The sequence below is a fragment of the Xyrauchen texanus genome, chromosome 46, assembly GCF_025860055.1.
Source record: "Xyrauchen texanus isolate HMW12.3.18 chromosome 46, RBS_HiC_50CHRs, whole genome shotgun sequence".
Taxonomy (NCBI): domain Eukaryota; kingdom Metazoa; phylum Chordata; class Actinopteri; order Cypriniformes; family Catostomidae; genus Xyrauchen; species Xyrauchen texanus.
Window position 1 is genome coordinate 20,441,652 of NC_068321.1, and position 72,089 is coordinate 20,513,740.

At 37.2% G+C, this 72,089-nt stretch overlaps 2 protein-coding genes across 3 annotated transcripts; both read left to right on the top strand.

The window, feature by feature from the left end:
- Positions 1-6,585: 6,585 nt before the first annotated feature.
- Positions 6,586-57,462, top strand: sv2bb (synaptic vesicle glycoprotein 2Bb). Of its 2 annotated transcripts, XM_052119729.1 has the most exons (14): positions 6,586-6,660; positions 7,517-7,600; positions 45,963-46,670; positions 51,858-52,038; positions 53,069-53,220; positions 53,438-53,571; positions 53,775-53,864; positions 54,071-54,184; positions 54,273-54,361; positions 54,547-54,711; positions 54,824-54,957; positions 55,044-55,244; positions 55,869-56,028; positions 56,367-57,462. In XM_052119729.1, exons 3-14 carry the CDS (start codon positions 46,211-46,213, stop codon positions 56,548-56,550), a joined length of 2,064 nt encoding a protein of 687 aa, XP_051975689.1. In that variant the 5' UTR covers positions 6,586-6,660; positions 7,517-7,600; positions 45,963-46,210; the 3' UTR covers positions 56,551-57,462. The 2 variants fall into 2 exon arrangements, with proteins under 2 accessions (XP_051975689.1, XP_051975688.1); XM_052119728.1 differs by lacking the exons at positions 6,586-6,660; positions 7,517-7,600 and adding an exon at positions 17,916-18,133.
- A 7,389-nt stretch (positions 57,463-64,851) lies between these two features.
- Positions 64,852-65,583, top strand: LOC127638273 (mesogenin-1-like). Its single transcript, XM_052119736.1, has one exon. The coding sequence runs from the start codon at positions 64,852-64,854 to the stop codon at positions 65,581-65,583; it is 732 nt and encodes a 243-aa protein (XP_051975696.1).
- Positions 65,584-72,089: the final 6,506 nt, after the last annotated feature.

Sequence of the window (72,089 nt, forward strand, 5' to 3'; positions counted from 1 at the left end):
TTTTTTACTTTGCAGGATTATTCAAAGTAACGGTTCAGGTTACGTTTCAGTAAAGTACATTTTTTATTTTATTTTTTTATATGTAAGTCATCTAGGACTTACACTGATACCTAAGGTTATGGATTCAGCATCATTCAAAATCAATAGTTTTCAATTACCAATGCTTTGGTAAAAATTAATAAAAAGTCAAACTTTTTCAATGTGAAAAAATAAATAAAAAATGACTGAGTGCGCCTATAAGCTCAATCGACAGCATTTGTACCATAATGTTAATTACAACAGAAAATATTGTTGACTCTTCCCTCGTTTATTTAAAACTTACAATGGAAGTGAATGGGGCCAGTCCATAAATACGGTTTCAAAAGTATAGCCAACGTAATCATTAGATATTTTTGCATGACTCTAGTGTGAGAAATTTGCTTGCAGGGTTTACAGACTTTGCATCGTCATGGCAACAAATTTGTAATTATGTATTGGATATTATTTTACACTGATAAGGTTAGTAACACATATACATATTTTAAAACATAAAATGTTTACATCTTGTGTCTATACATTTGAAACGCTGTGTATTGTAATGCTTATGGACTGCCCCATTCACTTCCATTGTAAGTGCCTTATAACCGTGATGTTTAAATAAATGAGGGATGAGTCGACACTCTTTGCCGTGGTAATCAGCATTATGCTACAAATGCTGTTGACTGAGCTTGACTTTTATTGACCCCAGAATATTGTATGGCCATTCTTTTAGTTAGGCTACACAGTATCTGTAACAGTCTGTTGACCGAGTATGACTTATTTATCTTGACCAGCTCCATTTCTTTCTTGTTGTTTCTCATACAGCCTCCTCACAGCCAAGATGAAAGAAAGAAAAGACACAAGTGTCCTCTTTTGTCTCACTGCTACCACGTGTCTTGGCTGTCAAGGGCCATGAAGCTTTCAGTGGGTTTTGAATGAATTGAGGTTTCTGCTCTCTTTCTTTCTTTACTCTCTATGTCTCTCTCTGGGATTTGTCTTGGGTTCAATAAATGAAAGAGCACGAGAAGTGCTGGCTCCGGTTCCTTTCACGCTGGGCTGCACCAGAACACACCCCACCAATCTCGGAAACTCAGGATCACAATATAACCTGTTTGTGAACTGTGTGGTGTGGACTGAACTTACTTTAATTTATTTTAATGTCTTAATAAATTATTCTAAATTAATAACACAAATATTTAAAATAGATAACTTAAAAAAAAATTATCTTAATCGCTCTTAACTCGTCAAAAGAGAAAAATTTAGATGATAGAAAGATTCTGTAACTTTTTACACTATTTGCACTGTTTAAAGGAAATCCCATATTAAATTGTCATGATTTTGCAGTAGTAACATTAACTGGTAAATCTATGATATTTTGGAGGAGATTATGGTTACCATATTACAGTTTGTGTGGAACATTCTCATGAAACCTGTCAAGAAAATGTCCTGATCATATTTTACTCCAAAATCAAAAGAAAGAAATTTGAAATATTTTGAATATATAAAATGAAGCCTATTTTTAGGGCCATTCATATTTTATACATTGTGAAATTATTTCTAAGACAGTTATGCATATTTTTCTCCCCAATTCTCCTTACTGCAATGTGGAAAAAATATATATATAAATAAATTAAATAAAAAATAAATAAATATATATTAAAATATAAACTATTTATAAATCTAAGTATACTCTAAGGTACTGCCTTTCATTTGTACTTATTTTAATAGAATAAAACATTACACATCTTACCTCACTCAGGTAAGATGTGTACACCTACATCTTACCTGAGTGAGTGTGTGTGTGTGTGTGTGTGTGTGTGTGTGTGTGTGTGTGTGTGTGTGTGTGTATATATATATATATATATATATATATATATATATATATATATATATATATATATATATATATATATATATATATATATATTGTTATGGTAATGAGAATCTTGATTGAAAACAGTGGGAAAAGTAAAAGTGAAACTTCTAATCGCATTATGGTAATGCAATCTGTGGGGTAAAATGTGCAAAAATGTCCTAAGATTAATGTCACATTGCAAAAAATCTTAATGGTCCTTAAAGTTTAATTTATGCAAAGTAAAATTTCATTTTTTGTTGGATTGATTTGTGTTTAAATATAACCAGGGCATTTCCCGGTGGGATGTTTGAGTAAGTCTAGATTACAATATTGCTATTGTTTACATAATAATGTATGGTTCTGAACTTCCGAGGACACCATTAAAATGCTATGATAGTTTATTAGATAACTAGATGAGTTTTGTACGGTCATGGCAAATGAAGAAAAGAGAGAACGATTTTAAACCTGTAGGGAGGTAAATGCTTATAGTTGTTCCTGAATTTCACACTATTATAAATATTACTGTGCAACATTTGAGCTTAACTAAATAAGAGCAATAATAGCACAGATGACTTTTGCCAAAATCAACTGAATTCTATGGCTACAGTTAACAGTTACATGAACTCAGCTGATAAATTTAGCAGCCAGTGTGTATAGACGACAGTTCTTAATGTTGCTCAGAATTATGCTGACATGAGGCATAATGTCACGAATAAAAAGTGAAAAGGATGTTCTACCATATACATTTTGTTCACAGTTGGTCTCTTTTCCATAATTCTGAACATAGTTCATCAGATACATAGCTGTTCTTATTTTAATTAGCAGGGTGTTGGTGGTTCAAATGTGTATCAAGGTAAAAAAAACAAAAAACAAATGGGGACATGCTAGGCAAGTTAACATTCTTGTGATATCCTGTCTGGCCTGTAGAGGGAGCAATTGTTCTCAAAATATTTTGGAAGCGTTCAAATGGTTTGAACATAGCCTATATTTTTTAGTTTTTCTCAACCCTATCTATCAATCTATCTATCTATCTGTCTGTCTGTCTGTCTGGTTTTTGTCTTTATTTGTGTAAACACTAATAAGTTAGTAAAACTAAAAAAAAAATATGAGGGAATCAATTACATCAATATTTTAAAGGGGTCATGACATGAGAAACCAAATTTGCCTTGATCTTTTGGTATATAAGAGGTCTTTGTATCATTAAAACGTCCTGCAAGTTTAATATTTTAAGACGTCCTCCCCATTCTAAACAAATCATTTATTTAATCAAGCTCAAAATACATCTCGTTCTGGATTCATGGTTAGAAGTGACGTGACGGTTAGAAGTGACGTAACAGCGTTTGCATATGACCGCCTCCAGCACAAGATAACTACGCTATAAGCGCAAGACAACTACGCTCATTTCGTATCGCCGTGCGCCTCACAAGTGTTCAGTCGATGGACAGCGAGCTCTGACAGAGACTACTTGTGCACAGGAAAATTACGATGCCACACAGATGTGCTGTTCCTGGCTGTGGTCAAACAAAACCTCTGAATAAGCTGCCGAAAGATCCAGACGTCAGGGAAAAATGGATGCAGTTTATTTTTTGCGGACGTCCCAGTCACGGCAGTGTTAACTTAAGCGTTTGTTCTGTACATTTTCAGGATGACTGTTTTGAGAACAAATCTCAATATGATGCTGGCTTTGCCAGAAAACTGTTGCTCAAAGATAAGTCCGTGCCGACTATTCTGGGAACAACGACGACGCAAACTGTAAGTAATCTATTTTAAACTTTAAACTACTTTTTAAAGCGCAATTTCATTCATTATGAATAATCACAGTGTTTTTACTTAGTTTACTTGCATATTGTTCTGGCTGGGGGCGTCAATAATTGATACATAGGCACTGACGTTAGCCAATCATAACAGTGGGCGTTAACACTGAAGTCTTAAATGGAAAACGCCCCCAAAACAGACTGTTTGAATCAGAGGATGAGAAACAGGGTGGAAAAAGGTCATAAATCACTAGATTTTAAAAGTTTTTCTTAAAAAAAAAATATATTAATACTATAATTGCACCTAAGGGAACATAATAATACAATAAAAAAACCCATGTCATGACCCCTTTAAGAAACTTTCAAGTTTAAGTTAATAGAACTTTCAGATTTGAATGTTGTACTACACATGCATTCTAATTGCTCTTAACTTGAACTATTGAGTAAGCTAACTCATACATTTTGATAGCACTTAACTTAAAATTGAACTCATTTGCTGAACTAAAAATGAAAAAGTAATTTCAATTTAAAGGTGCACTCAGTATTTTTTCCTCATTAAAAAGTTTAACTCCTTAAGACATGAATTATCCTTTTGCAATATATATAGGAAATCATCAGCATTCACATTAAAATGAAGATTCCAGTCATATCAGTTACCTTATTAAAGCTGTTTTATTCTACGTGGAGAGGGTCCACACATGGGGGCTGCCATGTTAGAATCACATTACCAGCCAAATACTACTCACTTAATCTAAGAAACCATCCTGTTATTTGACACTTTCACTCATCGATTAAAGTAATCATGGCTGACTGTGAATAGTAAATTTCTTCAATGTCATCTGAAACTGAAAACGCCTCGTTACTGTTGTAACCTCCATTTAATGATGGAGGGAACAAGACGTTGTGTCGATGTAGTGACACCAGGGGTCATGCTTGAGAGCCCCAAAACACCACAGATCTTTGAGAAAAGGCCAATGAGAATTGGAATTTGCATGCCCAGACATACAGGTATCATCATATAGCCACGAGGGCTCAGGGGAGGACGGAGGGTTCCAGTCCAATCCCACATTTGCGGCAGCCCGGGCAAGCATGGCGGTTAGCACTGCGAGGGCCTCAGACTAGGCGGGCAGACCCTAAGATCTTTAAAAAGACGTTCACGTCAATGTGCTGCTCTAATAGAGGATAATATACTCTTTGCATAAATATATACTCTTTTAGTAGTGCTGTCGAAGTGGTGGGAGAAGGAGAGAAAGCCTCTGGAATGCACCGTATATTCAAAAGCATATGCTTCTTTCAGAGGTGAATGGAACAGCAGTGGGATTCAGCTCGCTGATACCCAAACGCTCGGCTCTGAAGAAAAATTCTGAATGAGAGTGAGCTCCTTTTATACCCGTATGTCTGGGGGAGTGGCATGCAAATTCCACTCGCCAATTCTCATTGGCCTTTTTTCAAAGATCTGAGGTGTTTTGGGGCTCTCAAGAGTGACCCCTAGTGTCACTATATCGACACAACATCGAGTGAATGACAGAAGGGGAACTATTGATTTTAAATGATGCTGCATCCAAGCCGCTAGGTGTCAGTGTTAATCCAAGATGACACAAAGACAAAAGATACTGAGTGCACCTTTAAATACTAGAAATAGAGAAAACCTAGCTATTACTAGCTAGTACAGTGAATACTAGCATGCAAAAGCATGCAAATTGGTATCAATATGCCTTGATTCAGTTTCAGTTCAATTTAAGTTCTTGCAAATTTAAAGAGACAACTTCATCAAAATCAGAACAATAAACAAAATTCACAGGTGTCCGTTTCGGGAACTCAAAAGAAAGAGAAAGTTCTAAATTCTAAGTTAATTTATTTAAACTGATTTGTATGATTTTTTTTTTACCCTACTCAAAACTATTAATTATTTTGAGCATTAGGGTTTACAGTGTATTGTTCTGTCTATATTATATGTATTTATTAATTTATTTATGTGCAAATATAAAAAATAAATAAATGTGGTAATGGCTTACAGTACTTAAAAGTATACAATGGTTTAATCCAAAAACCCATGCTAGAACCATGATAATTTTATGTTCGTCTAAAGAATTATTTTAACAATGCTTTTTCCCTTACAAACAATATAAATTATGTCTGAACACATACAGTAGACAATATCAAAGCAAATACATCTTGGTAAAATGACAAAAGTAGGCTTTCCTCCAAAGACACAGATTTTTGCAAATGTGATATTCATTTATTTGTTTCTTTTGTTTATTTGCGGCAGCTAAGTGTGAAAACAGAACGTTCTTGCGACAAAGAGAATCATAATCTCAATCTCCATTTGCTCTCTTTCATTTTGTATGACAAATGCCAGGCAAAGCTTGCATACTGTCACATCAATATTGTTGAATTATTTAGCTGCTAGCTGCAGCCTACGCTTTCACCATTCAGAAAAGATTTTACTCAAGTGTGATTTACCCTTTAAATGATCATTTAAAGCATTTCTCCCACCAGAGCTCAGTTAATGGCATATGATCAATCTGTTCCCCAGGGCTTTTCAGCTTCTTAGAGTGAATTTGCTCAAGGAGTAAAATCTACATTTGCATTTTTTGCTACATAAAATTGTAAATATACATTTTTGTGTCTCTTTTTTTAAAACCATGTATTAAGTAAAAGAGGTGACAGGGTCTGAGATATTACTGCAATGCCGTTCATGGATAGTGTGAACTAGGCTGGTTAGCTGTGTGTGCGTGTGTGTCTGTGTGTGTGTTGGCAGAAACTGAGAAGACATATGTGCAGGGCCAGTGTTGCTGTAAGCATGGGGAAAGGCCTCTGTCTGATTAGCATTCAGTCCTTGCACAGACTGCATCAAGGAACTCCACAGCCAGACCTCTCTCTCTTTCTCTCTCTCTCTCTCTCGCTCTCTCTCTTTCTTACTTTTTCACTCTCTCCCGAATCACCCTCCTCTTTCTGCATCATTCTGTTGGACCAGAACCCTTCAACACAAAACGTAAGGACTACCTTCTATAATAAAGATTTCGGCAACAGGTAATTTTTACTATGTTTATTCTTAAATAATAATTTTTACATTTTCTATGTTTCTCAGGTTAAGTTTCTAGTACTAGAGATCCTAAGGAGAACAACATTTTGGGATGTACAGAAGCAAAGCTCAGTGCTTCTTGGACAATTATATTAAGAATCTTTCCAGTGGTACCCTAGTTAGTGTGCTTTTATGGTGCAGTCAGGGTGGACACACCTGTAGCATGACTTTCATAAGCTGGATCAACAGTATCTATATGCTGTCTTGGACTCCTAGTGCACGAGGATGATTTTATATGTATTGAATCATACACTAGATGTTATCTTTTGTGAAACAGTCTAAAAGATAAGTCTAAGACAAGTGCAATACAAAGTTTAACAAGGGAGACTTTAATTGGCAAGATTATTAATTATAATGTAATTTTAAGCAGAAATATGCTGCTTAATCAAATCAAACTATTGATGCATGCAGGAGATCCGTTCTATCGTGATTTAAGAAAAGATCTACTTAAAGGGATATTTCACAAAAATGAACATTTCGTCATCATTTATTCACCTTTATGTTGTTCCTAGCATGGATGAATTTCTTTCTTCCGTGGAACACAAGAGGAGATACTAGGCAGAATGTTAACCTTAGTCACCATTCACTTTAATTGTATGGAAAAAGATGGCTGAAATCTTGTACACTTGAAAAGCACTTTGATTTTCACTATGATTTAGATGTTTAAAAGACATAGTATGTGTCGTTTTGGGACAATTTAAATTAGGACAATATTTATCTTCACATTATATAAGGCACTTGTTTTCAAGGTTTATTGTATTGACATTATTTATTGCTTCTGTGTCAAATGTGCCAATGCATTAGGCAGGTAAATGAAGACTACACAAGTCTGAGTTATGAGCCAGCGTGATGTATGTGACCCTTCCAGTCAGTCCAGACATTGTTCAGGTAAGCCCAGACCTGTTTCATAGATCATCAACACCTTTCTAGTCTGAGTCACGGTCACTCTGCCAGGCAATCACTCAGAGAGTTGAGCGTGACCTTTTCTGTAGGGTCTCCAACTGAGACACTAAAGGCAGAAATGATACAAGACATTAGACTTGCGAAATGTCAAATCTCTCATTAGTTTAATTTACCAGACTTTAACAAGTTAAATCTCACTAAGAGATGTATGCAATTGTCAAGACTGATGATTAGAACTGCTTGCCTTCCAGCATTACACATACTCAGTAGATGTACTGTATGGGAACAAACAAATCCAGCATTAGTCTTGCATACCCAGACCTGACTATCGTCCACTTTGCAGTTTATTTTGGCCAAAAGCCACTTGGGTGCTCTATGGTGCCTTTATCCCACCACAGAAGAAAAACATGAAAAAAAGGTAATTCTGACTTTATATCTGAAATGTAAACTCGCTATTACAAGATATGAATTCCCAATTATGAGATATAAAGTCGCAAATATAAGATAACAATTAGCCTACAATAAATCATATAAACTTGCAATTATTACAAATAAAGTCGCAATTGTGAGATATAGTGTCTTTTATGAGACATGAAGTCACAAAAAAAGAGTGAAGACTGCATAATGTGTTAAAACACAAGGTCTGTATATCAGGCATCAGGCCCTTTTCTCAGGTTGAGCCACTACCCATCAAAATGTCTGTGCATGGCCCTGTTAGGCAGAATTTTAGGGTGTGTTCACACTTGGCTGGTTTGGTTCAATTAACATTTACATTTATGCATTTGGCAGACGCTTTTATCCAAAGCGACTTACAGTGCAATTATTACAGGGACAATCCCCCTGGAGCAGCCTGGAGTTAAGTGCCTTGCTCAAGGACACAATGGTGGTGGCTGTGGGGATCAGCCAGCGACCTTCTGATTACCAGTTATGTGCTTTAGCCCACTACACCACCACCACTACGAACTCTGGTGTGATTGATCTGTTAGTGCGGTTCATTTGAACAAGTGTGACCGCTGTCACCCGAACCTTGGTGCACACCAAACAAGCGAACTGAGACCGCCTGAAAAGTGGGTCTCGGTCCGCTTCCAAACAAACTCTGGTACGGTTCGATTGATATATGAACGCAACATGGACCAAAGACATCTAAACGGACCAAAAACGGAAAGTAATTTGCCTAATACTGACCTCAAGCATACCTGATTCTTCTCATCATAGGAGCTATGTTGCCCATTACAGTTCGGTACTGGTGTCGGAAAGGCCGTCCTTGCAGCATATCTTCATTTGTTTGTACAACGGAGGAATCCCAGGTGCTGTTTTGACTCCTTTACACATTTTATTAACTCTTTGTTTGTTCTAGCTGGTAAAAATACCACCATATATACATATATACATCCAACGAGCGCATTTCGCCAGCATTGTTTTGGCTGTTCGGTAAGTTCCGTCAAAACATATACGTCATAAAAGCTGTCCAAATAGGTCGTGACTTTTCCCTGATGCCTTTGGTTTTATATCGTTTGGTTCGGTGTCAAAAATGCCAGTGTGAACGCTAAATGAACCAGGACTAAATGTATCATTAGCATTTTTGGTCCGGACCAACAGAACTGAACTACATGTGTGAACACACCATTAGAGTCAATCACCATTTACTTTTATTGTATGGCAACAGAAGAACAGTGAATGGTGACTGAGGCCATAATTCTGCCTAACATCTACTTTTTATGTTCCACAGAAGACAGAAAGTCAAACTGTATGGTTTGGAACAACATAAGCTTGAATAAATGATGACAGGATTTTTATATTTGTGTGAACTTTTCCTTTAATTGTAACAATGTGTGGTGATGTGGGTGTGGCTGAGCAATGTCTGTGGAGAGGGAGCCCGGGAGAGGAAGAGCGGTAAGGATTGTCACCTGTGGGAAATCACCTCTAACAGCTGTATTGTGTTCCAATAAGAGCTGGAGTGGGATAAAAGGGCAGTCCAAAATGCCGGAGGGGAAATGAGAGATGCAAAGCCATGTTCATGTGTGTCATTTTTGTTATGCTGAAAAGCAATCCCTTGTGTGTCACTGAAAAGTGTAGAAATAAAAGTCTTACACTGGATGCTTACCCGACTCCTGCTTCCTCCTTAACAAAGAAAGCTAGAGACCTGTCACACAATGCTAAGCTAATAGTTTGTTTTTGTCCAGTACACGGGACATATGGAGAAAATTATAACTGTATTGTGAATTAAATTTCAATATTTGTCTAGGCTTTAGAAAAAGAAACATAGGGGCTTGAGGAGAGGGCACTAGAATGAAGGCTGCATTCTCTAAAGCAGATATTATACAAGAAAGCTCAGCAGTGAGTTTTAACCTAGTATAATCTTACACAAAGATGTCCACCTCTCAACAAGTTCTTGGCAGAATTATGGTGTATGCATGCTAAAGTATACAGTCATTTGACATCCAGAATAACATCCTTATCAGCTGCTTGCTTCAAGAGTGCAAAAGCAAGAGAGACCTCACCTCTGTGGTTTGTTTATTCAGCAGCCCTGCCTCTCTTCAGTTTGAAAAGATAATCCGCCCCCACACACAGGCTGGATGCACCTGGCCTTTCTGTGGGTTGGCAGGTATTATTTGTGTTTTCTACTAATTTTGCACCTAATGGAACATTCCAGGTTCAATACAAGCAAATGTGGTACAATGTTGATTACCACAAAAATACAGTTTGACTTTAAAAAAGGCAAAAAATCTGGGTTACAGTGAGTCACTTACAAGGGATGTGAATTAGGCCAATCCGTGAATGTTAAAATACTCACTGTTTCACAAGTGTAGCAACAAGACTTAAGCAAAATGCACATTTTTAACAAGATTTGAATGTGCTAAAATCACTTACAAACCTTTTCTGTATAAAGATATATCCAACTTTACAACTCCATTGACATGATGACGTAATGCTGTAAACACAGTAATCCCACAAAAACGATTTAAAAGATTTAACAGCTCAAATAATACATGCGTTTTAACGAAAGAAAATATGAAAGTGCAGTGTAAGTCCAAGAGGACACAAAGACAAATGTTACTGAGTGCACCTTTAACAGTATGTGCTAAAAGTTTATATTGACAACTTTTACAAGTACACTAGCACAGATGGCCTCAAAGCTTAGAGAAATTGACTAAAAGCCACAAAACTCCCATTTTTATCTTATTGGGCCTCTCTGTGAGTGAATGTTTGAAACTAGAAAACACGCTATATATTTAATCTGTACACCTAATGTGCTCTGTCTTCACATTGTTCAATTAGGCAACTATAATGGCACTTTTCCACTGCACGTTATGGTTCGACTTGACTTGACTCTACTCGCTTTTCTTTTCTGAGCTTGCTTTTCCACTGCTGTTTAGTGCCACCTCAACTTGGTTGGGATTATATAGTTGCGCCACCTCTACTGCCGTGACATCATCTTAAACGTGACACAAAACAATAAACATTAACGCGACCGCTAGCTGTTAGCTACTAGCTCATTGTGCTGCATAAAGCAGTTGTTGTATGGTGATTTTACACAAGTGTAACAGTTGAATTAGCCTGGTCATATTAGAAGCAAGCTTTCCATCTAAATAAAGTGAATCTTTCAAGCGGAGTATAAAGTTTACGTACCATCCTCCATCGTGGACTCCAACATCACTCTCCCTCCCATTGCTCGTCGGTCTAGATAGCGTCCATCTGGTCGAACCACTTCCACTTTTCCTTGATGTTTCTGTAGTCACTTTAAAAAAAAAATTAACTTTTCTCTACACTGTTGGTTGGTCTTGTGCTAGCCGTGTTCAGCCAACAGCTGAGACACTCCCTGAAAGACTTTTTCTTTTGCATCGTTTCGTTCGTCGCTAACGAGAGGAACGTCTGCACCTTGTTTATTAACCACGGAGTGGTTTTGCGTGCCATTTCAATTCAAAAGTGGCGTGAACAAATGATACTGCTATCGCTGTAGCTAACTTTAAAACTAGCAGGTTGATGTCCCATATTGCAAATCCAGTGATGCTGGTAGTGACGATTCTCGCTGAACAATCAGTGATCTGCAAGGTTTTGACGTCACATTTAGTATCGGCTCAGCTCACTTGGAACCTCGACCAAGGTGGTACTAAAAAGAGTACCAGATGCTATCCAAAAAGCGAGCAGAGTCTAGTCGAGTTGTCCCCTGTGAAAGCAATGACTAACTGCCTGAAGGCCCCACACTGCAGTGAAAGTTAGCATCATGCTCTCAAACATGCAGTGTATGACACATTAATATTGGTGGTTTTATTGGTGAATTCTCCAGAGGAGATGACGAGATGAGCTTCGGCAGAGAGCTCATTGCTATTCCACACTCTGATTTATATCTGATGGGGGACTCTTACTAACTCTTCCTCTCATCTTGTTCAACTTAAAGGATGATCTGTTCCAGAGCTCGCAGATGGGTAGCCATGTCTGATTTATGTGGAAAATGTGTTTACTAGTCATTGATGTCGAAGGTGTGCTAAGAGCAGGGGCCTGATTTTTAAACGTTGCAAATGCACAAAATGGGCATTAAAATGTGCGTACGCAATTTACTAATCACACATCAGGATTACACCAAAAAATTATGGCGCTGTGAAAATGTGCGCAGCATACACACACTTTGGAAGTTGGGTGGTGGGGGGCTGTAAAGGGATCAATGGAAAGGAGGAGGCGAGAACCGGCTTTTCAACATAAATGATGGTTTAATTAATATACTAAAACAGAAGACAAACACACACATGACGGACATGTCCGTAAACGATCTCTCTCTCCCGCACGATCCTCTGCAGTCGACCTTTATCCCTCTTGGAGGCTTAATTAGCCTAATATGGGACCAGGTGTGTAGGATCACGACCCGGCCCCGCCCTCAGCCCTGCCACAGGGGCATATTAGGAAAACTGTTCTAAAACAATGTCCTTTATGGTGATTCTGCAGGCACGGGTTAACTGATTATCTTCTTCAATTTAATACAAGTTATAGCATGAAATACAACTTGAATGAACATCAGAGAGTATGTTGAAAGATACAATACAACTTACTTGTATGGGTCTTCAAGGTTGGTGTCAATAAAGCGCTTCTGTATAACCTGTCACCTAATGTTACATTTACCTCAGGAAAGTTAGTAAATGATCCTAGCTCTTTAGTTAGTTAGGGACCATATTGCTAAAATGATACATTATTAAATGTATTTAGGATATTATGTGCATTATATCTTAACTTACCTATGATTGATGACTATCAATTATTTTATGTATTTCTTTTCCCTAAAAATTGTTTAGAATCTTTAGAGACCATTTTCTCAAAATCGCTGTGTTATGATAGCCATCAATTAAGTGATTATATCTCCACAATGGGTTTGGAGTAGAAATTTAATTTTTAGAAATACATTTAGTATTAATTTAGAAAACTCAAAATGTGTTAATGAGTCAAAGCGACTCAAAATGATGGAGCAGGTCACAATCACAAATGTTTACAGTTTTATAAAAATGTTCATAATGTAGCCTGTTAAATTTCTCTTAATATAATAACCTATTACATTTGCCAACAATTATTACATTTTGTGCTCACAACCAGGGACTAAAAATGGTTCAAGGAATGAAAATAATAACTGAAAAAAATATATATATTGTAAAAAACAAAAAGTGATTTAGCAGAACGTAACTGAAAACCGGAACAAAGTGAAAACATTATTTTTAAATGCTGGTAACTGGTTATAACCGGTTAATTTTGCACCAATAATTTTTTCATGAAACTAAAGGCCAAAGGGTTTATCAATGTCAATGTATTTTTGGAACTACATCACTTCATGTTGTCCTGTAAAAATTTAATGTATACTTTGACCCTGAAGGAAACTGCTGCATCACATTTTCTTTGCATAATTGCCCATTGTGGATGCCCTTTTTAACAACTTTGCATAAATACTACAGTATACATCCATGACTAATCTAGAAACAAGGAATACAATATTAGAGGTAAAATTTACTTTTCTCAGTTGTTTCCAAGTATTCACTGAATTCTTGTTAGATGTGTTGCTTTAATGCAGAATTGATGCTGCAGGATTTTAGCAGCAGAGAAGCAGATCTGTATATAAAATGATACTTAACTGTTAATTAACTGCTTGTTATGGTTTATATGGTGATAAATCTACCACACAGGAGAAAAAAATTAATTGCTTATTTTCACTTATTTTGATGTGGCAAGTGGCTTATTTTGGGCTTGCTTCCAGACTATGTTGCATGTTTCTCTTGTGAGATCTGGCAACACTACATTTACATTTACATGCATTTGGCAGACACTTTTATCCAAAGCGACTTACAGAGCACTTATTACAGGGACAATCCCCCCGGAGCAACCTGGAGGTAAGGGCCTTGCTCAAGGGCCCAACAGTGGCATCTTGGTGGTGCTGGGGCTTGAACCCCTGACCTTCTGGTCAGTAACCCTGAGCCTCCACCACTGAGCCACCACTGCCCCCACTACAATTGGTATTTTATCCACCCATTAGAGCAGAGTAGTCATTTTAAAAAGAACATTATTAACCATTCTTTTGTTTTGTTATAACGGTAACCTTTTGGAAAGGAGGCTGCATAACTTCTGAAAATACTGTTTTTGCTCAGAACGAACCCGAAATGAAAAACATAATTCTGCTCACAACGTTATTATGTTAAAGAGATAGTTCACCCAAAAATGAAAATTCTCTCATCATTGACTTACCCTCATGCCAGATGAAAGAACTTACTTTCTTCTGCTGAACACTAACAAACATTTTTGCAAGTAATTGGGTACCAACATTTTTAAGCTCCAAAAGGCACAAAAAGGCAGCATATAAGTAATCTATTAGACTCTATTAGACTCAAGGAATATGATAAGTGTGGTTGAGAATTAAATCAATATTTAAGTTACCATTATTTTTCACTCCCCAGCAGCTGGTGATATGCATGAAGAATTCTAATTGCAAAAACTAAAATGAAAATGTAAAAGTGGAGATTTATTGTAAAAATAAATGCTGTGCAACAGGAATAAGTGAACATGCTTAAATGTATGCAATAATGTGTGATGGGAACCACAAACCACTGTTTTTAAGGGCAGCACTGATGGAAATTGTAATCAGCATCTTAAGTTTCACCTTTATTGATTCAATAGGAGAACTTAGAGACATAGTCTGATTTACATGCCTAAAAACCTAATTAAAGCCAAGTGCAAGCCACCACTGCTATGCATAATATACTGCATTTGGTCAATCCTTGGTCCATCATTCGTTAGTGATAGACAAGGACTGTTGTTTGAGAGCCAGTAGAGTACTTAAGCTGAGTGAAAATGTAACCACGATGATTCTGCATAATGCAGGTCCTGACAGCCACTGCAGGTTCTGCAGAGTGGCTGTCGTGAATATTATGTGTTTACATAAAACAATAATTCAACTGCAGGGAAGATTTAGCCTTATTTGGGTCCCAGAATGTTTTTAGCAGTTTCTTAAATGATTATGGCATTTTACCTACGTAATAAGCAACACCATGTCAATTTTTTCTCATTTAGGAGTTTAATTGTTGTAAAATATGTGTATTAGTTTCTATAATGGGCTTCTTTTGATGTTTCACTTGAGAAATGTGCAGCTATAGCACCTATGTAAACTGTTGTGAACACAGAACTTTGTTGTCATCTATGCAAAGATTTCTCAAAAGGTCCCTTCTGTCTGTAGCTTAAAGTAGAGGTTTTCAAACTGAGGTCCGGGGATACCCAAGAGGCTGAAAGGGCTGAAGAAAGAAATGTATGTGGGATTGGAGCAACATTATGGTAAGTAAATGACAGAATGTTGATTTTTTTGGGGTGATAAATCACATAGTCAGTAAATATGATCATGATGAATATGATGATTGTTGATGAGGAGTTGACAAGGGTGTATGATTTAAATCTCATCATGGACTGCATCTAGTGGTTGGCTCTAATCCTCTTTGCAAGCAGAATTATATGGTGTGGGATTAGTGAGCTTTTTCCTTTCCTGTGCGGGACATCCACTCTTTATAATGACGGCTGAGCAGCAGGTCAAACCAACTGGTCCTGATGAGGGAGGGTGGGCCACAGGATGGGGCAGGACTAGCGTCAATGGAGGATCCATTCGTACCACTGTATACTCACCGGAGCTCCATTTTAGGTCAGGCAGAATCTTGCCTCCCCCTGCACAATCTAAATACTGCATGACTATTCATCATAGCAAGTTCAAAATCTATTATGCAATAGGATGTTGCAGGAAAACCACAGTGTAGCAGGGTCCCATATCTGTATGTGGATGGTTTCAGAAAATGGAAGTGCTGATCTAGGAGCACCACTAGTGTTTTGATTTTGTTTTGTATACAATCCTCTGAAAATGAGACCACTGTTCCTATAAATTGCTCTGTGTGATGTCTCCATGTCCAGGTCAAATCTGAAATCAAACGGTGACCTTCCAATGGAAATGCGTGCGGAACTGCTTGAATGCAAGCTTTGTGATGGAAAAGTTACTTTGAGTTATGGAAGGAGAATTAATGACTCTACAATGTAGATGACGAGTTCATTGGTGGGCGTGTGTTTCTGCATGAGTTTGTTGTGTTCAGATTGACTTTACTGCTTTATCTGAAGTCGTTTGGAGTGTGATGCCCAGTTTTTCTGTAGACATTTACATATTTCACTTTTTTAAAGATGTGTAGTATAATCCTGCCATTATGGGTAGGGTTTGGGATGGAGTTCGGGCAATAATGTTAGAGATGGTTTTAGTGTGAGAAATGTGGTTGATCCAGGATAATGTCCTACAGTATCTGGGTAAATTGATGTTCCAGAGGAGGTAGTTTAAGGACAATTCAGTTCCAGTGACCATTTATCTGTCATTAGCTGAGATTCCATCCACATATTGTTATGCACATTTTGGGATATTGCATAAAAACTGTTCAAGGAACTTTCACTGTCAGAGGTTTTTGAGCAGCTACTGTTTTCATTATTTCTCAAACAATTTATCAGTTAATATTAAGAGTTTTTTTATTCGTGCTTGTATGAATACATATGTGGGAATGCAAGGAAACAATTTAAACAACAAGAATGTTGTTAAAAAGTAACATATGTCAACACTAAAAACTCAAACAATTTATAGGGGAAACTAAACCAAAAGACCTCGAACAGATGAACAGCAACAGTGTGAACTGAATCTGCTTTATCCACACACATGTTGTGGCAAGGTTTTGCATCAGGCAAAGTACAGACTATGCAGCACTTCAATATGACATACCTTGGGGCTCTTTGTCTTGCACACACACACACACACACACACACAAACACACACACACATGGTGCGGCTATCCTTATGAGGACTCTCCATAGACATAATTATTTTTATACTGTATGAACTGTAGATTCTCTCCCCTAACCCTACCCCTAAACCTAACCCTCACAAAAAAGTTTCTGCATTTTTACATTTTCAAAAAAATATTGTTTAGTATTTTAAGCGATTTGAATTATAGAGACACTAGATAAACCACATTTATACCACAAACCACATTTATAGCATTATACCCTTGTGATTACCAGTTTGTATCCTAAAAAAATGTCCTTGTAAATCACCCAAACCTGTACACACACACACACACACGCACACACACACACACACATACACACACACACAAACACACACACACTTCCCAGGTAAAAGCATTTCATCCAGTAAAAAGTGTGTGAAGAAAATTAATGTATTCCCTGTTTGTGAGGTGAATATATACAGGAGGATCTGGAAGATTGATGAATGGATTATTTTTGATGTGGTAAGTCACTTCTCACATTGTTTCTAAGGATTTCAAAATAATATTTTCAGCTACTAAAACTGGTTCTTGTTTAAGCAGGATCGCATTACCAGTAGTCCAATATATAGCAGAATAAATTCAATTCATTCCACAAATCCAAGTGTCAAGACGCAGGCCGAATGTGCATCATTACAGAAGTGAACTAGCAGTGATACTCTGCTCAGTTTAACTATTGTGAACTGTTTTACATATTCATTGCAGTCCAGTTAACCAGACAACCATCATAAATATAAAGCTTTAACTCCTCCCCCCACCCATCAGCAGCTATCAATCTGCCAAGCCCAATTCCTTCTCCCTGACGTGCATTATTGTTTTCCTCTCTCTCTCTCTCTCTCTCTCTCTCTCTCTCTCTCTCTCTCTCTCTGGTTTTATGGCACATGTGAGAGTGAGTGAGGAACAGAGGTAGGGATGGGTACTACCATTGTGAGTTGCTTGGGCGTGTTCATAGAGCTCCTCCTATGATGAACGGATTGGGAGGAGGGAGAGTGTGAGTGAGAGTCGGAGGGAGGAAGCACTTTCATCCTAATATTCCTTTTCAGCATCTCTGCTAGCTGTCTGGCTTGATCCCTCTCACTCATGTTTGAGCCCAGGCCGTCATTATCGGATACCCCCCCTGTTTTGGAATTTTACATTTTATTTAATTTTTTTAAAAGAGGGACTATATTTGGTGCACAGTCAGCATTCATTTATGGTAAGAAAGTTGATTGATTATCTGTGTGCCTGTGTTTCTTTTTTAACGTTGAAATTTATGGAGATATGGTGGTTTTTAATGCTTCTGATTTCACTTTAAAGTCCATTCTTGTGTTTGGAAGGTGGAGAATGGTGATCTGCAGAGAAAAAGTTGATTAAATATTCAAGAGACTCCATGTTGAAGCTTTCAGAGGCATGAGATCTAAGATTCAGTGCAAAGCAAAATCAGCCAAAAAGGTTTTTATATGACATAAACCCTGAGTAAAGACATTGAGCCAGTCAAATGATGCTTCTGCATATAGAACAAATTTATGAGTGTCTGGTTGCTGCTGAGTAGATTTTGGAAGCAGTTACATAATCAATAAAGATTATGAAAATAATTATCCTGTAAAGACGCAATAATCCGCTAAGATAAAGTGCACCAGTGTTGTCATTTGTGGAATGTGTAAGGACTAATTCGTCAAGCATGAGGAAAAGTTTTGCAGGAAAACTAGCTTCATTCATTTATGCTTTCACCCAATATTCTTAATGATTCCTTTGGTAAGTCATAATTGAAACGAAGAGAAATTTGTTGGCCTTCTCCTTTTGAAGTGAAAAGCATCATTAGTTTATGAAAATAAGATTGTGCAATGAGGCAAGCATGTTAACCGATGAGATGTTTCAATGTGTTATAGCTTCAGTGTACTCTAACCATATGTGTTTGAACATTTGCGGTCACAAATAGAGAGAGAGAGAGAGAGAGAGAGAGAGAGAGAGAGAGAGAGAGAGAGAGAAAGTATAATAATGTACAAAAGGGTGGAGAATCTTCTCCTCTTGCATTAGATAAAAACATGCATTATTTATATCTTCTAAATATCTCGGGGGCAACAGAAGCACCATTATAACCTTCCTCAGATGCAAAAACAGCCAGTTACTGTTCATTAAACACTAACGATGAGTTTGTTATCTAGTCAATATACCGTATGCGGCTGTAATATAGCCTACATATGACTAAGGATTTTGGGAAAGAGAGTTTGTTGGGATAGATATTTTTTAATATTCACTATCTAATGCTTCTTATTCATTTGAGCAACTTAACCACTCATCTAAGCTACTGATGTAAAGCAAACCTGGAATAAACCATCTCCAAACCACACTGGGTGCCAACCCACCCAGCTATCTTTGGATCATTAGCTGTGGCTTACAGACTGCTCCTCTGTGGATTCCTGGTGATCAAAGGCAAAAAAGCATGTTATAAGTAGAACTTATTAGAAGCATCTCGCAGAGAGGGATTGTGGTGAGGAAAACAAAGTCTTAAAGATTGCTTTGAGTTAGCAGAGGCAAAGTTAAAACAGCATTTTGGGGGGATTATTATAAAATGTAAACTGAGACTGAACACTATTATACAGGTTTGGAACAACATGAAAGTGAATTAAATTATGTCAGAATTGTAATTTTTCACAGATCTCATGTATGAGAAATTCATGTGACGTACAAGTATAAAGGACCGGCTCCATTACTGTTCTTCAAAACCACGACTTCAAAGTCGTATTACCAGTACTCACTCTCTCTCTCTCTCTCTCTCTCTTTTATGCTGTATGTATATATAGAAAGAGAGTACACCTACGTTTCTCTTGCCAATAAAGCTGGGCACGAATTGAATATGCCCATTTGTATCCTATTATTAAAAAAGTCCACTGGAATAAAACAGAAAATTTTGCCCAACTTTTAATTACAGGATGACCACTGATTTTATAGCATGTATGCATATACTGGTAACACTTTACAGTAAGGTTCCATTTGTTCCATAAGGTATTATAAACTAACAATGAACAATATATTTTTTACAGTATTTATTAAGCTTTGTCCGTTATTAAAGCTAGTTATAAAAAAAATACAATTGTTCATTGTTACTTCATGTTATTTCATAGTGCATTAACTAACGTCAACATATACTACTTTTAATTTAAAAAAATGTATTACTATGTTGAAATAAATATTGAAATTAACATTATAACCAAGATTAAATAAAGCTGAAAAATATATTTATTTGTTAGTTCATGTTAACTAATGTTGTCATCTAATATTTACAAATGAAACCTTATTGTAAAGTGTTACCCATATACACTGTACTTGAATCAAAAATGTATACCTGTAAAAATGTGTCTAATTAACTCTTTTAACATAATTAACATATTAATTTAAATTATTCAAATAAATGATGACTTGCCCATTTATTGCAAGATCTTTGAGAAAAAGTATAAATTAAATATACTCTATTAATAATTATACTTTAATGTTTGTTTTAATGTACCAAATACAATGATTAATCACAATTAATCACAATTGTTTAATCGATTCACAGTCTTATATATATATATATATATATATAAATGAACCTTGTTTAGGTACTTGTATTGTCAGCTATGTTCTTACTTCCATAACTAAGCTATTTGGATGAAATTAAATTTGGCGACTGATACACCATGTGCAAACTGAGTGGTAATGCAAGTTGATAAAAAAAAAGTGTAGAGCTCTATTTTTCAACTCCGTGCTGGAGGCTATGTAATGCCTATTTTGCAGTCCTTCAGTTGGCTTGTTTTATGTTTGTGAGAGAAGCTTTTATTCTGGACTGTGAATCGCAAGAGACAACGGAAAAAATGCAAGAGCACAGATTGTCCCTGAAAATCATACTTTAATGTGCTGCAGATAACAACACTCTCTTTCTCTATGTCTCGTACTTGCTTATGAACCACTTCCATAAAACACAAGCATTAGGATTAACCTCAGATGTTGTATCTATTTATCTATTGAAAGTAGACAGGTGTCAACTACCATTTCGAATCTCTAATATGCTCCTCATCCATTAAATTGGAAATTTACTGATATGGTTTTTTGTATAGTTATTCAGTTTTCTTTTAATGACTGATCCGAAACAGATTATTTTTATGTTTACATGTCGGATAACCAAAATACAGAACTGATTTTTTGTGAATGATTTACTTTTTATTTATATTTACTTGGGCTCAATAAAATATAATCAATAGACAACAACAATTAAAACAAATGGATTTAGATTTTTTTAATATAATTTTATTAAAGTAATAATAATAACATTATTATTTTTGCAAAGTTATATATATATATATATTTTATTTTTGTAGAGAAAGACATATACTGTACATACATATATATATATATATATGTGTGTGTGTGTGTACAGTATATGTATTTCTCCACATAAAATGCCCATTCCAATTCAAAAACGTATCAATGAAGACCTACTTTTGGGCTCAATAATGATGATAAATTGACAGCAACAAATATTATGAATTATGAATATTTTGTTATGAATAATATTAAATAAAATTAACAATAATTACATTATTATTTATGTAAAGTTGTTTTTCAATCGAAATAATTTCACATTTTATTTTTAACCTTTGATGTGGACTACGTCCAACAGTTATGCTTAAAACAAATATTGAAATACTAGTAATAAATGAGCATATTTATAAGTTAAACCAATTATCGGTCTGTCTCTACATAAAATCCTGAAAATGTATATACAAAACGTATAAATGAAGAGTGTTTCTTGAATAACAATTAGAATCAGAGCATAACTAAATATACAGTATTTAATATAGCATACTTATGCAAAATCAGATATGTCTAGAATGTAGCTGGATATTAAAGAGCCTGCATGTGAGTGGACTCTTTAATATTTTACAAGCTCCACTCACAGCAGGGTTCTCCCTAATTCATCTACGTGGCTGTTTTTCACTATAAGCCTCTTCGACTTGATCCCTTTGTTCTGGTTTTCAATTGAATAATTATGCATTTGGACAAAGAAGCTTAATGGCCATCGATGAACCCATGGCTTTTACCATAGAGCTATAAAAATTCATTTTGAAGAGGTTCTTTGTAAGACGGCCTCTGTGTTTTAGGTCAAGTACGTGTTGTGGTGCACTTTTCGTGCAATGTGTTGGTGTCGGGTTGTAACACTTGAGCAGAGAGGCAGACGAGGAGATGCGGATCCAAATGCAGTTAAGAATTTATTAAATAAACACAAAGGAACAACCCTCAATGTGGAAATAAAACAAAACTGAAAACTAAACACGATGAACACAAACAGGGAACACATACCAGGCTAACAACATACCTCCATTAACAAACAACGACTGACAGAGACTGAACAAACAGACAGGGTTTAAATACATAAATGTGGGACAAAGGGGCCAATGAACAAACAGGACTCAAACAAGATAACAAGGAGATTAACAGAAACCAAAGGCAAATTAACAAGGGCAGGTGAAAACAATGAACAGTGAACACGAGGGAAAACAAGACTGTGGAGCTACAAAAGGGACAAAAATGGTAAACAAAAGGGCAACAGTGGAACAAGACAGGGTATACATAGAGCCCCCCTCAAAGGATCGGCTTCCAGACGATCCTAAAAACCCAAGACAAAAGACAGAAAACCCACAGAGAACAAAATGATGGCACCGGGGGCAGACAGACAGACCGGGGGGGGCACAAGAACAAGGAGGCAGTCCAAGGGGCACAGAGGGCAGGCAGGAAGTCCAAGGGGGCACAAAGGGCAGGCAGGAAGTCCAAGGGGGGCCACGAGGGGAAATAAGACAGTCCACGGGGCACAAAGGGAGATGAGACAGTCCACGGGGGCACAAGGGGCAATTAGGCAGTCCACGGGGGCACAAAGGGACAGGTTTAGGAGGTCGGGGTGGTATTGACCGGGCAGGGACAGGTTTAGATGGCCCGGGGGCTGGCCATAAGGCAAGGGCCGGTTCAGGGGGCCTGGGAGGGGACCGTGGGCCAAGGGCCGGTTCAGGGGACCTGGGAGGGGGTCACAGGACAGAGGCCGGTTTTGGTGGCCTAGGAGATGGCCGTGGGGCAAGGGCCGGTTCAGGGGGCCTGGGAGGAGGAGTGGCCACCGGGGAGGCCGGCGGAGCCAAGGAGGACCTCTGAGGCGGAGGCGAAGCCGAGGGAGGTGATGGCTTAGAAGGCTCAGAAGGTGGAGCTGAGGGAGGCTCAGGAGGCGGATCCGAGGTAGGCGGCGCCGTAGGAGGCTTTAGGAGCGGAGACCTGGAAGGTTCTGGGGTCTCGAGAGGCAGAGCCGCGGGAGGCTCGGGAGGCAGAGCCGCGGGAGGCTCGGAAGGCGGAGCTCTGGAAGACTCGGGAGGAGGAGCCCTGGAAGGCTCGGGAGGCGCTGGCTCTAGGACGGTCACGGCCACTGGCGCTGGCTCTTGGACAGTCACGGCCACTGGCGCTGGCTCTTGGACCTCTGAGGCGACAGGCACTGGCTGGGTTACCGTGGTATGCACCAGTTTGGGGTCGCTGGGCGCTGAGAGCAGAGCCAAGAGGGGTTTAGGGCACGGGGCTGCGGCAGGCGGAGGCTGGAGAGCAGAGACCTTTCCCCTTCTCCTCTTCCTCCGGGCTGATGCGACTGGCGAAGCTGGGACACTGTTCCTGGTCAGCGTAGGCTCTGGCTCGCAGACCGGGGCAGGCGTGGGCCGGGAGGCGGAAACCCGTCTTCTTTTCCTCCTCTGGGCGGACGAAGTTGACCGTGCTGGCTCATGGACGACGACAGGCGTGGGGGCGAGCTCGCTGACCGGTGGGGCAGGTGGAAGAGGACGAGCCAAGGACGACTGGAGGGTCACCGCCGTGGGAGTAGAGGCAGGATCCTCAACCACACCCACAGTAAGCAGCGAGCCGCATACCAGAAGTGTCTCCTCCATGAACTCGCCGAGCGTCCAGCCACGCGTCGTCGTGGGCAACCGCTCTTGGAGCGAACCGGTCAGGCTAGCCTGGAAAAACACCACCAGGGAGGAGTCAGGAAAGTCGGTGGCGCCCGCCAGGTACAGGAAGTCCCTAATGTGATCCTCCACCGGGCGGCTTCCTTGCTTCAGGTCCAGGAGGCGGCAGCTTGCCCGGAGAACCGCTGGATCCATTGTTGGGTCAGTCGTTCTGTAACGCTTGAGCAGAGAGGCAGACGAGGAGATGCGGATCCAAATGCAGTTAAGAATTTATTAAATAAACAAACAAGTAAACACAAAGGAACAACCCTCAATGGGGAAATAAAACATAAAACTGAAAACTAAACACGATGACCACAGGCAGGGAACACATGGCAGGGAACACATGGCAGGGAACACATGGCAGGGAACACATGGCAGGGAACACATGGCAGGGAACACATGGCAGGGAACACATGGCAGGGAACACATGGCAGGGAACACATGGCAGGGAACACATGGCAGGGAACACATGGCAGGCTAACAACATACCTCCATTAACAAACAACGACTGACAGAGACTGAACAAACAGACAGGGTTTAAATACATAAATGTGGGACAAAGGGGCCAATGAACAAACAGGACTCAAACAAGATAACAAGGAGATTAACAAAAACCAAAGGCAAATTAACAAGGGCAGGTGAAAACAATGAACAGTGAACACGAGGGAAAACAAGACTGTGGAGCTACAAAAGGGACAAAAGTGAAAACTAAGGAGTACAAAAGTGACAAAAATGGTAAACAAAAGGGCAACAGTGCAACAAGACAGGGTATACATAACACTGGTCTTCTTTCCAATGTTAAAATATTTAAAACACCCCAGTTTACACCTAACCTATATCCCATTTTTAATGTACAGAGACAACTATAAGTAAGCCATCTGTAGGTTGATTTTCATGAAAAGTGTAAACAATGTAGCACCATCACATTGATCTGTATGTCTTAGTATCCCAACTAGTCTGACATAACAATATTGGCTCAACCAATGGCGTAATACCTGTTCCGTCTAATGGCAGATGGGCAATGTGTTTCAGAAACGGTCATTATTTTTGCAATTGCATTTGGTCCTACTATTAGCATGGAAATGACACTCTTCACCTGCCCATATAGTTACAATCACAAAGCTAATTCTAGGGTTCCAAGTGGAGCTGTTTCAGAGACTATTGATTGCTCCTCTACATGATAATTTCATAGACGTATTAGAGATAAATATAAGATGTCATTATAAATATAGACTCACTCTTGTTCAACTACCATTTAAAGATAACTTGGTGTCAGGGCTCCAGAGAGTTTGTCGGTTTGTTTTGTATGTTTTGTCATTTTCTCTCCCTCATGTCTCGCAGGCGCGGCCTGCATGCTTGATCTGTATTTCCATGGGAACACTGATTGTTGATCATGCTACTGATTAGCATGCCAAGCAACACCTGTTCTCCCCTAATTTACTCCCTTCTTAAGCCTGTCGTGTTCTCAGTATCTTTGCTAGATTGTTGTTTGATGTTGAGTACCTCACTCTCTTTGTCTTGTTGGTCCTGTGTCGTGTATCTCTTGGTTGCCCACGTGTTGGGAGTGTGGATGCCTTCTAGTATTGCTCCGTGTCAGCTTGTCTTCCACGGAGGATACCTCGTCTCTGCCTGTGTGTCGGGAGTTAAGTTCGCTCTTTTGTGCTTAGCATCTCACTAAGCTTCAACGGAGGATTCTACGTATCTGATTCTGACTTCCACAATGCACACACTCATCTTACGAACATACTCTTCACAGACTGCCCCTTGCGTGACTACCACACGCACGCCATTGGAGATCGCTTCCTGCAACTGCAGCCGGTGTCGGGATTTTCTACATTCCTCAACCCAGTGACTGCTCATTATTACTGTTAATAAATGCTTTGAACTGTTCCTCTGCTCTTGGGTCTGTTTGTCTCACTATCGTTCGTTATACTTAAGCCTTGCAAGTGTATGATTTTTGTTAATGGGTGCCACTAAGAGCGACCTCTGGTGGCCTTTAGTGCAGATGAGCAATGTATAATGCCTATGATGTAGAGTAGACAGTGGGTGACCAGCACCGCTTATCTGGACCAAATCTCTTCATCTTTGCTTTGGGAGAAAGGGAAATTAATCCAGTCTCACTCCATGGTGCTGATCGGCAAGGTGGGGGTAAAAATTTAATATTTATTTTTTTCATGCAAGTTTATATATGCTTTACATATGGGTTTTCAAACGATTCAGTAACGATAAAAGATAGATTGCAAGTTAGTCAGAGTACAAATGATCACGTCATCCTATAGAAGCAAAGAAAAGTCGCGATCGCCAAAACTTATAACATCAGCAACGGTTTACCGCTTATGCACTTTCCATTGCCATCAGTTTTAGGTGGTATGTTGACAAAGCATGTCATGTCCTATCATTATTTATTAAATATCACAAATATATCACAGAAAAAACATCTTTTAGACAATATATATTTATCTAACTCTGCTATTGGTGCCACATGACAATTTTCACTGCGCAAGACAAACTTTGACAGATATTTTCTACCTTAACATTTATGTTTCCTTTCAATCTTTTAACAGACATTTTTAATTTCTTTGAAAAAGCCAATATTCGTTTAAAAGTGTTGGATCTTTAAAAGTAATTGTAATTTGCACACTGGTCTCGTCAGCTGTGGAGCTCTTGATGACTCCTCACACAGCATGTTTTATGTGTTTGCTGCTGAATTGCAGGGCATGAGAATGAATCAATAACTTTAAATTTGTGATAGTGATGGGTGCGCAGTGTGCCTCCGAGCTTAGAAACAGACGTGGGTGAGACAGAGGTCTCCACTTCAGCTTAATAGACCTCTCAGATTTTATTTATCCTCCCGATCAGTCTGTTACTGAATGTGTGGCTAGTACAAGATTTTAAATGGTATATTGTAGATGTAGACATTTAAAAAATGCACAAGCTGGAAGTTAAAAATGTAACTAATGATGTCCACTAAAGTGGATATATCTTTAAAAGCCATTTAACTATTTAGAGATTGAGGTTAGATCCAAACCTCTATGGGTGATTACCTTTGACCCCTGTGCAAAACTCTATATGACTATCCTCTTTATCTGTCATTAGGTTTTAAATTTATGATAACATATATTTAAAATAGCTGACAAATGTGGCTATGTGCCATGTTCCTCTGCAATATTTACCTTATATCTTCTGTTGCAGTAGAGAGATGTGTAAGGTGCTGTTCACACCGAATGCATCTTTGCATCCATCTGCACTCATTTTTAATTGTTTAATTGTACAATGTAATAAATAAACAAAATCAATGTTTTTTTTAGTGCCTTGTCATGAGCAACATGATTTTTAGATGTCTTGTCAAGTAAAAAAAACATCTGAGACATCTGCATTCCATTCATTGTGCTGCGTCTAGCTTTTTTTAGTGCAATGTGATTTTGGTCTGAATAAAGAAATCCTTTAATTTATTTTTAAATATGTAGAAACTATATTACTTGCATTGTCTTCTTATAAAAGCAACCTGGGAAATTTTAAGACAAAATACTGGAACAGTTTACAGGAATGGAATTTTCTGTGCTCAATACAAGTGAAACTCTATCTACAGCATTTGTGGCACAATCATCCCTTGTTTTTGTCAGGGTTACATTAAGTCACTTATAATGTAAGTAAATGGGGATAGTCCATAAACAAAAATAAACACTTTTTTTTTACAGTATAGCCACAAGATGTAAACATTACATCTGTTAATATAATTTTTCTGTAATAAAATCACTTACTAACATTATGTCTGTAATCTAGTTAATGCAGCAACGTAGATAAATCTCTTATTTTATCACACTAAAATCGCATTGCCACATAATGTTGCACCTTGTAGAGATACTTTTTTAAACAGTATGTACTTTAACGTTTATGGATTAGCCCTATTTACATCCACTGAAATTGCCTACTGTAACCATGATTTTTGCACTTTATTAAACAAACGAGGGACAAATCTAAAACAAATTTGTCAGTCAATCAAATGCTGTCTATGGATATTAACTTGTATTGAACGATCCTTTAAATATGAAAAAAAAATGGATTTAAATTGCTTCCATTCTTGAACCAAGATTCACAATGAGGACAATATCCGACTTATCATTGATTGTTCAAAATCCTTTTACTGCACTGACAGTTTAATGCCATTGGGAGATAATCACTCAAAGGCATAAATGGAGTTCCGCTAAATGTGCTGAAGTGCATCGGAAGTGATTGCATCACATGTCCAAAAGCCACAATACTGGATACATATACATATTTGCTACACTGCACACCTGAGTAGCAAATATGGCTACACAGCTGGATATGGATGGGCATTTTGGTGTTTTTGTCTACTTGAGTACTCGAAATGATTACTCATATTGATTGGACATATCTACAGGTGAAACTCGAAAAATTAGAATATCGTGCAAAAGTTCATTAATTTCAGTAATTCAACTTAAAAGGTGAAACTAATATATTATATAGACTCATTACAAGCAAAGTAAGATATTTCAAGCCTTTATTTGATATAATTTTGATGATTATGGCTTACAGCTTATGAAAACCCCAAATTCAGAATCTCAGAAAATTAGAATATTGTGAAAAGGTTCAGTATTGTAGGCTCAAAGTGTCACACTCTAATCAGCTAAACACCTGCAAAGGGTTCCTGAGCCTTTAAATGGTCTCTCAGTCTGGTTCAGTTGAATTCACAATCATGGGGAAGACTGCTGACCTGACAGTTGTGCAGAAAGCCATCATTGACACCCTCCACAAGGAGGGAAAGCCTCAAAAGGTAATTGCAAAAGAAGTTGGATGTTCTCAAAGTGCTGTATCAAAGCACATTAATAGAAAGTTAAGTGGAAGGGAAAAGTGTGGAAGAAAAAGGTGCACAAGCAGCAGGGATGACCGTAGCCTGGAGAGGATTGTCAGGAAAAGGCCATTCAAATGTGTGGGGAGCTTCACAAGGAGTGGACTGAGGCTGGACTTACTGCATCAAGAGCCACCACACACAGACGGGTCCTGGACATGGGCTTCAAATGTCAAACGTCTTACCTGGGCTAAAGAAAAAAGAACTGGTCTGTTGCTCAGTGATCCAAAGTCCTCTTTTCTGATGAGAGCAAATTTTGCATCTCATTTGGAAACCAAGGTCCCAGAGTCTGGAGGAAGAATGGAGAGGCACACAATCCAAGATGCTTGAAGTCCAGTGTGAAGTTTCCACAGTCTGTGTTGGTTTGGGGAGCCATGTCATCGGCTGGTGTTGGTCCACTGTGCTTTATTAAGTCCAGAGTCAACGCAGCCGTCTACCGGGACATTTTAGAGCACTTCATGCTTCCTTCAGCAGACAAGCTTTATGGAGATGCTGACTTCATTTTCCAGCAGGACTTGGCACCTGCCCACACTGCCAAAAGTACCAAAACCTGGTTCAATGACCATGGTATTACTGTGCTTGATTGGCCAGCAAACTCGCCTGACTTGAACCCCATAGAGAATCTATGGGGCATTGCCAAGAGAAAGATGAGAGACATGAGACCAAACAATGCAGAAGAGCTGAAGGCCGCTATTGAAGCATCTTGGTCTTCCATAACACCTCAGCAGTGCCACAGGCTGATAGCATCCATGCCACGCCGCATTGAGGCAGTAATTAATGCAACAGGGGCCCAAACCAAGTACTGAGTACATATGCATGATTATACTTTTCAGAGGGCCGACATTTCTGTATTTAAAATCTTTTTTTTATTGATTTCATGTAATATTCTAATTTTCTGAGATTCTAAATTTGGGGTTTTCATAAGCTGTAAGCCATAATCATCAAAATTATATCAAATAAAGGCTTGAAATATCTTACTTTGCTTGTAATGAGTCTATATAATATATTAGTTTCACCTTTTAAGTTGAATTACTGAAATTAATGAACTTTTGCACGATATTCTAATTTTTCGAGTTTCACCTGTATGTACATACAATCACTGAGCACTTTATTAGGAACACATGTACACCTACATATTCGTGCGATTGCATAAAATCATTCAAATACGGGTCAGGAGCTTCAGTTTATGTTCACATCAACCATCAGAATGGGGGAAAACTGTGATCTCAGTGATTTTGACCATGGCATGCTGATAACTGATGAAACTGCTGATCTCCTGGGATTGTCACGCACAACAGTCTCTAGAGTTTACTCAGAATGGTGCCAAAAACAAAAAAACATCCATTGAGTGGCAGTTCTGTGGATGGAAAGGCCTTGTTGATGAGAGTGCAAATAGCAATAGATGCTATTAAGTATTTAATATGTTAGTATCTCCAATAAATACTAGCATACAGCTGCATCACTGCAGCATGTTTATTATGTTTATTAAGAGGCCCACAGACACCCTATACCGACCCTATACCTAAATCTAACACTAACCATCTCTTAAGAAAATGAACCAACATTTTACTACAGCAACCATAGTATCACCATGGTTTTTATGGAAAAATCATAGTTAAACCCATTAAACTTGGTTACTATATTAATAGCATATTACTGTAGTAACACCATGTTTAATTGCATTAAAACTATAGCTTCTGCTAAAAAACATGGTTACTACAATAAAACAAAGGTTAATTTTACCCGGATCAAACCTTTCTCTCAACTCCCTGACCTTGACCGTGATCAAATTACAGCTAGGGAATCAACCTTTATATTCATTTTTATTTATTATTATAAGTAGGATTAAAGGAAATATTACGATTGGAAACAGGGTTGGAAAAACTGGGTCTAAAAGCATATCCACACCTTCAATACACACCACATCACACCAATGCAGCGACCCTAGTAGGCACAGTTTGTCTTTAATTTTTGTGTTTCCACCTGACTATTGGGATGCAAATCTCTGCAATGTGTGCTAGGTGCTATTTACACCTAGTGCGGTAGACACAATATCCCTGGGGAATGTTCAAATAATTAAAGCATGACAACAGAAAACATATTCAAGCAGATAGTGAGTAAACAACTTTACTAAAAGAAACATAACTTATGCAATGCAAATATCCATCCTCAAATGCTGCTGATGCTACGAAGCTGCAGCCAGATACTACTGTCTTAATTTGGTTCACAAGATGTCGGACATGACCTGTGATTTTATTGCAATTAATTAACAGATAATGTACTTTGGATTGAAGTCCTAAAAAAAACATAAATGCATACATCTTAAGCATAAACAGCATTTTGACAGTTTTATGAATATTACTTAGGGTGCTGTGTAATATTCATTAATTAGCTGTAAGTCGCTGTCTTGAGGGAGCTCCTTTGTTTTGCATGCACATGTATATTTGTATGCGCCAGCATATTGTACTACAGCACATGATTAAAGGGAGAGAAACTGAACAGGAGGGCAGGAAAATAGGTGCATATGTGAACTCAGAAAAAAACGATTATGCAACACCCAGCTGGGCGATTTATCAAGGGATAGTTGAAGAGAGGAGTGCTGGGATGGGTTGGGCAGTGAGATACATCAACACACACTGCGTTACACAGTCTATGCCACTCTTAACCAGGATGTGAGCCCCTCTCTGAAGCCTGTAATGGATATTATTGATAAATTATATTCAATTTAAAGCATCTAAGGTCACTAGGGCCTATGTTTATAATGCCTATGGACAGCTATTTTCTATTGATACAAGTATAGCTCCTATGTACCTACACGGTGAAAGACTGAAAACTCACTAACAGTTCAGATCAGATAACATATTTCAAATCAGCAATAAAATATGATAACTATCATATGATATATTGTACTTCTTTAGTTCAAATGACACAAAAACACTATTTCCAGGCTGACCAGCAAATGTGCATCAGCGTTCTCGAGTAATCTGACAATCTGGCTCTGAAAGTCTATCAAAAAAAGCTGATTAGCAATTTTAATTTACCCTCCTTTCACCCGGGCATGTTTGCTGTGCGCAAGCCAAAATACAATGACCACGCATGTGTAAGCGGGGTCGCACGAAGTTCAATGTATAAGAATGACCCATATCATCCTATATGGTCTGAAACAGAATGCAACGGTGTGGTTCTGGAAGTAAAAATCCTATTAATTTCTTCTGTTGAAAGAATGAATTTGTGGTGAATAAATCCACTATCCATTACCCAACAGAAAAATATTCACCAATCAGAGAATCGCAGCAAACAAACCACGAAAAAAGAGGCCAACATGGTTTTTTTTAAATCACTTGCACATGAGTGGCAAACTTATTGTTATGTTTCCATGTTTTTTTGTTAATCACTCAGAGAACAGTTAAATTGTATCTACTCTAGAATATCTAGAAATTGAGCCGTTGGATTAACCACGCCCCCCTTTCTCAAATACGCCACACTTAAAGATACCAAATGAGCTGTATTCAGACTGTCATAAGCAGAAATGGTTGTCAAAAACAACAACAGCAAAATAGCATCCTCAACTGACAAACTGTTATGAACATAATGGCATAAAAATGGTTTTATGCCTCAATAATCCGCTGCAACTACAATACTATGACAATGCGCAAAATTATTGACAGGCAGAACGCATCATTGTCCACAGACTGCGCACACATTTTTGTTTTTTGTCTAGAGCTTCTAGAGCCGTCACAGAGACCTGTGAGATATCTCAGGACACTTATTTCATTAATATATTTCAGGGAGTAGTAAACATTTTTCCATACCTTTACATGAAAAAAATCGCTTACAGGACCATGAGATAAAAATAAATCCTATTTCTTTTGTTATACACATTCCTGGTGTTATTGTGCATGATTTCTTAGTGCATGGGATTCCAAAGATAAACATATTTGTAACTGCATCCCTCCAACCACCTGGCTCCATTTCGGGAATGCAAGCCCACTTTTCAAAATCCAGTCAATTACTTATGGATTAAATCAAATCAAATGGGCTGCTGATGCCATTTCATAATGCCTTTAAAAGAGATGTGAATGACAGCAACCAAAAATTCAATAGTCTGTATGATCATCATTGTTAGATTTTAATTTATTCATGTCTGTGATATAATGCTTGAAAACCAAAAGGAAGCTGACTGATAGCCATATTAATTGACAGTGATTAGCTGTTTATTTTTATTTTTTACTGACTCCCACCATTTGCTTTATTCAAAGCTCATTGTCTGTTATGCAGCTCATAAAACCAGTCGGTTAAATTAACCAAAACAAACCAAACAGATCTACTCTAAAATAAGCAATGCAAACAAAACCCAATGAAAGCCTCTCCACACCAGCATTGATCAGTGATGAGGCATTAGCTTCTATCTGTCTATGGCAATAATAAAACACAATGAGACAACAGGAGTGACATGGGATGGATGAATACATTTGTTATGTTGTCGATACACTCCGTGCAGAGAGAAAGAGTAATCTAAACCATTTGGGCTGGTGGACAGAATGAAATTTCCGCAGTATTAAGCAGGATTAAATTGCAGCTCTCATCTGTCATAACGACAACTGATCTCAGACGCTGATTCTCTCTCTTGTTTCCCCCACACACTCTGAAATCTCTGTCATTCGATTCTTCCGCCTCTATCCTCTCTCATAATGACCAGGATATGCCCTGGGGCGAAACTGAAAGTGTATCAAAGGTCAGTGATGATAACATAGATATTTTACTGATGTGGAGATGTTCAGGAGGAATGTGTAGGTTTCCTTTCCATGATGAAGAGTCAGCTTCAAGGCCGTAACCACCATAGACATTGAGGAGAAATGCGCCTACCCAAATTCAGATTAATGGTTGATTAATGTGGGGTTTTCAATTACAGATTTTTAATCTTCTACCTTGATCCCTTGGTGATTATGTTTAAAGTCTGGTTGGATCAGCTTAGGTGGTATTAACTGGTTTTAGAAGAGCAATGTTGGTCTGTTGGTGACCATGACTTCACCCAGTAGCACTTGTTCCTGGATCAACATCATTGGTGATTTTCTATTAACCAATCTTGATTTCAGGGTTAGGGATAATTTAAGAGGTAGGATCTGGTTAGGGGTAGGGGTAGGAACAGAGTTAAGACTATGTTTCTTTGACAGTAAAAAAATGGTTCCAGGATCAACAAAACATGTTAATCCAGGAACACTTGTTACTTTGCAAAATCATGTTTAACTTAATCTGTTACTGGCACAAGCTTGTTAAGATGGTTGTTAAGTTGGTTTAAGGTAGACCAGTGTAGCCATGCTGGATGACCAGCAAAAACAAGCATGAAAATGCCTAAACTTATCATACACTTATCATTTGCAACAGGTTTGATTTTGTCTTCAATCTGGTCTAGGCTGTTTTCAGTTACTATAGTGACAGGGGTCATCCGTTATTACATTTGTGGAGAATGCATGCAAAAATGAAGCTCAAAACCATTAATTTGATAATGGAAAATATAAGAGTTCCTAAGTTTTACTTTAGAGTTAAAAAAGAGTGTAATGGGAAGTTACTCGTAGGCTAAAGTTTAGTAAAATCTGTCATTTTGAAAAACATATACAGCCATGTATCCCAACAAATCTTTCTATAGATCCAGGAGTAGATCCAGGTTTTCTCTTTTGCTATAGGTGGCAATATTTTGAAGTAAATGAATTCCGCTCACTGAACACTTTATTAGAAACAACATGGTCCTAATAAAGTGCCCGACATGGTCTTCTGCTGTTGTAGCCCATCGAGATTTGACGTGTTGTGCATACTGAGATGCTATTTTGCTCACTACAGTTGACCACTACATAGTGGTTATCTGAGTTACTGAAGCCTTTCTGTCTGCTCGAACCAGTCTGGCCATTCTCCGTTGACCTCTCTTATCGACAAGATGTTTCTGTCCTCAGAACTGCCGCTCACTGGATGTTTTTTGTTTTGGCACCATTCTGGGGCGGCTTTGGCTCAGTTGGTAGAGTGGGTCGGACACTAATCGCAGGTTTGGTGGATTGAATCCTGGCCCACATGACTCCACATGCCGAAGTGTCCTTGGGCAAGACACTGAACCCCAAGTTGCTCCCAATGGCAGGCTAGCACCTTGCATGGCAGCTCTGCCACCATTGGTGTATGAATGTGTGCGTGAATGGGTGAATGAGTCACAGTGTAAAGCGCTTTGAATACCGTCAAGGTTAAAAAGGCGCTATATAAGTGCAGACCATTTACCATTCTGAGTAAACTCTAGAGACTGTTCGGTGTGAAAATCTCAGATCAACAGTTACAGAAACTCTCAAACCAGCCCAACTGGCACTAATGATCATACCACGGTCAGAATTACTAAGATCCAATTTTGTACCCATTCAGATGGTCAGACAAAATTTGACAGAACCAACTCATCGCCATAATCATACGAAGGATTTAATTATTTCATATGGAGTTGATATCGGTTGATTACCGTTTTCGCTTGGTCGATTAAAAGAAGTTTTAATATTCCTTTAGTCAGTTCTAAAATCAAAGCATATGTCAATGGAAAATCAACACTTTTTCTGTTTTTAAGGTTTTTCTTTTCAAGTTAATGCAAATTTGAGTTAATATTGCATAATATAAATGCTGTTTTTAAATAGTTTCATGTTTATCTGCATTTATATCGGCCATCTGCCATCCTGCTCTCTCGACCACTAGTAAATAGCAACAAAAAAAAAATCTTTGCACTAACTGAAAATATAGTTAGATGCTATTTGCACTCCTAATTAAATACTAACACACAGTTTTACTGCTGTGTTTGTTATATTTATTGTATTTTTATTAACTTAATCTTAACTTTCCCTAACAAAAATTAACCATGGTTTTACTACAGTAGCCATAGTATCACCATGGTATTTTGTAGTAGAATCATAGTTACTACAAACTTACACATTGTTTCTATATTAACACCATATTAGTGTAGAAACACCATGGTTAATTGTATTAAAATGATGGTTTCCAACAAAGAACATGGTTGCTACAATATTACTATAGTAAAACTATGGTTAATTTTACCAGGATCAAACCTTTCTCTAAACTCTCTGACCATCACAAGGCAATGCACCTTTATATTTGTATGTATTATTATAAGTATTCAAATAAATATTAAAAGTGAAAACAGGAAACAGTATGGGAAAAGGTAGGACTAAAGGGGGAATCGAACCTGGGTCATACAAGTGAAAAAAGCCCATCCACATCATATTTACATACTATGCCATTGCAGTGACGTTTGGGGGTGCAGTTAGTCTTCAATTTCAGTGCTTAAATTTGAAACCTTCATTTTCAGTTTCTTAACGTCATCATTTTCCAATGTATATAATATTATGAAGAGCGTTTTCAAAAGTCTTGGTTTTCGGTGGAGGAAAACGCCATTATAGTGTGCATGTAACACGTAAATATAGCAAAATCAATGTGTTTCCAAACTAATACACATTAGTGGGGAGTAGCCTAAATCCAAAAGCCAACTTTATGAGCCATTTTCACTGAATGCATCCTTCCGCTACAAAAGTTAAATGCAAATCAACGAATAGTGCACAACAAGGAGGTACGTTTGAAATATATACTGTAAAAACATTTGAATGTTGGAGTTTGTTGGGGCAGAGTGAATTACCCTTAAGTGATGCTTTATCTATTGTATGTATTTGAAAATTCTTTTGCCAGCACAGACAATGGTTGGAAATGTAGTTTTTAATGCAAGTCTGTCAATCCAAGACCCAGCTAAATGAGCTTTCACCCTTCATTTTTTATTGATACTCCCCCAACTTAAAACACAGAACTCAAAGAAAATCCAGTTTCCCACATGATTTTAACTTGGCATCTGTATGCTCATTTCATAAATACAATCATTCCAGCATGACTTGAAGACAGCATTAATGCATGCCCTTTTGAGCCCTTTTTGATTGACACAAGGCAAATATGCATAAACTAGAACAATATTTATTGGATTTCCAGGCTCTATTGAAGCATGGATGCACTCTAATCTCCATTCCACACCATAAGGATCACGGGTAGCATGTTTGAACATTGTGCACCACCAGTTTGACACAAACAAGAGCTTTCTCGCTTGTAAACTACATGTTGCTAGCTGACAGCTACACAAGGTTTTTCAACTAGCAGCATCCTTCCATCTCTTGAGAGCCTCAGTAATCTGTTCTTTCTATAACATTAGCATGAAAATGATGATTCTGAATCACTCAGCTATGTTCTCAAAGCTTGGGTTATGATTCATATTTAATAATAAGCTTTAACACAAGCCCACCTTAGCAGATGCCTGGGGCTACGTGGGAGCCGCATGGTCAGATCATTATGAGTTAACAGCAGGTTGTCATGATTGGTGAGGCTGTAATGTACCTCACTTGGCTTAATTCACAATTTCAAATCTATCATCGCATTCAAGAAGGGCCAAATTAGATCATCTTTGCACTGGAGTAGAAATAGCATCTCTGATGTTGAAGTTGTAATAGCTGTGGTCACGGTGGCTTTGCAAGATTGACATTTGTGTTGCACACATGGAATTTAGTTGGTGGGTTGGTTGTCAGTGGGTGTTTTCTTTGAACTTTGTAAGGTTTCTTTATTATTTATCAAATCATTTAAATGGGCCATAATAGAGTTTTATCATTTTTATATGCTACAGTTGCTGCCACAATGTTTTGCTACATTGCTATGGTGTTCTGAGCAAAATCATTCATGAAAATCATGAATGATATCATCCAACTTTTATTCCATTGAGAATAACCAATCAACAATCAGAATTTCAAATCACACAATAGAGTCATCAGATATCAGCTAGCCTCTTATCCCACTCTTTATTTTAAGAAAGGAAATGCCTGTGAACAAATTTGATTACTCATTCCATGTTCATTTATGCAATACATATGACGAATGTATGTCAATAACCTGTCATACAAATGACGGATGTATATCAATAACCTGTCATACAAATGATGTATGTATATCAATAACCTGTCATACAAATGACGTATGTATATCAATAACCTGTCATACAAATGACGTATATATATCAATAACCTGTCATACAAATGACGGATGTATATCAATAACATGTAATACGCTTCCCACAACTCATTACAAACCCTTTTGTTTTCTTTCTTCCAGGGAACACAAAAGTTATTTCCTTATTAAAGTCATACTTTAGGTTTAGAGTTTGGGTTTGGGTAAGGGGTTAGACATTGACTTGTCATGAGACTGGGTTGGATTTCTTCACCTGTTTTATCATCTGCCAGACGAAAATCGTTAATTTGATCGCTTAATACCAAACCTCTCACCAGCAAGCTTTGAAAAACCCATTGGTAACACTTACATTACAGTAGGTTTTATTTGTAAACTTTAGTAAATGTATTAGATGTCATGAACTGACAATAAAATTTGGTCATGGTTAGTTATAATTATTGGTCATGGTTAGTTCATCTTAGTTAAGAGTGCATTAACAACTGTTAATGTATATACAACTTTTCATGTATTTATGTACCATTATCCTCCTGAGACCCGAGCATGACTGCTGCATGCATTTTCCATTACCCATTTTGATTTGTGAGTTGTAGCACCTAATAAACATGCAATAAATACATTCTAAATGCAGATATTTTCCCCAAAAATGTATGCCAACATATGTAAACTGCGGGACTAGGTTGTGAAATGTTAAATAACACCAAGCTATAGAAAGTCCAATTGCAGACACCACATTAGAAATTAGCATAATTAATTATTAAAATTAATGCCCAGCATCACAAATCACTGCTAACCATGTTAAAATAAAATTATACATCATAAATTCTGAATGTATGTAGTGATTACCATTGTCCCATGTCTGCCAAACATGTTGAGTGGTCCAAACATCATCTGCAGCCTGAACCTGACCTTTTGATAGGAAGTTTGGGTGAATGTACTTAGCTGCAAAGAGAGCTATGGTATCCTCCCTTGCTCTCTATTTAGTCAATGACTTCACCTCCTGCGTGCTGTCTGTCTGCACTGGTCTCAGAACAGTTCATAATGCACCTTATTTTTATTGATTTTTCATATACTGTAAAGCCTCTGAAAGCAATGTTTTAGCTTTTGGATGAACCCACTGATTCTCAGTGTGATAATGCACAGTAAATATAGGATTTGTAAGGACAACATTGCTTAAATAACAACAAAATTGAATATAGGATGAAACTAGAGACCAGGTGTAGTTTTGTTGCTATTTCTCCCAAAGACAAGCTCCGCTGTGGTCAGTGCCATGTTGTTTTGCCACATCACTGTCACATATGTGTCGAAAGTTTAACTCTTTTAATGACAGCCCAGATTTTCCTGAAATTAGATCAGTTGGTATAAATTAATTTTGAATATGCATTGTGCATATTGAAGCCAAAGACAACATCAGTGCATGTGTATGCTGGGTCACACGTGCCTGATTAAACACCATTAATAATGTTGTATCGGAAGAATTGCTGTATGCCAGCATATTGCTTTTCTCACAAAATGTTTTAAAGGGATTTTTTTTAACAAACGTGACATTTCCTTATTGTTTTATGCCTGCAAGCTATTTCTAGTTCTTCCCTGCACATAATGTTACTTTTTAGCACTTACAATTTGTGCTTTGAGAAAATGAACCCTAACTAATTGTTCATGACCCAGTTTTTTTTTTAGGTGATTGTATCAGACCCAGACAGTTACTAATTAAACTAAACTAATGACATCAAAGGATATTATCAGGACAAGTTTCAAATGACCAACAAATATGATTAACCACATTCAATCCCAGGGTAACCAATCTGCAAATTAAATTATGAGCAATTTGATTGTGTTTAATTAGTCAGTGCTGGATTGCCCGGATTGGTCAGTAAAGGAAGAGACATGAGCTGCCAACTTTAAGGCTTTGGATCAATAGAATAGATATAGTGAAATACAGGTGGCTTTTGAAAAGGGTAGTTGATCATGCTTCTCTGTATGTGAAGATATTAAAGCATTTTAAGTATCGCATAAGATATATGATCTTGCATTTATTTATATGTATATTGCTCTTGTATGTAAGGAGCAAGTACAGTGTATCAGCACTGATTAACTGATTTTCTGAGCTCTCAAAATTTGCCATTTATTAGGGTTGGGAAAATATATATTAGGTAAGAGGTCATTATTATGCACATAATGGTAAACATACAGTATATTCTGGGTATTGTGGGAAACAATGCACATACTGAACATATAACAGAACAGAGAAGTACACCCGATCTAAAAGAGAAAGCTGTAAGCACTATAGGGCTGATCAGCTTGTAGCTGAGAATTCGCCATGGGTTCCCTTGAGATTTTCCAATGGGTTTTTATAATGGGGTTTTTGTACTTATGAGTAAAATAAGGTCTGTGGTAAACATCACTTGATGATATGTGTCGTGGACATATGTTCTACAACATAAATTACACACATTCATATCTCAAATGTGAATTTTGAAGCCGTGTTGAATTACATACTTTTTTTTTAAACACAAGGTGGCTTCAAAATTCCCATTTGAGGTGTGACTGTGTGTAATTTATGTTGTAGAACAAAACGTCTACGTATCCTCAAGTAATGTGCAACTCAGATCATATTTTACTCATAAGTTCAAAAACTCTAAATTATAAAAACCCATAGGAAAATCCTGAGGGAACCCATGGCGAATTAGACTTCTATGTTCGCCTACATATTGACATCACGGCTGAGCTCTATTCTGTCCATTTTCACCTAAGCTTTTCTCATTACCTTGGATAGAAAGGATAGTGAGTGACTAGTATGATGAATGACGAAAGTTGATATGTAACCGGTTACACCCGACAGCTACACACACACACACACAAATATAAACACACACAAATAGAACACCATCCGCATCTTGAAGTTTGGTGACATTTTACTCTATTTTGGAAAAGAGTGTGATATGAGGGCTGTTTGAAGAGCTCATCATTTCTCACGCTGTGCCACGTCTACAATAATGAGCCATAAAATAAGATTAAAGTAGATAGGGGGAGAGATATCATATGAGTTCCTACATTTTAGGCACCCTGTTTCTATTTTGTCTTTTTTTTTTTTCTCGACATTTCAGATATTTTGGTCTTATTTGCTTTGTTCTGCCATCTCAGAATGTTCGGTAAAGGGCATTTAATGCATAATGTCAAGATTTAGAAGTTCATGGACATGAACAGCTACAGAGAAGCAACCTTTCTCTCTCATAGAAATTCAGTAGCAATAGATCAAATTAATTAATGTAGTTGACTAGGTTCATTACGGTAACTTTCTTGTACATTTCAGTGAAGAACAGTGAAATTTCACTAAATCAATTGTAAACACTGTAGCCACATGTGCACATGTACATAATACTCTATATGGTGAATCAGTAGATCTACACAGCTTGAGTTTCGCATTTAAACTTTGTCTGTAATGTAAGTCTACTGCATTTTCAAATGCACCTGAATTGTGGGACTCCTCAATGCTGATATACTACCAGTGTCATCCACATTCCTTCCTACAATGCATCAAAATCCCAAACCTCAAACCTCTTTGATCTGTTTCCTGTTGCGAGACCCTCATCCTCCCAGTGAGGAACAGGTGATCCTTCATCTCCCAAAACTTGAAACAGAGCTCATTACTGTTCCATGCTTCCCTACTGGAGCATTTGGCATCTACAGTATGTGCTCAAGCTGTGGGTATTATTTGCTGAATCCACCAGCTAACAAGAGTCTTGTTATCTCCATGGATAATGAATGGCAGACTCCACATGACAGAGTGCTTACTGACTGAATCAACATGACCCGGCTTGTATGGTTTAATACATGTATGGTTTGGTTTGATATGGGCTAGGTACAGTGCAGTGCATTGGGAACCTGTTTTTAGCATGGCAGTCTTCTCGCTGTAGTGTTTTTTTCTCTCAGAGAAAATTCCTGAGGCCTTGCCATGCACAAATCAGCCCTTCTGCTGTGCACACTCCAAGATGGCAAGGTTGCAATGTTATTTTTGAGGCTCTCCGAATGTGAAAACTATGTGCAGATTTCTTTCTTTCTTCTATATATTAAAAAAAAACATGAGATGGTTTTGCTGGTCTTAGGTGGTTTAAGGAGCCTAATCTCATGAAAATGACATGACAGTGGTTACATTTTTGAAAATTTATTTTGCATGGCTACTTGCACATATTGCATTAGTTTCGGGGTGAAATCTCCACTGAGTGGCACTAAAAGTTACATTTTCACCCTAACAGTTGAGGTTTTCAAGGTTTATGCTCTATAGAGTTTTAAATCAACAAAACCTACCTCCCTATGTTAAACCTAAAATCTAGATAGCGTTGTGTGAGGAACAGAGCGAAAAGTGTTTATGAACTGATAATCTGTTGTTTTACACATGATTTGTGTGAAAGTCAATACAATTGGTTGTCACTGCACCTCTAATGTCCATTTCAACACTAAAATTGCAAAAGTGTAGGCATTTCTAACCTGTTTCTATGAGACCAGGTTGGGTTTAAGCTAGTCTAGTTCATCTCCCAGTCTGGCCAAGGTGGTGTTCATTTAATTTAGCTGGTCAACCAGCTGATCCCCAGTCTTACCCACTGAAAAGTACCCAAAACCACTATAAAACCAGCAAACAGACTGGTCTGAGCAGGCTGGGAAGACAGCTAAACCAGCAGACCAGCTTAGGCTGGTTTAAAGGGATAGTTCACCCAAGAGTATAAATTCTATCATCATTTTCTCACCCTCATGCTATCCCAGATGTGTATGACTTTCTATCTTTTGCTAAACACAAAGTGTTTTAGTTAATTATAAAATTAATTATCTCAGCTCTATTTGTCCATACAATGCAAGTGAATGGTGGCCAGCACTTTAAAGCTCCAAAAAGCACATAAAGGCATCATAAACGTAATCCATATGACCCCAGTGGTTAAATCAATGTATTCAGAAGCAATTTGATAGGTGTGGGTGAGTAACAGGTCAGAGATGAGAGGTGAGATGAGAGGACTGGGTTATTTTTCTGTTTTTTTGCGATTTGCATTCTTTGTGCATGTTGCCACCTACTGGTCAGGTAGGAGAAAGACATAAAAGGGAGGGATAAAAGAAAGAAAAATAATAAAGAAAACATATTTGCACAACAGCCCATTGCTAACTACAGTAAATGCAGAAATGAGGAACAAAGCGGATATTAACCAAGCATTTTTATGACTCTCTTTTTAGTAAGCAAGTTATTGATAGCGAGTATAATCGAATAAAGTCGTCACAGTGCCTGATTGTCACAGTAACTATTGGCATTGCACTGTCATTGTAGCTACTGCACACAAAGCACAGCCAGAATATGAATGTCTCTTATATCAGTCCATGAGGAGCCAAATGTCTCCAACAGGCTCACTGTAAAAGGTATCAGATGCACCTGGTGCTGCAACTGATTCTTTGAGAAAGGCCCATCTGAAAATGATGCCCTTCACTTGTCTTTGTCAACAGACAATGAGCCACTTTGTGCTGCAGATGCCGGCAGGACGAGAAAATGTCAAACTGCTCAATTGTTGTCAGTGCGATACTCTCCTAAACAATAAACAAATTAATTGTAACCACATAGGAGCACAAAACTCAAGTAAATCAATCTTCTACCACTTCTGAATAAACAGCTATTTAATGAGGCATAGCAGTTATGGAAAACGCTTTGCCAGAATATCCGCACTCATATAATGCACAGATGGGAGAGTACTGTTTAATAAGACATGGGAATTTGGAGGGGTGAACACTGCCTCCAAAATGATTGCAAATTGATTTTGCCCCAACAGCAGTTTTCTAATAGAACTTGTTTGCATCGATTGCTGGGGGCAATTTCACTCTCTGCATTGCTGATAACCCTAAAGAACCTGAAATCACAAACGTGCATTTTAGCAACAAGGTACAAAAGGCTGCAGTATTGTCAGTACAGTCATGGCTAAAGGGCATTATTATGCCACAAAAGGTCCATTAATAAAAAATATAAACCAAAGAGAATGAGTCTGACTACACTTACCTCATTTCCATGTCTTTTTCATCAGTGCTTAGAGACGCTAATTAATGAGGAACAGCCTCATGTGTCTGACTATGCCATTAAATATACCATTATTCAAATTAAATATTCATAAAAAGATCCCCCTTGTGACCTTTTGCTCCGACCAAAGAAATTCAAATTAAGGCCCTTGTTTAACTGAAAAAAACCCACACACCTAACTCACGAATAGAGTGTCTCAGATAGTGACATTTCTTTTAATGAGTCCACAGACCTTTATAGGTAGTATCAAACTGGATGGATGATATTAACATATGTTTGATGGAGTGGATTTCTCAACTACACTATAATTCAGAGCACGTCTGCCTGCTCTCTGGCTGCTGGTGGTTGAATATAAGGGCTGTTGGGAATAAGAGTCATATGAATCCTTGTTTAAATCTTTGCTTGAGGCAGAAAGACAGCCAGCATCGTGTCAAGTGAAACCAATCTCATTTGCCGCATTAGTGAAGACCCATGCAATGGTTGAACGAATGAGAAAGAGATCTCTTGGAGCCTTGGATCTCATTTGTAAGCCCACGGCCTAGGAAAAGTGACAAGCTCTAAGGAAGATTTGAACATATAGCTTAACAAAGTCTATTAAAAAGTGTGAAAACCTGATCTGAAGTGTAGTACCAAACAAAGGAACATTAATGTGCCATAACATGCTTAAATGGAATTAAGGCTGTTTTCACACTTGGTTTAATTGCTTGGTCCAAACCAGAGTTCAATTCTACCCCTTTTCTCTTGCATTGTATTATTGGGCTCAAAATTGTGCTAAGCATCAACATGAGTACTAGACTTTCGTTTTTACCAGTCAATAATGCTCATTTACAATGGCGCTACAGCAGTTTTTTGCATAGTTGAGCTACAGTCTTCATCTGTCTGTACAAATATGCATGGCACAATGCGTTATCGAATAATATACCTTTACCTTGTTTGTGTTGCGTTCAACATCAGGGTTAAATGCATGGTGGCGCGTAACCTCCAGTGTTGGGTAAATGACTCAAAGAAGTAATCCACTACAAATTACCAATACATTTGGTCAAATGTAATCAGATTACTTTATTCATTAATTAAAAAGTCATCACATTACTAATAATTTTACTTTTAAGTTACTTTCTAAATCACTTTTCCTAGTCACAGAAACGCTAATAGACGTAAGTATTCATATTTTAAATGTATTATACAGTAGTACACAATACTTTAGTGCAAGTAATGTACTTTAAATTTTATTTGGAAGTCAGTAATTGCAATCTGATTACAAGCATTTAAAGTGTAATGTGTTACATTACTTTTTTGGCCAAAAATGTATTAGATTACAGTAACTAATTAATTAGTAATTGTACACACCCAACATTGGTCACATCGCATCATTTGGATTATGCACACAACACCTGAGGCCAATTGTGATCCATTTAACGCGTATATAATGGAAAAGCTGATCATTTTGTCGCAAGTCTGTTAGTCCAAAATATCAGACTGGAAATAAGCTGGTTTGGTGGTCTTTGCTAAGCAAACTCTGATGTGAAGCAGACTCTGGTCCAAACAAAAAGGTCTAGTGCAAAAACAACCCACAATGGAAGAAGCCAAACCTTTTTTCTCCTGAATAAATTAAAGCACCCTGGGAGAACGAAGACTGTATACATACTATGCATGGCATCATTTTAAAATTAAGTTGTTAAGAAAAATAATAAATTAAGAACATCGCGTCCTAACCACACCCCTGATTAGTTTCAACTTTAAACCAATCGTTAACACTCTTTTACTAAATTGTAGGCCATTCACATTCAATGCATTTTAGCATCCGTCTGCTCTGGTTTTTAAATTGTATTTGTATGTAAATGTGCTAAACAGATGTTTTTGACCAAGATGGTAGTGTTTTATTAAAGGCATTGTGTCAAGTTAAAAGGACTTCAACTTTTCTGCCAAGTAAGAACCAATTAATTTGTTAAAAACTTATGGTAGTTATTTGTACTGATTCCAGGTTAATCACTACTATATACAATTTTGAGGAAACACAATAATGGTCAAATAAATAGCCTGTTGAAGCAATTAACAAATGTTAAATGATTCAACTGTTGATTTTCTTTTGCAGGCTCAGCATGAGTTCACATGAGAACTCCACAAATCAATGGTAGTTAGAAGTGACCAGCCACCATCCTTACATTCAAGCTCAAGAAACAAATTAGATTGGAACCTCAAGATTTCTTTAGAAAACACCTGGAGTGCAAGCAGATAAAGAGAACCCAAGTGAACTTAAGGCACTAAGAATTATGCCCATATAGGCTCCTGGGTTTGTGCATGATCTGAGAGTGCTGTGTTGGTTAGAGTATATTTAAAATCATGGCCGACCCCTACCACAACAACATTTACCAACAGGGAGACGGAGACAGCTATGGGTCTTACGGCCACGGCGGATCGGATGGCTACGCTTATCAGACTGACTACCCTCCCCAGGAGGAAGATGCCGCCAGTGATGTCACTGAGGGACACGATGAAGACGATCAAATGTACGAAGGGGAGTACCAAGGTATCCCGCACCCGGACGAGGTCAAGGCTGACCGGAGGACGGCAAGGGCAAAAGCAAGAACTGCGGCAGATGCAATATCAGAACAGGAAGAGCTGGCGGAACAATATGAGGATATAATGGAGGACTGTGGACATGGGAAGTTCCAGTGGACCTTGTTTGTGGTGCTGGGCTTGGCTCTCATGGCGGACAGTGTGGAATGCTTTGTAGTGGCCTTGGTGTTGCCCAGCGCAGAGAAAGACATGTGTTTGTCCCATTCTGAGAAGGGAATGCTGGGTAAGTCACTGTTTTAGTGGCTCTGTTCAAAATAGAGTCCAATCATACTAACATACTTACAGTTTCTGCATAAGTGGAGACCTTGACTAGTTGTCACACAGTATTTTACAGATGCCATGGCAGTAATATATCTAGACATTTGGTAAATGAGTAGCCTCATATTAATAACTGCCTCCTGAAGTGGCACAATCTATCATGACCTCATGGATAATAATTTTTCATTATGAATAAAAGCTACCAGGCAAAAACACCTGAATTAGGTTTAGTAGGTTATAGCAGCCTGGATGCAGTTCTGTATGCACATGCAGATCAAAGGTTTTCGTCTAATTAATCCTAGTAATTTTGGGAATTGAAATAAGCCTGAGTGATGGCAAGCAGTCAATATTAGTCAGCTGGTACTTCAGGAGACCATTAATTAAGAATGTTTTCAAATTAGCTAATGGCACACTCAATGGTTGAGATGCATCTGGCTGGGTTTCATGCTCAGTTTAACATCAATTCACTAATGCTTAGTGAAGCAGTTGGGAGAAACGGATGATTTGTGGCCCCCTCAGCCAAAAATGAGAAAGCTTTTGCGCCAGACTAAAGCCTCTGACAAATCACTTAACAAGACCATGCAAGAACTATAGGCTTTTGAAAAGAAGTAGCCCTAGTCCTCTGAAATGTACCCCAGATTTAATGTCCGTCAGAGTTGGGACAGAACTGTTATGGTAGAGTTTGTCATAGTCTTGGATATTTCATTTACACTAGGTTCCAAAACAATATTAATAAAACATAGTCCTGGAGGAGAAAAGATTTACAGTATATTGGAAACATATTTTAATCTAAAGGTATTTTGTTCAGAGCAAAGCTTATGAAGTTGAGCCAGTCTATCAGATTGCATTTTAGAGGTACCAGTGGTGACACTGCAAAACCTTGCCACTGTTTGGTTAAGTGATATTGGAGTGTGTTCTGAAGTTTATTGTATGTGGATGAATGCTGTCTGTGAGCGTAAAGGGAGCCAGAATGAGCGAGCACTTTCCATCCTGCACACCCGCCGGAAAGGAATGACTGAGTCAGCAGAGGCCCTGACAGATAGCTTCTCCTGACCTTGCTCTGATACATAATCCTGCACACTCTCTCCTTCAATCTCTCCCTCTCTGCAATCACCATCAGGTTACATTCATAACTCACTTTTTCATTAAAGTGATAACTGGCCAAAAAAGAAAACTATGTCATTTACTCACCCTCACGTTGTTGTTCCAAACTCATATTATTTTCTGTACCTCTTCATTGGAACACAAAAGTAGATGTTAAGCAGAATGTTCGACTCAATTTTAGACTCTATTTAGCAGCTTTAATAAGACATCTGATACCAAACATTGACAAAAAGTAAGGCCTAAACTGTATGGCTTATTTTAATTACAGACTCAGTCAAACTCATCAAATCGGTATTAATGTAGACCTATATCTATAATTCATTGGAGACCAGGGGAGTTTCTAGTCTTTGAGCAGTTCTGAGGCACAGGTCCCCTATGAAGTAAAAAAGTGAGGAACTGTGGAACATCGAAAGAGTAATTCATTGGCTATTTGAATAATTTATACTGAACAGTGAACTGATTCAAACCGTTTTGCTAACCCATTTGACCAACTCATTGAAAAGAACTGCCTGGAAAGAGTGAATCATTCACCACTTGAATGATTCAAACTAAACCGCTAATCAATTCAGACCGTTTTGCTAACCTGTTTGGCCAATTTATTGAAAAGAACCAACATGAAAGAGTGAATCATTCACCACTTGAATGATTCAAACTGAACAGTGAACCGATTCAGACCATTTTACAAACCCGTTTGACCAATTCATTGAAAAAGACTGACTCCAAAGTGTTCATCATTTGCTTATCTAATTATTCAAACTGAACCAAACCGTGAACCGATTCAGGCCATTTTGCTAACCTTTTTCCACCAAAGTACTGATTTCAAAGAGTGAATAATTTGCTCATCAGATTATTCATGCTGAACCGCGAAGAGTTTCAGACCATTTTGCTGACCCATTTATTGAAAAGAACTGACTTGAAAGAGTGGTTTATTATCTAATTGTGGCAGGGCGGAGGGCGGTGCCGGGTCTCTTATCAGGCTAATCAAGCCTCCGAGAGGGATAAAGGCCGACTGCGGAGGATTGTGCGGGAGAAAGAGATAGTTTACGGACATGTCCGTCATGTGTGTGAAGAATCACAACCCGGCCCCGACCTGCCACACTAATCTAATGATCCAAACTCAACCGATTCAGACCATTTTGCTAAACCAATTGACCAATTAATTTACAGTCATTTACATAAAGCAATCATTGACATGCCGAACAGTCAAAATGAGTATTCATGTAATCCCTAACAGGAACATTCACAATGTATACTTTTTGCTGGAATAGAATGGAGCATGAATATTGAAGAGGGGCCTGCCACTTCACATTACAGATATTCATTGTTCCTCATTTTTGGCATCTGTCCTGCACTGCACCAGATTTTCATCTTTGTGAATCATGCCCTGATATACAGTGAAAATATGTCCCAATGAAAGATGTCCTTAAAGGGATAGTTTCCTAATGTCTCTATTAGGGAACTATCTAATGTCGCTCCAAACACTTATCACATTCTTTCTTCCGCTGAACACAAAAATAGATGAATATTAGGAACTGACAGCCTCAGTCAGCATTCACTTTCAATGTGTCTTTTTTCCATTCAATAAAAGTAAATATTGACTTACTCTGTGTTCTACAGAAGAGAGAATGTCATATGGGTTTGGAAAAATGTGAGGGTGAGTAAGTGATGACAGAATTTTCATTTTTACATGAACTATATCCTTATCACACTGCAGCATCAACTCAGCACTCGGTTCGCATTTTGGCTCAAGAATGTTGTCACGACTGCTTGACTCGGTGGATTAAGGCTGACCAATAGGACACTGGGAGGCTCCTGTGAGCAGTGGGGGATAATGGCAGCTCAGCTCCATATGTTGATCTGCTCAGAGAGAGCGATGCTGTCACTCTCCCACCAGTCATACACCAACCCCCCAACCCCCACCACATGGCCATCTGTACGCCACACCAGGCCCTTGTGCTTCAGGATGGGAGTGAAATTATAGTTATTTATAACACTTTAGTTATGTTACAGTGGTCCAGTAGTTAAAGCTGTTAAAACAATTAAAGGAAAATGTTCAGCCAAAAATTTTAATTATGTTATAATGTAATCACTCTCATGTTGTTCCAACCCCACTTTCTTCCATATAGCACAAAGAAGATCTTAGGCAGAATATCAATCTCAGTCACCAGTCACTTTCATTGTATGGAAAAAAGATTAAATGAAAGTGAATGGTGACAGAGGCAGACATTCTGTTCCTAAGATTTAATTTTGCTTTCCAGTGCTGAAAGACAACATGTGACTGAGAAAACAATGACAGATTTTTCAATTTAGAGTCCATCAATCCTTTTAAAACAGTTTCTAAGACTTAGACTAGAACTGACTTCATGAATAATGAGTTTGGCTGGCACTTTTTAGTCAAATTTTATTTCAAAATATTGTAATTAATAAGAATAACTGACCTTCTGTGAAATCTTTATTAAACTTTTATGAAAAACACTACATGTGTTGAATTATGACTGCAAATTAAATGTAACTTTGAAGTAATTTCTGAAGTTGCATTTCAGATAGTTTTAAAGTGTTAATCTACTGTGATAATGATGAAGTCCTTTCTCACCCATTTTGAACAAAGGTTTAAACTGAAAGCCAGTTCTCCTAAGTGAGCACCCCACTGACATGTACATTCACTAAGAGTATTACAACAGCCAAATAGCACACCTGCGAGTCCTGCTATAGCCTCTGTACACCCACTCATACCCATTAAGATTGACCAGAACTGCAAAACCTTTTATTGCAATCACTTAACCTCATGGCAGCTAATTTGATGATTTCTTTTCTTGCCATTTCTGGAACAGTATTACCTTCAGTTGATTCTTCTTGTCGGTCAAATGAGTTCCAATCGTACATATTTTTGTGATCTCATTTAAAAAACATGCACACTCAAATTCTGTTAAATCTTATCAGAGAAGCATGGTTTAAAGTAAACAGAGCAAATTATTTTGGGGGTTGATCAGAATCTTTAATGCAAAACTAACAGGTAGGAAAAGAGGGAGAGTCTGCCCCCTAGAGGTACTCAAAACACTTGTAGTACTGACATTTTTCTCTGTTATTTAAAAATCTGTGAAATGTAAAAATCAATCATTTCATACATTTTAATAAACATATACATTATATATATAAATTAAGAGACAACTGCAAAATTCTCAGTTTCTCTGGATTTAGGTATGAATTTGCTCATAATAATAAAAAAGATGCTGTGTTTTCAGACCTCACACAATGCAAAAAACTGCTAAAAGATTCATCTCTGTTAATGACGCATGAATCAAGCCACTATCATTGTTATCCTGGAAGACAACGGGCTTCCTTCTGCTCTGAAAATGTTCCCCAACTCTGAGGATTGGTTTTTCCAGCAGGACAATGCTCCATATCACACAGCCAGGTCAATCAAGGTGTGTATGGAGGACCACCGGATCAAGACCCTGCCATGGCCAGCTCCATCTCCAGAACTGAACCCCATTGAAAACCTCTGGAATGTGATCAAGAGGAAGATGGATGGCCACAAGCCATAAAACGAAGCAGAGCAGATTGCATTTTTGCACCAGGAGTGGCATAAAGGCACCGGACAACAATGTGAAAGACTGGTAGAGTGCATGCCAAGATGAATGAATGTTGTGATTGAAAATCAGGCTTATTCCACCAAATATTGATTTCTGAACTCGTCCTAAGTTAAAACATTATTTGTGGTCTGAAAACACTGCATCTTGTTATTCTGACCAGGTGTCATTTTCTGCAAATAAATGCTCTATATGACAATATTTTCATTTGAAATTTGGGAGAAATGTTCTCAGTATTTTACAGAATTATACAAAAATGTTAATTTTACTCAAACACATACCTATAAATAGTAAATCCAGAGAAACTGATAATTTTGCAGTGGTGTCTTAAGTTTTTTATTTTAATAATATTCTTAATTCTGTATTATATTAATATGAAGTATCACATTTGTTTATGTGTGTGTTTTTTATTTTATTTCTGTCTGTTATTCTTACCTGGTTTAACTTCTCGCCTGCAGGTTTGATAGTATTCTTGGGAATGATGTTTGGGGCATTTATTTGGGGTGGTCTGGCTGACAAAGTGGGCCGAAGGAAATGTCTGATCATCGCCCTGGCCATGAACTGCATTTCTGCCTTCTTCTCCTCATTCGCCCAGGCATACGGCTTCTTCCTGTTCTTCAGGCTGTTCTCGGGCATTGGGTAAGTGGAGGGGGACATCTTTGGCACAACAGGCTAAGCAAAATCAAGCAAGGTTACACTAGGAAAAAAAAATGCCCAATGACAAAATGTGCTTCATGTGGTAACAACTAAAGTAACTGGTTTGATTTAACTCAGATATATAATTTAATATGACAGCAACACAATGGTTAAAACAACTAAATAAACAAACCACTTTTTACTATGTAGGGGGAAATTACGATACTGATTTACTCATTGAGATCTGTCTCTGGATGAAGATTCACTCTTTAAAGTGTCTGTCTTTTGCACCATTTACTATGGTTTTGTGTATGAAAAGAATGATATGTCATATAAAAACAGAAACAGACATTCTACAGGGTGTTCTTTAAATGGATAGTTCACCCAAAAATGAAAATTCTCTTATAATTTACTCACCCTCATGCCATCCCAGATATATGACTTTCTCAGCTCTTTAGGTCCATCCAATGCACATAAATGGTGGCCATATCTTTGAAGGTCCAAAAAGCACATAAAGGTAGCATAAAAGTAATCAATACGACTCCTGTTGTTAAATCCATGTCTTCAGGAGTGATATGAGAAACAGACAAATATTTATGTCATTTTTTACTATAAATGTCCACTTTCACTTTTATTTCAACATTGTTCTTCTGTTTTTGTCGATTTGCTTTTTTGTGCATCTCGACACCTACTGGGCAGGGAGGAGAGCTGACAGTAACAACTTACTTAAATGTTCATCTGTTTCTCATCCACACCTATTATCTCACTTCTGAAGATATGGATTTAACCAAATGAGTCATATGAATTATTTTTAATTGATATTTAATTTGATTTTTATGTGCTTTTTGGACCTACAAATTTCTGGCCACCATTCACTCGGATTTTATGGGCCTTCAGAGCTGAGATAATCTTCTAAAAAATGAAATAAATTCATAGACATCTGGGATGGCATGAGAGTGATTGAATGATGAGAGAATTTTCATTTTGGGGGGAACTATCCCTTAAGTTAATGTGGCTTTGTGTTCTTTTGCAGGATTGGAGGCTCCGTCCCAATCGTGTACTCGTACTTTTCTGAGTTTTTGCAAATGGATAAGAGGGGGGAGCATCTCAGCTGGCTCTGCATGTTCTGGATGATGGGAGGCATTTATGCCTCCTTCACTGCCTGGGGCATCATCCCTAGATATGGTATATATTGTACACCAATTGAACCACCTAAAATTGAAAAGATACAATAAAAATAATAGTACACATCAAAACTGCAACAAATTGTGGAGTTGTGAAAAGACCAAATGTTTTAAGCATGTTTAAATGATGCACCACATCTCAATGCACGATTTTGTTTTATATTTACTTAACTAACACAGTCTTTTTACTTACTTGGATGAGTTTTGCTGTTTTTCAGGCTGGGGATTCAGTATGGGCACAGAGTTCCAGTTCCACAGCTGGAGAGTGTTTGTGCTGGTCTGTGCTCTTCCAGCAATCGCAGCTTTTGTTGGGCTTATGTTCATGCCTGAGAGCCCACGCTTCCTGCTGGAGGTACACAACCAAATCTTCAATAATATCAAATGTAGTTCTATTATTTAGAAATATAAGTGCATTTCTGGTTGTCTTGGTGTGGATTAAATAAATCAGGCCAAATACAAAATCACTTGCTGTCAAACTGTGAGTATGTAATACTCTCACAACACAGTGCCATTATGAATAATATTCTGACAAAAATGACTGTCTGACTTCTCCAGAATGCAAAACATGATGAGGCCTGGATGATCCTTAAACAGGTTCATGACACCAACTGGAGAGCAAAAGGAGAACCCGAGAGAGTGTTTACTGTGAGTTGCATAACTGTTAAGAGCAGATTTGCTACTTTTGTTATTGCATTTTGCCTTGGATCTCCATCTACAGTTGTATCGAAGTTGATCATGTGCGCTAGAGTAAAACACTGGTTTCGCCCACCATTAGATTGTTGAGAAGGCTGGTTTTATCAAAATTAGTTAATTTGTATAAAAGTTTGCATCACCGAATTTATGTTGTCCAGGTAACTCAGATCAAGACTCCAAAAACACAGGAGGATGAGTTTATTGAGATTCAAAGCGCAACTGGGACTGCTTTCCAGAGATGGGTGGTTCGGACTCTGACACTGACCAAGCTGGTAAACTATTAAGCTAGCAGTATAGCAGGACCTTACCATCCTGTTTTCCCCAATATGTCATTTAAAATTAAACTATTTTTGTGTACAGGTCATCAAGAATGTTTTGTCCCTCTTGGGTCGTGATCTAAGACTTGCAACTCTCCTAATGGCCATCATATGGTTCACAATGGCATTCAGGTAAACCACTTTTAATATTTGGTAATTTGTCTGGAGTAACTAAACACTTGAGCACTAACAATTTTATGCAACAAAGAAAATATATCCAAGATAACGTAAGAGAATTATGAATTGTATTGATTCTACTTGGCAGAAAAGCCTTAACAACAAACTTTGTCTTGAATATTACATGTGGTATATTCCAGTTACTACGGGCTTTCGGTGTGGTTTCCTGATATGATCAAATATCTCCAACATGAGGAGTATGAATCCAAGCTGAAAGTATTCCATAGGGAAAAGGTTGAGCAATTTCATTTCAACTTTTCCTTAGAGAATCAAGTTCATAAAGAGGGAGAATACATCAATGACAAGTATGTTCTCCACATCATGACATGAATATCATACATGATATCTATTGTTCGCAAATGCTTTTACAATTGGCAAGTAGCAGTATCTCAAAGTGTGGTATGGAATTTCATGCAGGTTCATCAACATTGAGATGAAGTTTGTGAAGTTTGAAGACTCTCTATTTGAGGACTGTTTATTTGAGAACATCAGATCCACAGAAACGTTCTTTGAAAACTGCACCCTCCGTGACACTGTGTTCAATAAGACAGGTAAGAGATCTTAGGACTGAAGGTCTTACCAACTATCTAGTTGTCTTGGGGCATCAGGCATCACTAATTCTTCATAATTTTCACAGATTTATATAAAGAGAAGTTCATTGACTGTACTTTCGAGAATGTTACTTTCCTGCACAACAAGAAGGGATGCCACCTAGACTATGATGAGGAGAACGATGTCCTCATCTACTTGGTCAGCTTCTTGGGTAGTTTGGCGGTGCTGCCTGGAAATATAATCTCGGCACTCTTCATGGACAAGATTGGAAGAATTAAGATGATAGGTAAGTTGGACCTTTATATACAGCAAAAATGCTTTATTGGGTAACCTAAAAATTTAGTAACATCTAAATTAACTGTTTTATTCAAGGCAAAAATATTATTTAATATTACAGTCCAGCTTAAGCTGTTTTGCTGGTCAAGCTGGTCTGGTTTGCTGATTTTAGAAGCGTTTTGGGCACTTGTCAGCTGGTCAGGCTGGGAGATCAGCTGAAGACCTGCTTGGCCAGGTTAGGAAACTAGCTATACCAGCTAAAGACCTGCTTGACCAGGCTAGAAGACCAGCTAGAACAGCTAAAGACCACCTTGGCCAGGCTCGGAAACCAGCAAGACCAGCTGAAGACCATCTTGGCTAAGCTTGGAGACCAGCTAGACCAGCTGAAGATAAGCTTGTTCAGGCTAGAAGGCCAAGTAGACCAGCTGAAGACCAGCTTGGCCAATTTAAACCAGCTAAGGCCCGACCTGAGTAGAAGCATACTGTTGCAAATCTAAACTACTTTAAGAGATAGTACACAGTATATATTTTTAGATCTAGTGGGTAGCAATCAAAGTAGCTAGTGTTCTTGCTAATCACAAGATTCTTTGAAAAAACCCTTCTTGTTTTAACGTACTTGCGCTTCTCTTTTCAGGGGGTTCAATGCTTATTTCAGCTGGCTGCACCTTCTTTCTGTTCTTGAGCTTCAGTCAGGCAGCCATCATAGCCTGGCAGTGTCTGTTTTATGGGGTTAGCGTGGCAGCATGGAACGGCATTCAGGTTGTCACTGTGGAGCTCTACCCAACTTCCAAAAGGTATTACTAATGTATACAACATAAAATGTCTTTTGATATGTATTTGAGCTATAAGCTCTTGAACCTATGTAGCAGTTTCAGTAACTGGTGTTGAAGCATGGTGCTAGGCTAGCAACTCCCTGGTTCAATTTCCGGGAAACTAGCAATGTATACCTTGAATGCATTGTAAATCACTTTGGATTAAAGTGTCTGAGAAATGCAAGAATGTAATTAAACGCAGTTAAGTAGCCATAGCAGCATTGTTTTGTTATGCTAATGGCCACTATCAACTACAATTGACAACATTAGCTTGTTAGCAGTTTAGCATTGTCCTTTCATGGTCTTTTCTCAATTTACAGAGCCACAGCGTTTGGAGTGTTAAACGCCACTTGTAAATTGGCGGCCATCTTGGGGAGCTCAATCTTTGCCTCATTTGTAGGCATTACCAAAGTTATCCCCATTCTCCTGTCATTTGGTGCACTGGTTGGTGGCGGAGTGCTTGCCCTGAAACTGCCCGAGACCAGGAAGAAGATCTTGCTGTGAGGATTTGAAGCCAAATCATTGGTCCAGCCTATTAGATATGGCTGTAAGTGTGGAGTTAAACAACTGCTGGCATGTACGAAACTGGGTTTATTTAAAAAAAAGTTGAAATTACTCCATATATTTGCAAGAGACGTTCAAATCCCCATATGGAAATTCCTTTACTTAAAGTTCTGCTTCAGAATAAATGTGATATAATGTCAATAAACTCTAATGGTCAACTCCACAGACCAAATGATGGATCAACCCCTAGTCAACCACTAATGTAATGATATGCCTGATATTAAATAGATGTGAAAGGAGCCTTTTGGGTCATTTGCAGCCTCAAAAGCAGGCACAAAAAAAATCTGCACTAGTTTCAATATATAGAGCCAGGAAAGCCTACAGGGAATGTTATAAAAAAAAAAATAATGGGAAAATTGTCCCAGATTTGCGTGGATGGGGTAATGAATTGGATTTCACTTTGACAAGTCATAGAAGTCACAATCCTGTGCCATTTCTTGGTGGGAAAATTCAGGTACTGTTGAAATATTTCTTGTTTTCTTACTCTATAGCTTATATTCTGCCCTTACACAAACAGCTAGCTTCTCAACCTCTGCCTTTGCTTATGATATAACATCCGCCAAATAAACGTGTATTTTAATCCTGGTGTTCGCCAAGTGTCCTGTGTCATTGAGACTGATTTAAATATTATTTGGCCAGTTGTTCCAGTACGTTTGGATGCTCAGTGCAGAATGTAAGCTTTGAGTTGTGTTTGTTAAGTCACAGTGGAAATTATTACTTCTGCTTCCTCCATTTTTTATTTTTGCTTTATTAACTGTAATTGCCCAATTTCGTCGGTGCACTTTAAAATGCTAGATTTTTTTTTTTGCCTCTTTACCTTGCCTTTCACACTAAATGTGTTGTTTCTTAGTCTCTTTTCTCTCTCTTTGTTTCTTTATTTTATAATTTTGAGTCCTGTGGAATCCTGATAAACAAAAGCTAGTTAACTTGGACAGTGGTCAGTTCAATTCTATTGACCAACTTGGACATGTGCTTCACATGGCCACATATCTGTACTTGTTGTTGACTGAGTTGCATGTGTGTAATGTTTGTGTCTGTTTTCAATGTGTTGTTGAGGAAACAAAATGTCTGGATGATTTAATGTATGTCTCACTGCAAATTAAAATGGTTAGACCATAGTCATTGGTAACCTGTTTCATCACTTTAGTTATATGTTAATGAGTGTGTTTTTTCCCCACACAAATCAAACGTTATGACAGTAATAAGGGAAAATATTTTATAAAAGCTTCATAAACGAAGTTGTGCATGCCATTATATCACAGTTTTGCTTTGAAATAGCAAATTATGTACAATACATGAACCACTCTGAAACAAGGCTTGTGGAGTTACTTTACACTGGAAGGTGGGACAGATTCATAAGTTGGTACACTTCTGAAAAGGAAACAAGATAAACATTGCAGTAAAAACTGATCAAGAGAGCTTAACAGCACTGGTAAATGTGTCGTATATAACAAGGCTACAAAAATGACATTTCTGGGTTCAATAAAATGAAAGAATCTCTGTTAAATAATTACATTTGTCTTAACTGATGCATAATGAATAATACATGCAGAATAATGAATTGTAAGTTTATTTGTAGGAATTTAATTTATTACCACTTCAGTTATATATATATATATATATATATATATATATATATATATATTTGAATATATTCTGGCTGTCACAGAAATCGATTCATTGTATGTTTTGTCTGTTCTGATGCTTTTGTTTTGTGACTGTAAATTATGTATTACAAAAATAAAAAATGTATGTGTTCTGATTTGCACAGTTTTTGTTATTTTTGGCTGAAAATTACACTGGCAGTGGATCAGCCTCTGCTGTGCCTGCCAGCTCATTCTGTTCTGGGCTATGAGCAACTGTGTGAAAGATGTAACAACAAAACCTGTGAAACTGAGCTGGAGAAGAGTCCTTTTTCGCTTGGTTGATAGGTTTCAGTTTTTACACTTACAGTAGAAGCTATTCAGTGCTTACGGTCACTGGAACTGTGGAAGTGGGTGTGGGGCATGTGGTGTGCGTGGGTTTAACAGTTGACAGCACTGTTGAGTAGTCTTGTTTGTTCTAGCAAACTTATAAAAAAAGTTGTTAAAGATAGTTTAACTTAAAGGTATAGTGTTTAAAGTTCTTAAACACTTCTGATCCGGCGGGTACAAAAGGGGGTGCTAGCATATGTCGCAAAAACGGTTTACTCTTAAAATGTTCAAGTCTCCGAATACATAAGTCAGGCATATGGGTATAGTTTGAAAGTTTAGAATCTGAACTTTTCATAGATAGCCATCACTTCTGCACAGTGCTTGACGTGGAAGAAAAAACACATTTATTGTAACTAACATGTTTAACACGAAAAATAAAACTGATAATATTATGCATTTATTTACATTAAAATAGTATGTAATTACATTAAAAGACGTATTTAATTAACATTCGGGTCTGGCTGTAAATTCCTTATTAAGATCTGGCTGAAGAAAAAACATGACCTCACACCCTCAACTAATGGCACTTTTTCACTGCACATTACGGTTCGACTCGACTCTACTCTACTCGCTTTACTTTTCTGAGCTTGCTTTTCCACTGCTGTTTAGTGCTGCATCAACGTTGATGGGATTATAGGCTGATCGTCATAGTTGCACCACCTCTACTGCCGTGACATCATTTTAAACGTGACGCAAAACAATAAACAATAACACGACCGCTAGCTGTTAGCTACTAGCTCATTGTGTTGCATAAAGCAGTTGTTTTATGGTGATTTTACACAAGTGTAACAGTTGAATTTGCCTGGTCGTTTTAGAAGCAAGCTTTCCAGTAGCTGGTCAACTAAATAAAGTGACGCTTTCAAGCTGAGTATAAAATGTACGTACCATTCTCCATCATGGACTCCAGCCGTGGCTGAGTTCAGGGCACTCTCCCTCCCATCGCCGGTCTAGATAGTGTCCATTTGGTCGAACCACTTCCACTTTTCTTTGATGGTTCTGTAGTCACTTTTACATTTTTTTTTTACTTTTCCCTACACTGTTGGAAGGTCCGGTGGTGGCCATGTCTCAGTTGTGCGGCCAACAGCTGAGACACTTCCTGAAATACATTTTCGTTTCATTTTCCGTTAACGAGAGGAACGTCTGCACCTCGTTTATTGACTACGGCGTGGTTTTGAACACAGGTACAAGGTACCAGTTACTACCCACAGTGGAAAACCCCCAAAAAGCGAGCAGAATCGAGTCAAGTTGTACCGTGCAGTGGAAAAGCCCCATTACAAATAGGTTTTGATTAACTTTACTTTGAAAATACAAACATACAATATAGGGTTATTGTTTATGAAATCTGAGGAAGAATATTTAGACCTGCTTAAGTCTGTATCTTTGACAATATCAACCCACATGCGAGAGCTATGGAAATCAAATGATGAATGCTCTTTTTACACAAAATTGTGTAGCCTAATAACTGAAAAAAAGATGATTATGTTTTCCTTATTATTATTATTATTATCCTCCCATTCAATGAGGGGACAATTGGCCTTTTCAATGCACACAGGACTTGTGCAGATAATAAATAATCATAAGAATCGATGAACAAACTGATCTGATGATGGTCAGGTCAACACTGAACGCTGACACACACCTGTATACAACTAAACACTGTCAGGATTTATGCATAGGCGAGTTCAGTGACACTTCACAATCTTTTTACGAGCGCTACAGGAAATAATTGAGAATAAAAAGCAAAGTTTCCTGTGCATTTTGTTTTTTGTTTTTTTTTTTTGTTTGTTTTTTTTAAGCTTTGGTTTTCATCATCGTTTTATCTTTAGAAAAAAAAAAATGTGAATATGAGCTGGCCTCTGTAACAGTTTTTACAAATAAAATGTAAGCTGTAGTTTTGACTGCACCCAGCGGATAAACAATTTGCATAAATACATTTGATTTAATAAGAAGTGATAAAATGTTCTCACCTAAAAGTTGCTGGTTCATGTTTTGGAAAAGAGTGTAACTATGCCCAGACAAGCTTAAACATGAACGCTCCTCCGGAACTGGATCATGGATCGCTTGACAACCGCCGATGCTGCTGCACGTGTTGAATGTTGTTAAACTCACCGCTGAGATTTGTGCAGCGAGGGCTCGTTTGTTTACCGCCACAATTTTATCAAAAATCATTTGGAAGGTCAGACTTACATTAAATAAAGACATTACATCATACCGGCAGAATCTGAGAAGTGGTGGTACACAAGAAAAACTACCGGTACTCTGTAGTGTAAAATATATAAGTGCAGGTACTGTGTACCACCCCACTTCAAGCACTACCTCTGCATTTATTTTACATCAGATAACAAAATAAAAATTTCGGTTCGCAAATCAGTGCCAGCTAGAGGTCATGTGGTAGAAATATTAATATGAATATAAAAGTCTTTCAAATAGCAGTTAAATAGACAAAACATATAAAATGAAAGCTCTAATTCTCTTATTTTTTTGCCCAAATTCCACAAATTCCTCGTTAAAATGAGACCAATTTGTTGCAATTAGTCCACACCATGTTTATATGATCAGCTTTTAAATTGAAGCATGAAAAATTGCAGATGGCAGCCCAAAATGCCTGAGGTTTATTTCTGCACCACTAGCATTACTAAAAATAATTGTAAAAATAATTACTTTAACTTTCATTTTCTTTACTTTTTTTTTTTTTTTTTTTTACTTAAAACTTAAAACTCGTCCTGTCTTCAATTGGACTGAGGAACGAAAAATCCTGCCCCAAACTCACACCATTGGCTGAGCCAATGTTGCTTTGTCGGGCTGGTCGGGATGGTCAAACAAACAGAGCAATGGTTTGATAATGCCACAGAAGCACCGGTTTTACACATTTTGAGTGAACCAACATATGACAGGCTTACTTATAATTGTTACTGGATATTATGTTGGGAAAGAAGAAAGTATTTTAACAATGAAAAAATATCATAGCCTACTACACCTTTAGCGAAGCAAAATTAAACGCTGTGATATTTACGTGTGTACATAGTTATTTTGTGCACTCAATGGGCCTTATTCATGAAACTAGCAGAACAAATTTGTGCGTAAATCGCTAGTAAAACTATTTTTATGTAAATTGTCCTATGTTTAGTTCATTTTTTCAGAGTAGGCACCACATACCTCTCTGCTGTTCTCACAATACAATGTCATGTATCTCCTTATTTGCAGCACCTCTGTTTCAAGATGTTTTGTTTTGATTCACACTCAGGGTGCAAAATGCTGCTCACCACGAGGAGGAAAAAAATGACGTTGTTCCCATGAGAATGTTAAGAGAGGGCACAATTCAAAATAAGTTGTTTCTGAATGGCGTCAAGTACACCAGTTTCATCAGTGTTTGTATAGAAAAATTAAGGCTAAAAAGAAAGTCTGATTTTGTATTATTTTCTTTTTCTTAAGATGTTGTGCACATGAGAACACTTGGGCTGTGGATTCTGGTGGGAAACTAATACATGCTAACTGTCTCACCCACTACACTTCTGAGGTGCCAAAGACCACCACAGGCCTGGCACCTCTCGGTTCCCAGAGGGTGAGATCAGGGTTAGGTAAGTTCACAATAACAATGGTCATTCTAGGGCCTTGAAAGGACATGTCATGGTACAAAACTTATGTTAGCACAAATATCTCAACAATGTGCTCAAACACATATGACTGAGTACTGTTTTACCACATCACCATTAAGATGATAGTTCACCCAAAAATGAAAATGATGTCATCAGTTACTCACCCTCATGTAGTTACAAACATGTATGACTTTCTTTCTTCTGTGGTACACAAAAGGTGATACTTATTTACTTACTTAATTTTCTCTTTTTATTTTGATGATTGACATGACTATAAATGGCACAAAGTGCTATTAGGTAGACAAGACTTGACCTCTTAAGCACAGAGAGTTCGCGGAGACACTCGTGAACTGTCTCTCACAGGTTTAGCACCTAGTAGTTCTCAAGGTGCCATGTTAAGTTGCCAGTCTAAACAGTGGCATTTCAAAACTCCCACACTCTCTCACAACCCTTCTAAGAGTCTAAATAGTAACACGGTTTTCAAGACAGTAGTTTCAAATCAGGTTTTTTTTTTTTTTTTATGTTTAATGCTTTACCCAGATATTTCAAAGGTTAGCAGCACATGAGAGTAGTTGACATGAAATGTCAGCTAAAGTATACTCCTTTTAAAACTATTTTCTCATTCTTGTATCATTGTTTTTACAGGCAGTTGTATGACTTCATATTAATTGAAAGACTATATGGAATATTTGTACTTTCACTTGTCACACTACAGAACCATTAGAGTGAACTGTGAAATGCTAAAAAGAAAAAGAAAAGAAAAAAATGCTAAACAATGCAAATAACTAATAAGAAATGGTGACCAGTTAAAGAACATAAAATGACTACACTTTCCCCGAAAATGCAAAAATGTCTCCATTGTCAACTCTAGTACTATGCTAATGGAGAAAAGTCATTTCAAGAGGATTTATTTCTTCAACATGTCTTTTTGTCAGAACAGGGTCCTTCTCTTTTCAATGACAGTGTAATGGTCTTAATGTTGTTTAGTCAGCCTCATTACATGTGTGGTGTGAAATTCCATTATAGGTTCACACAAAAAACAGACCAGTGGACTTGCCTTTATGTGACCCATTAGAGGTGTCACTTAACACCTTGGCTGTGAGAGCAAGACCAGAGCCTCTGTCCCCAAACAACTGTATGACCTACTGACCACACATAAGAGACAGATAGACAGACAGACTCTTATTAGTGTCTTATTAATCTCAGAATGCTTAGATGAATATATCAATTATATCATTTAAATAAATGATATAATTTATATTATAGATACATATAAATTAATGCATTGTTATTTGGCATAATACAATATAATAAATATACTTTGAGTCATTATATTTATCATATTTTTTCTTCATGAGTAAATGTACTTAATTTGCAATAATATCAATGCACGTATATCAAAATTAATATAAAAATTATATACTGTAAATTATATTTTAGAAATATGTATGCATGTACTGTATGTATAGTTATCATAAACTATATTTTAGTATAATAAAATAAAACATGATATAATATAATATATTTTAAGTCATTATATTTATCATATTAAATTTACTTAATAAAAATTTTACAAGAATTTTAACAGTATTATCAGATTTTTTTTTATTATTGATCAGTTAAAATGTAGCATATTTGGTTTTAATACATTATTATATTAAAATAACAGTTTATGGATTGAGAATAATCCAAATAAAATAAAAATATCCAGAAATCTGTCATTAATATGAAAATTAAAAACAATTCAGTAAATTATATACTTCTTTTTTATTTTAGAAAATAAAAAAAATATTTTTATTTGCCATTTTTTTAATAAAATATAATAATATTTTCATTCATTATATTTAACATTTTATGTTTTACTTATAATAAATGTTTTACTTACAATTGGCCTTATTTACAGTATTATATGCACTTTAAAAACTATGTTACAATATAGCATATTTGTTTTTGACAGTTATTTTATTACAAAACCAGTTTATGTTCCCTATTTATGGACTGTGAATAATCCAAATATCCAAATATCCAGAAGGTTTAGGGGAATATATTTCAATAAATTATTTAAATAATAGAATTGCATATAAATATATGTATGTTTATTTGTCATAATTTATATTTTTATATAATATAATGTATATTTTAAGTCATTATATTTTTGTAATCTTTTTTTCTTCTTCATGAGAAATTTGGCTTAATTTACAGCATCTAAACTTTTTTTATTTTGTAAGTGACAGTTCGTTTTTTTAACAAGCATGTTTAAACTTGTTTTAACAAGTTTGCATATTAAAATTCCTCTTTATCTTGTGTCTATATATGAATGAAGAAAAATCCAAATAGCATTGGAGTGCTTGATGTTAAAAACAGTAGTAGAGAAAAAAAGTTATAGATTCGGGGTGAAAAATCACACATTACCTGTTGACTCATATCTTTAGGTTCCCAGACCAGGACTGGTCTCTCTCTCTCTCTCTCTCTCTCTCTCTCTCACACACACACACACACACACACACACACACACACACACACACACTGAACATAGTAACCTAGTCTGAGACAGACAGCAGCGGCCTGGAGAAGCCTGCAGAGGTGTCACTTCACACCTCTGAGGCCTGAGCCTTGTATAAAACCTTTCTCCAGCAAATCCTCAGACATCTGACTCTCTCTAACCATACAGAATGGATCTTTCCTCTCCTCTTCTAAGATACTTCGCACAGAACTCCTGGAGCTGCCCGAGCTCAGACTCTGAATTCTACAACATCTCGTCTCCTGAAGCAGTGTCTCCCTTCTCCTACATGGACTTCTCGCCCTCAGTCCAACGGCAGAACAGTTCTTCTCCACCTCACTCAGGACACCTAGGTGGTACCAAGGCACCCATCTCTGGTTCTTTAAATGAGGCCAGTGGACGTTCTTGTGGAGGTACTAAAAGAACACGCTCCAAGAACCCTAGCAAGCAAAGACAGAGTGCCAGCGAAAAGGAGAAGCTCCGAATGAGGGACTTGACGAAAGCTCTCAATCATCTCAGGACTTACTTACCTGCTTCCGTGGCTCCTGTCGGCCAAACCCTGACGAAGATTGAGACTCTTCGTCTCACCATCCGCTACATCTCCTACTTGTCAGCTCAGTTGGGCCTCAGCGAAGAATCTCTCTGCGAAATGAGGGACCTGGGAACTTCTAGATACCAAGATTCACCTCAAAACCAGACAGAAGGGTTTTGCTGGTCCAGTACAACTCCAGAGTACTGGGGATTTAGAGATGGGGTTACAGCATACCAAGAAGAGCATCAAAGCAACCTCAGTACAGAAAGCAGATTGAGGATAAAAGAAGTGGAACATTGTCAAGTTTACATAGGCATGGAGACACCTGCTGATGATGACTCCTTTAACTCAAGCTTGGAGTCTCTATTGTAATTTCCTTTGTATATGGATACAGCTGCGGCATACCAGGTGTGTGCTGTGTTTTATGCTTGTGTTTTTGAAAATTCAATCCAGTTAAATTCAGCTTGCATGCACATTGTGTTAGCTTAACTTCTATTTTAGGCTCTATATGATAAATAAAATAAACTTACCAACTTTTCTCTCTTTGTAGGACTACAGCAAAGTCATCCACTGTCCCAGCATAGCACCAGAATTCTGGGGATGAAACTCTGTAAATGACAAAACTATTGTGTGTACTCAGCTGTACAGTATTTAATGTATTTTAATATATTGCTTTGTATTATTTTAATATTCTATTTTAATATTATATATTTTGTATGCTATCTTTTTTTGTACAAAAATAATACTAATTTATTTATATTTATAATAAAGCATTTTATCAAAATATTTTGGTTCTGACTTTTTTTTGCACATAAATGTTTTTTCAAAATAAAAATTTTAGTTAAAAAAAAATAATAATTTGTTTACTTAAATAGTCCAGAGGTGTAAAAACTGTATTAAAAATGTAAATATTATATTAAAATGTATTAAAAATATTTTCATATATATATATTCCATGAAGTGTCTCCATTATAATGACATCATAGCACTATTAATACATATATATATATATATATATATATACATACATATTCATTATTAAATGGAAATGCTATTTACAATACTTTTAGTGGCAAATGCAATAAAAAAAATATAGTTATACATAAAGTAAAAATAAATTGAATTTATTTTTAAACATTTTTAAAGTGGTCTACTGATATGTATTTATGATGTATTTTCCATGGTTGATAATTAAATGATTACCTTTTGTCTCCCCAATCCTGAATATCTGGTTACATCCTTGAGCTAATGTTTCCAGAAGAGGGCACCATTGTAGAGCCAAATAGCATAGCAGTCTTTTTTCTGGCCCAGCTCTCTCAATTTGTCTCACTCCTGACACATTGTGCCACTATTGCCCAAACATAAGAAAAATACAGTCACATTTGCTAAAAAATTGCTAGAAATTCTTCAGTCTATTGTTCTTTTGAGAGATGAAGGCTATTCCATGCACTACTTTCTTGAAAGAAGAAACCAAATTGGATTTAACCAGAATCGAGAGAAATAGACAGCCCAGAGGCACAACAATAAAAAAAAGAGTCTCTAGTTTTAGAATCAGCCCCCTTACAGGTCCTAAACTGGCAGCTTTAATGACTATTACATGCCAAACACCAGTTCCATCTGCAACATTGAAGACTTGGCATTTTAGGAAGACTTTCAAAGAAAAAGCCACATCTGGAACTGGCAAATAAGAAGAAATGGGTAGAATGTGCAAAAGAAAGTAAAAGATTGAGTGATCAGTTATGATAAATGACTACTGTGGATGAATGAATCAAAGTTTGAGGTGGTGAGCTATTGTCAGAAAAGTTTAATTATAAGGTCTGTGAAGTGCTACAGAAAGCATGAAACTAATCAGAAAAACTACATTAAACTGAGTGTTAGAATGCATTTTTCAATGAACAGAAGGTTTGAAGAATACAGCATTTATGTAAATAGATTTTTTTAACATTATAAATGTGTTTACTGTCATTTAAAGGATTAGTTCACCCAAAAATGAAAATTCTCTCATCATGCACTCACCTTTATGCCATCCCAGATGTGTATGACTTTCATTCTTCTGCTGAACACAAAAAAGATTTTTAGAAGAATATCTCAGCTCTGTTGGTCAATACAATGCAAGTGAATGGTGACCAGAATTCAAAAAAGCTCCAAAAAAGAGATCAAGTCACCATTAAATTAATCCATAAGACTCCAGTGGTTTGTATCAATGTCCTCTGAAGCAGACCAGTTGGTTTTGGGTGAGAACAGACCACAATACAGTATAAGTCCTTTTTCACTGTAGCTACATCTTGACATCAGTCTCCATGATCTCAAACTCGATTACAATTCCTAGCACTTTACGCATGCACAGAGCGCTTGATGGCACAATAGGAAGTGTAATCAAGCTTGAAATCATGATCGTGCCTAGAGAATGCAAAGACATGTGTATATGTGTCACTTTCCTTTTCTGCATATTACAGCCCCCTTCGGGAAACATAGCGGCACCGTTTTGCGGCCATCTTCAGGCCCGTTTTGCAGCCGGCCCACCCGGTTCTCCCGATATATATATATATATATATATATATATATATATATATATATATATATATATATATACAGTATATATACGTATATATAGTCACATTTAGCTTTTGTTACATGATTTATATTTAATATTTTTGCAACAAAGTAAGATACACCTAATCAAAAGAGAGTTAGGCAGTTACAGCATTATCCTGTTATTTACATGTAAATTAGTATCCAAATAATTCAACAAATGAGTATCAACATATAAAACAAAACACCAGATTCCAGCATGTAAAGCAAATTCAATATGCAATTAAAACTTAATTAAACAATTAACCAGCCCTGCCAATTTATTGTTATGATTTTGCTCTCTGTTTAACTGAATGAATAAGAAATAAAAGTTGCATAATTAATTAATTAATTGGAACATGTTCCTCCAAGCACTCTAAATTACTGATTAGTGACTGATATATCAGGCCAATTTATTGTTTATAATTTATATGGATATTTGGCCATTGTCAGATTATCTGTATTTACCAATGACTCTTTTTTAATAAATATTGTGTGAAATAAATAATATAATTTAATATAAATCATTTTATCAATGTATTTGCCACCAAAAATATCAATAGTTCACAAAATATTAATAATGGTATCGGCCATTGAAAAGTCCAAATCAGTCAACCATACCTTCATAACATCCTAGCAACCTAATGTATATCTTAGTCAAAGATATAAGTTAAAATTGAGAGACTTCCAGCTTTGCATTTGTGTTGATGTAAAACAAAGTAAAAATGTATTATTGTGACTGAATTATACTCAAACCTATGGACCCGATGGCAGGGGTTGTGAAAAAAGTTTACGCTAAAGAAAATTTAAGTCTCTGTATACATAAGTCAGGCTTAAAGTATAATTTGAAAGCTTAGAATCTGAACTTTTCAGAGATAACATCACTTCTTCATTTATGTTACTTAAAATAACAAAATAAGGCCTCAAAACATTTGTGTTGAAAATTAGTGCCTCCCTGAGGCACTACAGCTATAGCACATAAATGGACAACTCATATATCAAATGAAAGCTCTCACTCTCAGGTTAAGTTTGCCCTGATACCACAGTTAGAAAGATTTTCAAAAGAATCACAGAGTGAAAGTCATCTGTAACACTGTTAAGGATGGGCAAGGAGGAGGTGGGAACCGGCTTGTCAATATAAATAATATTTAATGAAAACCAAAACACACAAACATAAACGTAAACACACATGACGGACATGCCCGTAATTCTCTCTCTCTCGAACCATCGTCACCGGCCACCTTTATCCCTCGCACGCCTCATCAGGCCGATTGGGGACCGGGCGTGCGATATTCCGACCCGGCCCCGCCCCCCTCCGCTCCACATCATCATATGCAAACATCTCTCTTTTATGCTCCAATAATTGCTGTTGTAAGCCGCAAATAGCTAAAAAAAAAAATTTATATATGCTTTTACCTTAGGAAATTCTCTGAAAATGTGCCATTGTTTACTTGTCTGTGAGCTTGCTTGGCTGAATAATCCAATTTTATATCTTAGATGTCCAGAACAAAATATGTCATCCAGAAGTAATAGCATGCTATTTATAAATATTTAATATCTTGGCAAAGGGGAGTATCTCAGCCAACTGAAACCTAGATTGAGAGGCTAAGATATTCAATGAAACAACAAGGTTGGTGCTTGAACTACAAATTAGACTGAATGTCTATGGACGAGCGATTCAGAGAGGGCTAAAATGCATTAGAGCAGCACGTACATTTCAGACCTGTATATTGTGATGGAATGAGATAGAGAAAAAAAAAATTCTAGTGCTTTCTGCAACCTAGTGGAATAAAATTAGACTTTTCAAAGTGAGGTTGAGTGAACAGAACCAGAGGTACATGTTTACAAAGTTAGGACAACAAGACGTTTTTTCTTTTTATTCTGTTTATCATAAGATTATAAGCACATACAATATTATTTATGAAAAAATAGATTTATTTCTTTATTTTGGCCGTTCTCTTAAAAATAAGAGAAATTTTTTTGCAATATGTCCAAAATATATGTGAATGGTGAGCTTTTGAATTTGAGTCGAAAAATTGTGGGCGGCAGCCCAAAAATGCACCAGAGTTTAAAAGGTTAAAACCTACAAACAAAACAAGTTAAATACATGATATTCCCAAAGTGCTTCCTGCCCTCTCAGTGAACACAAAGATCTCAACCAAGTACTAATCAGGCCAGTGCAGATAGAGCCTCTTTCTTAATATACCACAGGTCAACAAAAATAGCATCCTCGCACCTCTAAGTCTGGGACAGATGATCCCTTCAAAAGCTTGAACTTCATGCATCCTTATCTTCATAATATTCTAATGAGAGAAGGCTTGGCATGCTGCATGTTTTTCAAGGTGTTAGATACTGAGGTAATTAGAACTAAGACTCTAGTTACCCATGACCGGTGACTGATATGGTAATGTGAAGCTCAATACACAGTTTACAGAGCACTGGGAGGAAAGGATTTAGACAATTTAGTTGTTTGCCTCAAATCAACATTTAATCGAGCAGGATAAGAAAAACATTTCACATAGATGTGCTAATCGACCTTTAATGCTTTAGGAAAAACTAAGAAAGGCTTTGAAAAAGAAGAAGTGCACTCATTTGCAGGAAGGTCTGAGAATTCAAATCAACATTTAAAGCATGCAGTGACAAGTTTAATGAGTTGTGAGCACATACTAACCTTGCTTCTGATAAAGCTATTTTTGTGTGTTTTTTTAATAGTTGATTTGTTTGTTTGTCTTGTCTTCTATTCATTTTTGCGATTTAGCTCTATTCTTCAACCTTGCTGTTTTAAAAGCAAAGAAACATGAGCATTATGTTATGATCTTTGTGCCTTTATTCACAAGTTAGATAGCCCACCTTTTTCATTCAAGATTTCTAAAAGAAATTCTGATCCTGTTTCCAACTAATGGTTCTTCTGGACATCGTAAACATTTTATTATTTCAGGTCAGCACTGCAAGGAGCAAAAAGTGACACGTTGTGGTCTGGGAACCATTTCCTTGGAGCTACTCACACTGAAGCTGTGATCCACAAGCCAAGGCTTGAGAAGAGGTCACCTAACACCTCAGAAAATGAAACAACAACTGGATCCACAAAATAAAGTCCAGATTTCATTTTCTTTCGACACGTGATAAACAGTAATTGCAATGCAAGCAATATTTGGGCCCTGTTCAAAATAACTGTCCTTCCCCAGTTCTCATGAGGCTCTCCAATTGAAATGTCAGTTGTCTAAACAAAGATCTGTGAACAACAGACAGATTACAGGCTACACACTTCAAGAAAAGAGGTGTTACTCTGAGAGGGCAGGCTTGTTATGATCAATATAAGACATTTAAAAGCCTGCAATGGTTAGTCAAAAGAACAATTTCTATGTTAAAGAGCCCTGATGTTAAATAGTAGTTCTGACTTGAATAAAACCTGTTGATTTAGATCTTGACTCATGAAGCACATTTTAAGGTTAACATTTTTCTGTGTACATTGTAAATTTACTTGCCATTATTGCCTTTTAGGGCTATTTCCACCTAATCTAACCCTAAGAATGAGTTTTGTTGGTTTAACCTAATGTATTCAGGTTCATTTAGTGAGAGGAGAATATATTTTTGATATTAGCTGTTACATTTTTTAAAGGTTCAATTTTTTTCCACTGTATAGATTTGCCTCATTAGTGTTAATTATTCTAAAAATGAAAAAATAAATCAATAAATCAATATTCATGACGTGTCAAGGAATTGAACAGAGCAATCCCAAAACCGTTAGCTTTCATAGAAAAAGCAATAGTAAACTTAATGAACACATACATTTATTTCTATTAATAAACAGTTTGACTAAATCAAAATATGTTTCGCTAACCTTAAAAAGTTTTTCATGTTTAAACATCTAAATTAATTGGTTTTATTCCATTTTAATTATTGACTAAATGTACCTGACAGACTAGTTTACACTAACAATAGTAATTTTATGGGTTAAATGAAGCAGAAATTTATAATTGATCATTAAAAGTTACCACTTTGTTCAGTGCAAGCTGAAACTACAAAAAAGTGCTAAATTTAGTAATATCTAAAATAATTGATTTGATTTAAGTCAAAAATAGTATCACCGATTCAATGTGAATACACCAACTAAATGCTTTTTAATTAGATCAAGTAGAAATAACTCTTTAAAGGAATATTCCAGGTTCAATACAATGGGTTACTGTGAGGCACTTACAATGGAAGTAAATGGGGACAATATGTAAACATTAAAATACTCAATGAGTCAAAAGTATAGCCACAAGACATAAACAATATGGGAGTTGATTCTAGTGTAACAAGATTTT

Bases quoted from the DNA above. Each gene is read 5' to 3' on its own strand.
- sv2bb (XM_052119729.1), top strand. From the start codon at position 46,211: ATGGCCGACCCCTACCACAACAACATTTACCAACAGGGAGACGGAGAC. The intron at 53,572-53,774 runs GTACACAACCAA...TGACTTCTCCAG, and splicing joins GCCCACGCTTCCTGCTGGAG to AATGCAAAACATGATGAGGC. The intron at 55,245-55,868 runs GTAAGTTGGACC...TTCTCTTTTCAG, and splicing joins TGGAAGAATTAAGATGATAG to GGGGTTCAATGCTTATTTCA.
- LOC127638273 (XM_052119736.1), top strand. From the start codon at position 64,852: ATGGATCTTTCCTCTCCTCTTCTAAGATACTTCGCACAGAACTCCTGG.